At 42.8% G+C, this 67,925-nt stretch overlaps 3 protein-coding genes and 1 long non-coding RNA gene across 4 annotated transcripts in view; 1 reads left to right on the top strand and 3 right to left on the bottom strand.

Annotated features, from left to right (window-relative positions):
- The window catches only part of LOC308100667 (zinc finger MIZ domain-containing protein 1-like), a gene marked incomplete at its 5' end in the record, with an annotated part of 141,407 nt that extends 135,493 nt beyond the window's left edge, over nucleotides 1-5,914 (bottom strand). The window contains 3 exons of the mRNA XM_080449733.1: nucleotides 4,820-4,880; nucleotides 5,695-5,764; nucleotides 5,857-5,914. Coding sequence (XP_080305859.1) covers nucleotides 4,820-4,880; nucleotides 5,695-5,764; nucleotides 5,857-5,914 — 189 coding nt within the window. The remainder of the gene's footprint in view (nucleotides 1-4,819; nucleotides 4,881-5,694; nucleotides 5,765-5,856) is intronic.
- An 11,139-nt stretch (nucleotides 5,915-17,053) lies between these two features.
- On the bottom strand, nucleotides 17,054-18,663 carry LOC308100797. Its single transcript, XR_013934461.1, has 3 exons — nucleotides 18,603-18,663; nucleotides 18,237-18,285; nucleotides 17,054-17,579 (listed from the first exon to the last, which is right to left on the bottom strand). It is a non-coding gene; the product is annotated as an uncharacterized lncRNA (long non-coding RNA).
- Nucleotides 18,664-23,285: 4,622 nt separating this feature from the next.
- On the top strand, nucleotides 23,286-36,676 carry LOC308100666 (uncharacterized protein; the record flags this gene model as incomplete). The annotated part of the gene is made up of 7 exons (XM_080449732.1): nucleotides 23,286-23,690; nucleotides 24,756-25,253; nucleotides 26,043-26,165; nucleotides 26,415-26,513; nucleotides 26,966-27,043; nucleotides 27,480-27,593; nucleotides 36,235-36,676. The coding sequence occupies exons 2-7, from the start codon at nucleotides 25,207-25,209 to the stop codon at nucleotides 36,674-36,676; spliced, it is 903 nt and encodes a 300-aa protein (XP_080305858.1). The 5' UTR covers nucleotides 23,286-23,690; nucleotides 24,756-25,206.
- A 22,041-nt stretch (nucleotides 36,677-58,717) lies between these two features.
- Nucleotides 58,718-67,925, bottom strand: part of LOC308100915 (zinc finger MIZ domain-containing protein 1-like) — a 308,008-nt gene continuing 298,800 nt past the window's right edge. The window contains 3 exon segments of the mRNA XM_080450101.1: nucleotides 58,718-64,445; nucleotides 65,462-65,761; nucleotides 67,386-67,561. Of these exon segments, the coding sequence (XP_080306227.1) occupies nucleotides 64,338-64,445; nucleotides 65,462-65,761; nucleotides 67,386-67,561 (584 nt within the window). The 3' untranslated portion in view covers nucleotides 58,718-64,337.

The following is a 67,925-nucleotide window of genomic DNA, read 5'->3' as shown; positions in this document are numbered from 1 at the left end:
AAGATATTGTTGTTTGTAAATCCTGTGACGTCCTTTATTCACATTGTAGTTCTAGTTGTAAAGACAAGTTGGACACACTGTCTGTCGTGCGCTGCTCAGTCCTATCATGTTACTCATTATTGTACAATTAAACTGACCCAAGGAGTAAATAAAATGTCCTGTTGTTTTATCTGAACTCCTGTCCCGAGTTTTTCTATGAAACGCAAGACTACGCTGCTACTACAAGAATGCTAACCGAAGCTAAACCTGCAGCATTACTTCAGTGGCGTTAGGGCTGCCCTCCCCCCCTGCAGCTTTCACATTTAACCTCAATATTCAGCTCTGTAATTCATATTTATTCTACATCTGAATGTTGTTTTTCCATATTCAATTGGATTTTTAGATCGACGCTCATAGACACTTGTTTTCTTACTGCTGCCATATATTAATTAATCACTTTAAAACTGTGGCTTCCTTATTTTGCGCGTGCATGTCATTACAGGCAACACTTTTTCCACAAATGGCAAAAATAGCTGATCTGCAAGTTCACAATATCTATGTATTGTGAGCTTGTAGATTTACTATTCAGCTTAAGTGGTCACTTTTTTTTGCCTCTGATGAGTGATTCAAGTGATTTTAATCTTGTGTTGAGCATTTAAAATACAGTGAATGTGACTATCTGACTAACATGAGACCTGTTTTAGTTGAATGTAGCTTGATTCGTGTTTTCTTTCCCAGTGAAGAAGTTTCCACGTTTATTGAATGAGGCACACACACACACACGCACACACGCACGCAAGCGCGCACACGCACACGCACACACACACCACACCACACCACACCACACCACAACACAACACACACACACACACACACACACACACACACACACACACACACACACACTGCCTTTGTGTAGCTTGGTACAGAGGCATCATTTCATAAAAAAATAGAGAGTGGCAATAAATTGACCATAAGCCTGATTTAATAAATTGATGATCTACCAGCTCACAACCCATCGCGATGCGTTGTGAGCTTGTAGATCAGTTTTAAAGTAATTAATGAATATGGTTGCAGTGTCCGTGTTGATCTTTTCTTTCTTGATTTCTTTCTTTGTCTTGTCATTTAACTTTCTGTTCCAGTTCCTACGTCCGAAAATATGTCCAGTTTGACCCAGTCCAGAGTGAGTATTACACTACTACACTACAGTACACTACAGTACACTAAAGTGAGTACACTACACTACATTACAATACATACACTATAAGCTCAACCATGGAGTAGCAGGATTGAGCATCTACATCGCTGGCAAGAGAACTACACAACATCACAATAGAGCAGAACCGATTAGAACAGCACAGTACAGCATGCAACATAAACTACTGTTGTTTGGACACAAGTAGGACGTCTACAGTACGTTTGGATTCACTGGATTAGAATTTATTAAAAGCTGCACAGAAAAATCCTCTCAGGGTTCATTTAACTCTGAGAGTTACCCTGTGGGTCTCGGAGTTAAATGACCACTGACGATTTTACTGTGTACTGTATGTATGTAACATACAGTGGTGTAAAGTAACTAAGTACATTTACTCTAAGTACAAGTACTTTACTTAAGTATAATTTTGAGGTATTTTTACTTTATTGGAGTATTTCCAGTTTTCAGTACTTTTACTTCTACTCCACTACATATCAGAGGCAAATATTGTACTTTTACGCCACTACAATTCTTTGGAAACTTTAGTTACTAGTTACTTTTTTTACTGATTATTATCGCAAAACACACTAACCACTTCAGCCCTATATACATTTCGGTCATTTGAAAATAGCAGATCTACAAGCTCTGTGAGCTTGTAGATCGGCTATTTTCAAAATATTTTAACACATTTTGGACTTGTGAAATGGGATATTATGCATAATGAGTACTTCTACTTTTGTACTTTAAGTATATTCTGATGCCAATACTTTTGTACTTTTACTCAAGTACATTTTGAAATCTGGACTTTCACTTGTAACAGAGTATTTCTACATTGCAGTATTGATACTTTTACTTAAGTAAAACATGTGAGTACTTTTTCCACCACTGGTAACATAGCAGAGCCTTCGGCAGGTTTTCCACTTCAGTATGTAAAACGTATGACAGAATGACTCACATCAGGTTATGTTACTCATTAGGACTCATCAGGTTACTCATGATGTTCCTTACAGCTGTGTTTGAATCTTAACGTTAGGCCTTGAATCTATGGCCACTTGGTGGCAGTACTGTATGCATCCTGTAGAGCTGTAATCAGGGGCGTAGCACCAAATTCTGGGCCCTGGGGACAAAGATTCACTGTGGGCCCCCCTATGATTTATTTATTTATTTTTATTTATTTTTTTGGGGGGGGGGCCCTATTAACTCAGTCCCACTTACACCCCCCCTGTGACGCCCCTGGCTGTAATACCAAATAGGCCTAATGCCTAAACAATTATATTTATTTGTTTTCAGATTGGCAAAGAGGTCATGGTTTGGTAACTTCATCAGTCTGGAGAGAGAGGAACAGATCTTTGTGGTGATCAGAGACAAACCTCAGCTCTATCAAGGCGGATATTGTCCACGCCTTCTTGTCCGTGAGTGTGTATGCTAGAAACAATGTACTGGGTGTCCATCCACTTAGTTTTAGATACATTTCATTAGAAAAGCTGAATGGAAATCATTTAAAAAAAATAGTGTTTTTCATGTCAACACGTGCCTTACGGGGCTTTCACGCAGGATGCGCAACTTTAGCGCAGCAGAGATCGAAGCAGAAGGACAATACATTTTGGCAGCCATCTTTATTTATAGTATCATCCTGGATAATGTTGGAAGCTAACGCTGCCTGGTAACGTAGATATCAATGTAGTATTGTTCATTTGTTACAAACCTGGCAGCCCCAATTGAAAAGATGTTTTGCCATGCAAATTTTGATTTAGCCTACTTAAATCAAAGTAGTTCCATGTGAATGACGGTACAACTCAGGTCGCCAGACTCGCCATGTGAGCACTGTGTGTAAATTGCCTATTTCCTCTATTTTCTTCTTTTTTTAAGACTGGGGGGGGTAAATTTATAGATTTTTTTATTTTGATATAATTTTCTTGGTGTTCACATTTACCAATTTTACTGTAGAAATGTTTTGACACTTTTTTTTAAAGTAGACCTATCATATTCATATCGGGATACAAGCCCTGGTGCTACTTGGTATCGGATTGAAAAGAACATTTGTGGTATCGCCCATCCTTACTACCTACTGAAACTCTTGCTGTATAGACGACGTCTTACCTTTCTTTGTTTACTTTTGTCTTTCTCTTATCCAACCATTTACCTCACCCCACCTGGCTTGGCCTCCAAATCCCATCTCTCAGCCACAGTGTGATGTCTCAGACCAGTTTCCGGGCAGAGTATAAGTCCTCTGGTGGTCCCTCTGTCTTCCAGAAACCTGTCAAGTTCCAGGTAATCGCCACATTTTAGCTTCAATTGCTTTATTTTGATTTACAATCCGTTTTTAGTCTGGTTACAGTCTAACACTTTAATTAAGTGTTCATCATGTATATAATTACCTTGTTTATCAAGGAGCTTTAGTGTATTAACAATGAATAATCCTGGATGACTTTAAACAAAAGGTGTACTATAGCTATGGTTCTCTTTTGTGTTTGATTGGCTGGTGGATATCAATTCTCTGAAGGGGAGAGGGAACGAGAGAGGGAAGGCAGGAGAGAGTTGGGAATCTACAGCGTGACCTTCACGCTAATATCAGGTCTGTTCTGGATCGAAAGACGGCAAAATAACATAATTATCCCTGACCCTGTTTTCATTCTCAGGTTGCATTTATCTCCTCTCCTCTCCTCTCAGGTTTAAGACCCGCCCGCGCACACGCACACACACACACACACACACACACACACACACACACACACACACACACACACACACACACACACACACACACACACACACACACACACACACACACACACACACACACACACACACACACACACACACACACACACACACACACACACACACACACACACACACACACACACACACACACACACACACACACACACACACACACACACACACACACACACACACACACACACACACACACACACACACACACACACACACACACACCTGATTATGTCTGAATTGATTGAGCTTTTTTTGTAATTAGTGATGAACAAATTAAAATAACTGTTTTACTACTTATTATCAAAATTGCGTACACACAATACACTTACTCCTTTTCTCACTCTTTCTCTGTTCCTCCCTAATTCTCTCCTTTCTTCCTTTGTTCTTTGACTGTTTCGCCTTCTTTTACACTCTCTTTCTCTCTTTTAAATCTCTCCTCTCCCTCATCAACCCCCCCCCCCCTCCCCACAGGCTAGGATAGGCTATGTGTGTTGCTTGTGTAGCAGGGCGGTATGGGTAAATATGTATTATAGCCAACTACGCCACCTGGGGAATTGCACCCCAGGAAATGATTACAGTGTAAACCAATCGCCTGAACAAAGATTGCTCCTCACACAAGTTCGTTATAAGATCAAATAATTAAAAGGCAGAAACAGTGCTATAGGCAAATATACAAAAAGCTTTATTATAATTAAGAACAGTGTAAATGCATCAATAATAAAAAGGGCAAAACAATTAATAGCTAAAACAAAGTCACAATGCAATCAATAATAAAACCTAGGTGCCGGTAGGGCCGATGCTGGGGGGGAAGGGGGAGGAAGAGCAGGCCGACCGACCCAGAGGAAGGGCACCCCGGCACAGCACACGGTTTCACACTCAAAGCACAGCAAAGGGGGGGGGGGTTACCACAACCCGACTGGGCGGCCGCCACCTGCTTCCACACACCAAGAGGTCCCCAGCAAAAGGCCTGCAAGACAGAGAATAGGTTTTAATGGTGTCGGACAATTATAGTAGTTTAACATTGGACTTGGATTTAGGGGAGCTATATATAATATATAATATATATATTTACTATATCCTACATATATATATATATATATATATTATAATGGATGCCGTCTGTAGGCCTAGTCTCACCCAAAAGAAACAATAATCATAAAGCACTAAATAAACAAAATAAACAAATAACAAAAGTAATAAACAAATAACAAAATAAGTAATAATAAGCAAATAAACAAAAGCAGATAACAAAATAAGTAATAAACAAATAAACAGAATAAGCAAATAAACAGAAAAGGCAATAACGCTAAATAATAAACAAATAAACAATAAGGCTGGCTGAGAGCCTGAGTGGGGACATCTGCGTCGGGAAGTGATACTCTAAACCCGTATGAGGGTGTACGCTCAGCTGAGCCAGTTGGTCCACGCCGTTTAGAAACGGGGAGAGGAGAACCTCAGCGAGGAGCGTCAATATGAGGGTTTGTAATACAGGCGTGGATGAGTCAAAAAGCAGCAGAGCAGCAGGTGGTATCACAGTGCCTGAAACGATAAGTGGCCGTGTCATTCTACCAATTTATAATACTAATGTTCATTAAGACAGGAGCAGAGAGACACACAGGGACGTACCGCTATGCAGCAAAGGCGGAAGCCCTGATGGCCCGCTTGCAGCGGCGGACACCGGTAGGAATAACTGTAGTAATATAAAGGCCATGATTATTATAGTGCCGCTAAGACATAGAATTAATTGGTTATAAGGTGGAGAGGAAGGACCACCAACGTACCCGTTGTGCAGCGTGAAGCCAACACCGGACTGGGCGTAAAACGCCGACGAGGTGGATAAACACACCGAGGCTACAAATGACACAAACGGTCATGGTCAAGTTCACGACCATGCGCCACACAGTACAAGACAGTTGCATAAACAGCAAGACGGAGAGACATACCTGCGCTGGTGCGCGATGCAGTAACCGACAGGAGAGCCCAACAGGCCAGCCTGAACATGTAGTGGACCGGTGTGGAGACAGACAGACAGCTAACTGAGTTTGAGGGTGCGTTGCCTTAATACTGTTGTCAATCAGCCCACTGATGAGTGGGCGGAGGATGGCAGCGTGGGAACCCACGCCCATACTGCTACAATCCATCCCACCCAATTGCATCGTCGGCCCGACGATGACTTATCCCAACACGACCAAACCCTAACTCCAGGGTCTATACAAGGCTGAGACAGCGTTCGATGCCGAAACAGGGGTGGAGACCAGTCCTCTATCCACTGCCTGTGGAAGATGGAACAGGTTGGAATGTTGGCCAGCTGTAGACCTGGAAGTTCGGCGTTGGACAGCCTCGCCACTACTGGATGGATCCTCCGATTGAGAGACCAGTGATCTAGAGAGTGGAAGTACCCTGTTGGACTCAACTAAGTCCACAGGCACAACCGCAGTTGGTTCAAGAGCCGCCAGCACAATGGGGACCCAATCACCATCGTGAGGTTCCCCATACTCTGGACTCATCTGTGGATCACTGTCTCTGTTGCCGGATGGTTCGTCCAACCGAGGAACAGAGGATCCTGAATGTAAGTCTATTAATACCGCAGGGTGCTCTTTCGGATTAACAGGCCCAACCGAGATGTAATCTGGTTGGCTAGAAGGACACAGGGGAGGCCCTGTTAGAAGTGGACCTGCGGGTGGGACCAGTCGGGACTGAGGCATGTCTGAAGACAGAACAAACCAGTCTCCATCACTCTGGTCTTCACCCGCCAAGGGTGGTGCCTGCAAGGGAGGTGACTTCTCGATCCGTTGGTCACTTGGGGAGGTGCCGACCGGAGACTCTCTCCCAATCCGTTGTTTGAGGAGGGAGCGATGGATATGCTTCACTCTGCTCGGGTCGCTGACCGGCGCAATAGTGTATACGGCCCCACCAGGCATGGGCGCTCTAAGTACTCTATAGACTTCGGAATGCCACAGGTCGTGAATTTTGTGGCGGCCTCTTACACCAAAGTCACGAAGATAAACTAGCTGCCCTTCTTCCAAGGACGGGTCCCGGACTTTGAGGTCATGATGCGCTTTCCGGCGGTCTGCCACAACCTTCAACCGATCCCGAGCCCCCTCGAAAGCTATCTGAAGCCGGGTCTGATGTTCAATGACCCAGGCGTTTACACTACCCGCTACCGGTTCCGGGACCCTCCCCAACAGGAAGTCCACAGGTAGACGTGGTTCCTGCCCGAACAATAAGTAGTAGGGGGTTTCGCCTGTGGCCTGATGGGGGGTGGTGTTATAACAGAATAGCATCTGGGGAAGGTAATCGACCCAGTCCCTCTTACGAAAAGAGGGCAGAGTGCGCAAGAGGTTATGTAGAGTTCGATTGAAGCGCTCGCACTGTCCGTTCCCAGCCGGGTGATACGGAGTAGTGCGAGACTTTTGAATGCCGTACAGATTACAGAGCTGTTGGATGAGTGATGCTTCAAAGTTTCGGCCCTGGTCAGAATGAATGCGGCCAGGGACCCCTAGTTTGTAAAACCATTCATTGACCAGCACCTGGGCAACAGTTGACGCCCGTTGATCGCTAGTGGGAATGGCCAGTGTATATTTACTGAAGACGTCCGTTATGACCAAGACATTCTCCAACCCTGTCCGGGAAGGTTCTAAGATGGTAAAGTCGACGGCCACAATCTCGTTGGGCCGGGAAGCCAGTAAGTGGCCCATGTAACTTCGTGCAGGCGGTCGGGTGTCCTTGGCCACCTGACACCGCTCGCATTCCAGGCACCAGCGGGCCACATCAGCGGACATACCGGGCCAATAGCACCGCTGACGCACCAACTCCGTGGTGCGCTCGACTCCCTGATGCCCATGGTCCTGATGTAACTGGGTCAAGACCTTGTCCTTTAGGACAATGGGCAAGACCAATTGGTCTGACTCTGCCCCTCCATCCGGGCGGAAAACCCTACGGTAGACCACACCCTCCTTCTCAACCAAGCGGTCCCATTGACCAAGCAGTGCTAACGCTGTCTTTGACAGCTGTTTACGCTCTGTAGGATTTGGACGCGTCCCCTGCCTCCAGTACCCGAGAACCTTTTGAATGACCGCGTCCCCTGTCTGTAAAGTCTGCAAGTCAGACAAACTATGGCCTGGCAGTGCTGTGATGGTGGCCTGAGTAGCCAGAGCTATTTGCTCTGGTGGCTCCGCCAATTGCAGCATCGTTGGAAGGGCTGTCCCCGGAACCAACCCCTGTAGTGCCGTAGGCCCTAATGGATGCTGTCGAGAAAGCGCGTCAGCATTTTGGTTACTCTTGCCTGAGCGGTACTTAAGCTCGAAGTCGAATCGCGCCAATTCACTGGCCCAGCGCTGCTCCACCGCGCCCAGTTTGGCCGAAGACAGGTGAGCAAGTGGATTGTTGTCGGTATAAACGAGGCACCGTTGTCCCAGTAAGTACTCGCGGAATTTCTCGGTCATAGCCCACTTGAGCGCCACAAACTCCAACTTCATAGAACTGTAGTTGGACATGTTACGCTCAGTGGGACGGAGACCACGGCTGGCAAAAGCCACGGGGCGCACCTTGCCTCCCTGCTCCTGGGAAAGGACAGCGCCCAACCCGCTGTGGCTGGCGTCCACCTCCAGAATGAAGGGCAAGGAGAAGTCGGCATACGCAAGGACAGGGGCGGATGTAAGAGTCTTCTTCAAAGCGTCAAAGCTCAGCTGGCACTGCTCGGACCAGAAGGAAGGAAAGTCTCTTTCTGATGTTCTAAGGGAGGCCCTCTTAGACTTCGTCCCCGCCAGCTGAGCTACCAGTGCATGTAGGGGGGCCGCCATTTTGGCAAACCCCTCCACAAAACGGCGATAGTAGCTGGCGAAGCCCAAGAATGAACGCAACTCTGATACTGTGGCCGGCTGACGCCAGTCAGCGACAGCCTCGATTTTACTGGGATCTGTGGCGACTCCCTTGCTAGAAATGACATGGCCTAAGTAATGAACTTCCTTTTGGAAGAAAGCACACTTCGCCAGCTTTGCTTTTAAGCCCTCCCGCTGCAGCCGGCCAAGAACGAGTTCCATCCGTTCCAAGTGCTGGGCTACAGTGGAAGAAAAGATGACAATGTCATCAAGGTAGAGGAGTAAGGTCTGACATTGTTGGTCCCCGAACAAACGCTCCATCAGCCGCTGAAAAGTCCCAGGAGCGTTGCAGAGCCCAAATGGCATTCGGTTCCACTCGAAGAGGCCAAATGGGGTGCAAAACGCGGTCTTAGCCCGGTCCTTCTCAGCGACTGGCACCTGATTATACCCGCTAGCAAGATCCATGGCTGAAAACCAACGCGCTCCGGACAGAGAGTCCAGGGACTCCTCGATACGAGGCAAAGGGAATGCGTCCCTCCTAGTCTTGGCATTCAGCCCCCGGTAGTCCACACACATGCGGAGGCTACCGTCTTTCTTCTTTACCAGCACTATGGGGGACGCATAAGGGCTGCTACTCTCCCTGATGATATGGTTCTCTAGTAACTGGTTGATGTGGGCCTTTGCTACCTCATATTCAGAGGGGGGTATGCGCCGGTACCGATGACGAACAGGAGCCTCGTCAAGAAGGGGGATCTCGTGGGAGATCAGGTCAGTGCAACCCAAATCCCCCTCGTGAGTAGAGAACACTCCACTATACTTCTGAAGCAGGGCCCTGGCCGGACCTTGATCTTCGCTCGACAGAGCACCCAAATCAAGCGCCTCAATCTGTTCTGGTATGGAAGTCGACGCGGTTGTAGAGGAGATGGTAGCGGTAACTGAACCAACCTCTGTGACACCTGAAGGCAAGGTGACTACCTGAGTGCTACTCAAATGGCCCAAGATAGTCCGTGGATAAAGTAATACATCGATAGTCCCTACATTGACTACGGGGACGTAGACCGTGCCTCGAGTCACTCTGAGCAGGGCTGGAGAGGCCAACAAGCCAACCGGTAGGCCCGACTCAGGGGGCTCAAAGAGGACGGAGGTGGGAGATTCCTGCTCTATACATGTTGCCGCAACAAGCTTCATCGTGCCTCCAGGGATGCGCCATGCGTGCTTACCACGAACCTTAACCCGTCCCAGGCCACCCACAGTAGATTTAATCTCGGCCTTGTGGCACCGTTGTAAAGCCTCTATAATCAGACTGGGGGCCTGTAACACAGACCGTGTTTTAAAGAGGCCTGCCCCATGCTGGCCAAAGAGCTCTCTATAACGCCGAACCAGGACATTCATGCCCAGAACCCCCGGCGCCGGAGAAGTAAGAGTGGTGGGGAGATCTTTGACGATTAACACCCCACATTTTGGCACCGACTTCCCACAAAGCTCCACATCGAGCTCTATGTAACCCACGTAGGGAATAGGAAGGCCATTAGCTGCGCTCAACTGCAACCAGTGGCAAGACCGAAGACGATCCCGCCCCCAGGGTTCGAAATGCTGCCGGAAGAAGGACTCAGTCATTGTAGACACCATGGACCCAGTGTCGATCAAGCAAGGGACACTTACGCCACCCATGCAAACATCCAAATGTGGGCAAGATGACATCAGACTTGATATCATACCTGCCTCAGTAAGAACTCCCGAGCCGGTGGGGTCCCCACCCGAACTGTGGCTCTGCAGCTCGGTGGGTGTCAGTTTTCCGTCGGTGCACGAGGGTGCGACGGCCTGCCTCCACCTGAAGGTGGAAAGGCAGTAGGGGGGGGTGGAGGATAGGGGGGATACCATTGGGCCTCGCATTCCCTGGCGAAGTGGCCGGGCTGCTGACACTTCCTACAGAATACCGGGCCACCACGAGGTGGTCGACTAGGCGGTTGAGTGCTGTGTAGGAGTGACACTGTCTGGGTGAGTTGGTTTAACTGCTCCTGTTGTCTTTTAAGCATCTCCTTCAACTCTGTAAACTCTGAGCGCTGAGGCGAGTTACTGCCTGCTGGGCGTGCCCCACCATGAACAGCGTACTGAGTGCCATGTGCCGAAGGAACGGAATAGCTACGACCCCTCGCACCCCCTGGCATGCCCTCCCTTTCCCACCGAATCGCTTCCTCTCGAACTGCCAACAAGGTACTGGTTGGACTACGACGTACCAATTGTTTTAGTTCCCGTCTAAGGGAGCTGTCCAAGACATGTTCAGTGAACTGATCTCGTAACAGGGCTTCGCTATTAAACATGCCAGCCGGTGCACGCTGTCTGACTCTCTCCATTAGGCTCATAAGAGCGAGAGAGAATTCCTGCAGTGTCTCTCCGTCTTGCTGTTTCCTGCAGAAGAATGCCTCCTGTAAAGCTACGTAGGACTGTGAACACCCATATAGGTCTTTTAGAATGCCAATGATTTGATTGGGATCCTCCCTCTCCGCAACAGGCCGATATTTTATCTCATCTCGTGCCTCACCCTCCAGGTGATCAAATAAGAAAAAGGCTTGGTCTAGGGCCGAAAGACAGCGAGCACGCATACAAGCCTGTGCTTCTTCCACCCATTCGTTTATACTTACACCTGACTTGCCCCCGAAATATGGGCACTTTCTATCTCGCGGCACAAAGACCAACCTTTCTGGTGCAATAGCACCAGCACCACCCAACGGGGGTGCAGGAGGAGGTGGGGCTGACACGTCAGAGGGAACTATACTAGTACCTGGCTGTGTATCTCTCTGCTCCTGTCTCAATGAACAATTATCTGCCCTTAGCTGAGCCACTAGCTCTCTGAGCTCCTGCAGCTCCGCCTCCATAGCGGTGACAGATAACTTCCACCTTACCACCAAATTGAGAACACAACACAGGTCCTGAGGTGGAAACCAGGGAGCCCGTTTAGGCGACCAATGGGTCCTCTCACGTCCACTGATACCCCCTGCTGCTCTGCTTTGCTTTAAACAAAAGAAACACAAGTTAACAACAAAAACCAAACAAATTAACAACAGAACAGAAAAATACAAAAATAAAGCTAAACACGTCTCTGCCTTTGATCTGTACGTCCTGCCGACCCACGCCAATTTGTAGCAGGGCGGTATGGGTAAATATGTATTATAGCCAACTACGCCACCTGGGGAATTGCACCCCAGGAAATGATTACAGTGTAAACCAATCGCCTGAACAAAGATTGCTCCTCACACAAGTTCGTTATAAGATCAAATAATTAAAAGGCAGAAACAGTGCTATAGGCAAATATACAAAAAGCTTTATTATAATTAAGAACAGTGTAAATGCATCAATAATAAAAAGGGCAAAACAATTAATAGCTAAAACAAAGTCACAATGCAATCAATAATAAAACCTAGGTGCCGGTAGGGCCGATGCTGGGGGGGAAGGGGGAGGAAGAGCAGGCCGACCGACCCAGAGGAAGGGCACCCCGGCACAGCACACGGTTTCACACTCAAAGCACAGCAAAGGGGGGGGGGGTTACCACAACCCGACTGGGCGGCCGCCACCTGCTTCCACACACCAAGAGGTCCTCAGCAAAAGGCCTGCAAGACAGAGAATAGGTTTTAATGGTGTCGGACAATTATAGTAGTTTAACATTGGACTTGGATTTAGGGGAGCTATATATAATATATAATATATATATTTACTATATCCTACATATATATATATATATATATTATAATGGATGCCGTCTGTAGGCCTAGTCTCACCCAAAAGAAACAATAATCATAAAGCACTAAATAAACAAAATAAACAAATAACAAAAGTAATAAACAAATAACAAAATAAGTAATAATAAGCAAATAAACAAAAGCAGATAACAAAATAAGTAATAAACAAATAAACAGAATAAGCAAATAAACAGAAAAGGCAATAACGCTAAATAATAAACAAATAAACAATAAGGCTGGCTGAGAGCCTGAGTGGGGACATCTGCGTCGGGAAGTGATACTCTAAACCCGTATGAGGGTGTACGCTCAGCTGAGCCAGTTGGTCCACGCCGTTTAGAAACGGGGAGAGGAGAACCTCAGCGAGGAGCGTCAATATGAGGGTTTGTAATACAGGCGTGGATGAGTCAAAAAGCAGCAGAGCAGCAGGTGGTATCACAGTGCCTGAAACGATAAGTGGCCGTGTCATTCTACCAATTTATAATACTAATGTTCATTAAGACAGGAGCAGAGAGACACACAGGGACGTACCGCTATGCAGCAAAGGCGGAAGCCCTGATGGCCCGCTTGCAGCGGCGGACACCGGTAGGAATAACTGTAGTAATATAAAGGCCATGATTATTATAGTGCCGCTAAGACATAGAATTAATTGGTTATAAGGTGGAGAGGAAGGACCACCAACGTACCCGTTGTGCAGCGTGAAGCCAACACCGGACTGGGCGTAAAACGCCGACGAGGTGGATAAACACACCGAGGCTACAAATGACACAAACGGTCATGGTCAAGTTCACGACCATGCGCCACACAGTACAAGACAGTTGCATAAACAGCAAGACGGAGAGACATACCTGCGCTGGTGCGCGATGCAGTAACCGACAGGAGAGCCCAACAGGCCAGCCTGAACATGTAGTGGACCGGTGTGGAGACAGACAGACAGCTAACTGAGTTTGAGGGTGCGTTGCCTTAATACTGTTGTCAATCAGCCCACTGATGAGTGGGCGGAGGATGGCAGCGTGGGAACCCACGCCCATACTGCTACACTTGGTTTCATTGAGCGTGGGGTTTGTTTGTTTGTTTTTTTGTGTGGTGTCATGTGTGATGTGTGTGTAAAGTGTAAAGTACTTAGGCCTACTTTACACGTTACTTTACTTGTGTAGCCCCTCCACAAACTATCAAACTATACGTGCTTTGTAGTAGAGTGGCTAGCCGGCTATACTTTCGCACGACACTGTCGAACCGGTATGCATGTTTGATATAGATATGCTACTATTGGATATGTTTATTTATTTACACAAGAGACTGTGGAACAATGTCACATTCTTCATGTATCACTGATATTTGTTTTTATATATATATATGTAACAGGGAGACCTGTCTCCATTCTGGGTTCACGCCCCAATCACACATGTGTAGGTAATCACTGATTAACCCCTCCCCTATAAAGCCTGGTGCTCATGCATTTATTCTAGCTTGGCTCCCTGACTCTGTAGGCACTGGCTTGTCTGAGCAAGGTAGGCAATGGAGTGTTTTGCTTTTAAACTGTTTACTGTTGTTTTGTATTTATTAATGGTATATGTTCCTCAGGCGCCCTCCTCTCTGCCTCACTGTTGAGGATAAGAGCGAAGGCCAAGAGGTGGTTTCTAGTTCAAGTGGTAGGGCCCAAACCTCACTTAACCTGAGGTACGTAGTGTAAAGTTGCCTTTGTATGGATTGTGCCCTCATATAGTATGGTGGTTATAACATAATTCTGTACTTATAGGCCCCTGTATGCTCCAGCCATTATAGCCCTGCTATGGTGCCACTGTGTATGCTGCTGTGCCCCTGCCCTATAGACAGACCTTGACTGTTGAGGTACTTAATGTTCTGTATTTTGGATTGGAAAGTATTTTGATGTATAATTATAATGCCTGGTGGGGGATAACTGTTGTCTTTTGTTTTATAGGCGCTCCTTAGCTCCATTTCTGCCTTTGCCCCTTTCTTGTTAGTTATTTCTTATGTATTGTATTTAACTTTTTGCACTGATCATCCAACTGCCACTGTTTATGCCACTGTTTATATATCTAATTGCCATTTCTTGTACCCCACTAGTTGGAGGCGACCACAGTCGCACTGTGGGGGAGAACTTCTGCTATCCACTGCATGCCGTATGTGTGGTTTGTGTGCACCTAACCCACCTAGTGTTGTGTGTAAGTGTGTTTTTAGTGTTTGAAGTGTCACTTTACTAACTCCATCTCTCCTCCCCCCTACAGTCTGACTGTGGCCTTTAACTTGTATATTTTATTATAGTGCCTTCTACTCGTTTAACATTACGTTGTGATTAAATTGTGATTTACTTGTTTAATTAAAGTATAATATTCCGGTGGCATTTACAATAAATGTTATTGATTATCTTGAGAAGCACGTCTCTGCTCCAGTCATTTACGAACAAACCTGTGTTGCACTTCAGTGTAGTTACTTTAGCACTTTAATTGATTCTTTGGGTGAAACTCCCAAAGTGGCGTAGTCGAAGTTACATTATCTGTTATATTTCTGCCATGGTTACATTTATATATATTTTTACTATTATTTTCAGGGAAGCTTGCACTTAAAATAATTCCTGCATAACCATTCTTAAATCTAAATTAAAACACATTTTTATAATAAAAAAAATTAAATAAAAAAATTAAACGGCAGAAATTGGTGCATCTATTCTCATTGATACTGTTGTGTGTTGTCTTGTCATCTTATTTAAAAAAATTGTTATGATTTATTGTTTGATTTTATGTTATAAAGCACAATTTGCACTTTAAAACTTAACGTTTATTTTGGGGGTGTAATACACTTCCTTCTGTACCGTCACAGACATCCCACCCTGGAAAAAAAACATTTCAGGGAGGTGTGCACGTGCATGCGTGCCCAGCCCGTGCGCGCTCGTTTGAGAACCATGCACTGGTTTAAATAATAATTTAAAAAATTGGAAGCAAGCCTAAATAAGCAAGTACATTTTAGAAACGAGCCCAAAAAACTGCAACCCAAACTGCAACCCGGTGACTACCGATTTTTACAAGCAACTTTACAGAAAAGGAGGTGGGCCGAGTGCTCTAATTCTGACTTTCATTGATCCCCACTCAGAGTGTGCATTATTTTTTCAGGTTAGATATATAAAATTCTTACAAGTACTGTAACAAATGTTTCCATCTCCGATTCGTGCGCCAGAATGAAAAAGACCGATTTTAACAAATGCAATTTTAAACAGGCAAATATGCAGGGCTACTCAGAATCGCCATGGCAACCAGGAAGAAAACATTCCGTAAAACCGAAACTTCTGGTCCAAAAAAGACTAAAATGAGTGTAAAATATATATTTTCCTAACGAACTTGCAGCAGCTATACCATAGGCTACTAATAGTTCATTCATAACCGTATTGGACTGCTTTTGTATATCCGATTATTTTCGCTATAGGCCTATTGCCTTGCCTGTCGTTCACTGCCACTACGGTGATTTGATCATTAACATAAATGAAGTGGTTACGTTAATTCTTGTCTTTCTAATCTAAAATTGTATCATATTTAAGTATACTTAATCTGTTACCGTTACAGATAATTTTTCAAATAAATCGTACATTATTACCTGTTAAACTGTGAGCCATTTATAGTCAGTGGTGGAAAAAGTACTCGCATGTTTTACTTAAGGAAAGGCAATGTAGAAATACTCTGTTACAAGTGAAAGTCCGGAATTCAAAATTCACTTGAGTAAAAACATAAGTATTGGTATCAAAATGTACTTAAAGTACCGTAAGTAAAAGTACTCTTATGCTGAATTAAATGTCCCGTTTCACAAGGTAATATGTATCAAATGTAAAATCTTTTGAAAATAGCCGATGTGAGCTTGTAGATTGACAATTTTCAAATAGCCAAAGTTTAAATAGGGCTGAAGACTAAGAGGTTAATGTATGTTTTGTAATAATTCAAATCTACAAAGTAACTAAAGTTTTCATATAATTGTAGTGGAGTAAAAGTACAATATTTGTCTCTGAGATATAGTGGAGTAGAAGTAAAATAACTAAAACTTTGAAATACTCCAGTAAAGTAAAAAATACCTCAACTGTATGTACTTAAGTACAGTACTTGAGTAAATGTACTTAGTTACTTTACACAACATACTATAGGTGACATGTACATCATTAAATGAAATAACCCCAAAACCTAATATACTATTTTGTTTCTTTGTTGCATCTTTTTCAATGGTGGTAACTGACCTCAGCTTCTTCCTGTCATCTGTCCAGACAGTGTCCACACAATGGATCAGGTTCAGTTGCATTTAATAAATTAAACTAAGAGACCAAGATGTGCTAACCAATGGGAATATTTTAGATTGACAATTACAGTTACATTCTCTTGACCAATAAAGAGCACATTTCAAGAGCATGTAAGACTAGAAAAGGTAGCCAAATAAATGGTTTGTTAAATAAACCTACTCACTACCGGTAACTCTTTGTATCTCAACATTTGTACTAAAACGTGGCACTTGAACTGCATCAAAAAGCCTAGATTCAGTAGGGTATGGTAACCAGTAGAAGTAGTACAAAAGGTTACTTTTTTAGAGTGATTTATTCAAAGTTAAAATATCACATAGTATCACATTGCAGCAGCAAACTGTTCCATTGATGGATGACATGCCATGAGGTCCTTGTCTGTGGCCCAGCTACATTACTTCATATACGTACATTTTCTGCATTTGAGTGGATATCAGATCAGCCTTGAACTTCCCCTATAACCACTAGGACAGCTGTTCTATAACATTGCATGTGTCATAGACGCACTGCGAAGAAAACTGTCACCTGAAGTTAACTGTAATGCATTGAAGTCGATGAGAGCAGTTTCTATCAGACATCACATGCTTTCTGATCTCTTGTTTTTCAATGTGCACACTATATCTTTAGTTTCCTGAACCAATCATTTACAAAAGAGCACAAGCATTAAAACATAGATCTTCATAATCATGTCGACCCATCTCTCATAGACTGCATTACGTGACACACAATCCACTCTTCTTCAAACATGTCACAATCATTTTCCAGATCCAGTTGTTTGTCACCTCCTGCACCTCTGCAATTGAGCCACTCTATACAGCCTGCAACACACAAACATCAAAGGTCTCTAAAGAGGAAACATTACATCACATCTAATCTAATTAGATTTATAGAATTTCAGGTGTTCTGTACAAACACTTGGGCTCTGTAGATTATTTTAAGTCAAAACTGTTATCTAGATTAAAATCTGTATTGTATCAACATTGTGTCCTATTAACATGTTTAGAAGGACCAGTCAGATTCTGTGACGAGCATAACTCTGCCTAAATGTAGCTTCACAACACTGATTCATATTATTCAAGTGATTTTGTCTGGTGAGGATTCATTAAATAGGATCTGATTATGTATATTTTTGAAGGTCTAGTCAGGTACATGGTAATGTCTAGTTAGGACATGTATGAAGCAGGATTTGCTTCTTTTAGTGGTTATTGCACACAATCAAACATAAGATAGAGATAACAAACACCATTTAAGCCATACAAAAACCTTACAAATTAGTATTTTAACACTGTGCATTTAACCAAAAGATATAAACGGGCTCTGAACAGTTGTACAAAATAATGAATGCAGCATGCTAGTGCACACACACTTACTTGACAGACAAACGTAATTTAACCCAACTCGCTTAACTATATCTACATTAACAACTGGTAACTTTAGCTTAGAACTTGTCAAGAGAGAAATAACAAATCACCAACCGTAACCCTAAACACCAACTTTGGCAACGGATGCACAGTGACTGGAGATCTGAACAGAAAAGATGAGATGGAATCAATAAAATAACGAGGCAACGTGTAGCAGAGCCAACTAATGATAGCGAGACATTTATAAAGGGGTACATATTGATTGGTCACTGCTTAATAGTATCTTCAGCTGTTGTTAAAACGCTAAATTTGCATCTGCAAACCATCCTGTTGCCTGTAGGCAACCCTAACGTTATAATGATATAATATGCTTAATATCATAATGTGCCGTCATCAACACGGCTCATTCTATTGTCTGCATCCATTGTATACATTTTCATAAGAATAAGACAACGACGATCATCACAAAACAAATATTACCTCTTAATCTTTCTATAAGATATCTGTTGTTTTCTTGTTTACAATAGTCCGTCAGTCTGAGCTGTATTTCCGGGTTCTGCTCTTGCAAGTGGTACGAAGAACGTCATTGGCCAACTGAATTGCACGATACAGTAGGCGAGCTTTGATTGGTTTATATTTCGCAGTGGGCTGCCATTTTCCTGAAAATAAGTAACATTACTTAGTGATGTTATATCTAAGTTTTATTTTTCTGGCGCAACTTTTCAGGATGGAAACATTTGATAATGTGTTAATAAACAACTAATCTACACAATACTAAAAAATTAGCCAGGCTCTTGATGGGGATCAACCAACTCAAAAACTAAAGGAGATAGAGGCACTCGGCCCACGGCCTAAGACATGGGAACACTGGCATGGTCATGTCGCATGGTCGGCCCTGAAACATGACTGTCATACCATGACAGTCATGGTGCCGAGTCCCCCTGGTCTAAAGTTGTGTTCGATTTTTTCACATTGCCATCTCTCACATAAACATAAACGTTCAGATTTCAAATATAAAGTGCTTACCACCGAGCCACGGATGTTACAAGGCGATGCGGACCGCGATGAGTACCCGTATCTCCCGTATTGTTCAATAAAAAGCATTTTTATCCCATCGCCGGCCATTTTTTTTTTTTTTTTGTAATGTATCAGAGTGCAATACACCTCCCAACCATTAGTGTCGCATGGTTGAAAGTATCGGAGACAATTTGGAGAAAATGGCCGGCGATGGGATTAAAATGCTTTTTATTGAACAATACGGGAGATACGGGTACTCATCGCGGTCCGCATCGCCTTATAACATCCGTGGCTCGGTGGTAAGCACTTTATATTTGAAATCGGAACGTTTATGTTTATGTGAGAGATGGCAATGTGAAAAAATCGAACACAACTTTAGACCAGGGGGACTCGGCACCATGACGCTTGTATACAAGCGTCATGTGAATCATGGCTAGGTCGGACGGTGCATAGGCTACAATTCCCGTAAGGTCCGCCCCTTTTTACAGGATGCACCCTATATGGAGGGTGCATCCGTTCCGTGAGCTCCGTTCCGTGAGCAACGATAGGACATCCGGTAGGTTTCAATAAGGTTTCCGGTTGCCTTCAAAGTAAGATCATCACATTTAATGTTTTTTGAAAGACATACATTTATTTAAAAAATACATTTATCATGTATGTCTTTTTAAATGGCTTATACTAGAGCAGTGGTTCTCAAACTCTTTCATGTCAAGGACCCCCAAATTGAAATATATTTGTCCGCGGACCCCCATCTGAAAATATTTTGTGCCAGGGACCCTCAGAAGAGAGGATTTGTGTTGCAAAATGCAAAATGTTCAAAAGAATTTCAAGATTTTTCAAAAATGTTAAAAAATAGCAGATCTACAAGCTCGCAGCACGGCACGAAGTGACGCGCTGTGAGCTTGTATATCTGCTATTTACAAGTAAGACGTGCGAACGCTGGAAGCGAACGCAGCTCGAAAATATTGTGTATTTACGGACTTGTAATCCGTGTTATTTCACCGTGATGGGGAGAGAACATTGACATTGTGTGTGTGTGTGTGTTTTGCAGGCTGTTGTGCATTTTAATCAGAGCATTGTCTAAATTCCTGCACTCTGGCACACTCTGGCGGCTGCACACAGGCAGTGCATGCACACAGAGAGACACACACACAGAGACAGAGACACACACACCCCGAGCACGGTTTCATAGTAAGCTCCACTTGCGCGGAGGCGCGCCTCCTTCCGCTGCGTTCGCAAAAATAGCCAACTTATAAATGGATAAAGTGGTTAACTACTTTTGCTGGGGACCCCCTGGAACCACCCCAAGGACCCCTGGGGGTCCCCGGACCCCACTTTGAGAACCAATGTACTATAACACTTCTAAGTGAGGTTGTTCCAGATTTAAATTGGCTATTGATCCCCATTAAATGTGCACAGTTTCTGATCCTGTTTTGCACTTTAACTGGATATTGTGTTCATTTGTGTGTGTTAGATATATGTATTTTTATATTGTTTATTTGCAGGAGCAAAGAACAATGATAAAAACAACAACAAAATATGCTACAAATAATAATATAGTGCAGGTAAGATAAAAAAAAACGTATAGGGTTTATAAAGTTGATCTCACCTATTTAAAAACTCATACAATACAAATAAGAATGTAATTGTGACAGGGTCGAAAAAGGGGTATTGCTAATTATTTTTCTGTAATTTATTTGTTTGTATTTAAACCCTTAAAGCATGTATGTGATGATTTCATTATATTATTTTTCGTTTCTGTATGTGCAATAATTGTTGTTGGTCCCTGGGTCACATTCCACTGCCCTGAGTACTTGAACACTGACAGCTGTGGCAATGACCGAACCCGAAGCCGACCAGTGAGAGCAGAGCTGGGCGGAGCTTCCCCGCTATAAATGAGAGCACGGTCCTCATTTAAAGGAGAGACACAGAGGAGAGAACACACACAGAGGAGGTGTGAGCCAGGTGTGAATGAACCACCGGAGCTAGAATGTATATTGAGCCAGGTGAAGGTGAAACCACCGGAGCTCGAGGTGCAGAGCAAGCAGAGAGGAAGGTTGTGAATACAGAAAGGTGAAGGCACAACAGAGAGAAGGAGCTGTTGGAACCAAGAGAGTGTCGGAGGGGACAGAGGACGAGCGAGCCAGACGAGTGAGCACCACCATATGGAGTGGAGAAGGAATTGGAGCAAACAGCGGAGGGGCAGTGGCGATAGCGTTGCACACGCAACTCCATCAGTAGGCAGGGTAATTCCTGCCTTGGGAGTAAGTACCTGACCACGCAACGCTAACTTTTATAACTACTACCCCAGAGCTATTGCAATATATTACCCATGAATAGATGAACTGGTTCCAGTCTTTGTAATTTCAGGCAATGACGTGAAGAGCGCATGACGAAGATTCCTGGCCTAAGCTACAAAACCCCCACATTGGACACTTGAACTTTTGATGCCTTTTGATGAGTATTTAGCACTTTATTAGCATTGTCACTTTACTTCTGAAGTAATTGGAACACATGATCTGCTAGTATTTGCACTCTGCTCATTTGCACCACTATCATAGGATTTTAGTAGTATTTGATTGTATGTTAGTTAGCATATTTGACGTCATAGGAGGATAGGGATTTTTAGAAGTATATTTGATTTATGGTTTTGTATGTGTATTTTATGGCGAAGAAGCCGATGTCAAGGGACCAATAAATGTACTTACCTTTTATACAAACTGTTTCTGTGTCAGATTCTCTCAAGCAAGGTTTTATTGTGGTGTTCTCAGAAACATTACCTGGTATTAGCTCGAACCTGTGTGTAGCCTTAGAAGGAAGTGTTGATATATATATATAGATATTTAGGGGACCTTCCCCTCAAACAAAGGTGGCGTAGTCGACAAATATAATTGCTCAATTTGGGTTTCACAATAATTTCGCACCCTGCACTTTAAACAGTGTAACCTTATATTATATTGTTGTGAACCCAATGCAAGCATATAAACAAACTCCCTGTGCCATATTTGAGTATAACTGGGCAAGTTAAATGTGACAGTTGGCCACCGTCACATAATCATAAAAATAAATTTAAAACGTATATTATTTAACGAGGTCAGAAATCAGAAAAGTGCCACTTTCAGACAATAGTGGATGCTGGACAGGAGACCGCTCAGCGAGGCAGCACTTTGGACACACGCACGCGTTCAGGGAGACCTCCTTTACAACACCACGCTCTCCGCTAAGCCGGAGAGGTGTGAAATAAAAAGTGGCGGGCCGTCCAGTGAGGTCAGAGGTCAGTAAAGTGCTGTTTTCAGACATTACATTACTTACTTACATTACTTTCATTACATTACTTACAATTACAACAATCTGTTGTGACTTACAATTGACCACTGATGCATTCTGGTTACAGTCACAATTTAACACCAACCCACACAGCAAAATCTGATGCTGTGTGGGATAGCATTTACTTTTTAACTTCAGCTTCTTTGTGAACAAAGTATTATGTTTTAAGTGGTATATAAACCAGTTGACAATAAATACCTAATTTGTTTGTAGTTTGTAGCAGCATAGAATAGCTACATTGTTGTGAGTGTTATAAAAGGGTTAAACCTTAGAACTTAGCCTCGCGGAGCCATCTCCTGTGCAGCGCCCACTATTGTCTGAAAGTGTCACTTTTCTGACCTCTGACCTCACTGGACGGCCCGCCACTTTTTATTTCAGACCCGCCCGGCTTAGCGGAGAGTGTGCTGTTGTAGAGGAGGTCTCCCTGAACGCGTGCGTATGTCCAAAGTGTTGCCTCGCGGAGCCCTCTCCTGTGCAGCGCCCAATTTGTATAGGCTATGCACTCCATTGAACAGCATTTATCCATTTAGATAAATTATGAATGTTATTAAACCCGTTTTTGTTACACATAAACATAATTTGTGTTGCATAGCTTCGTTTAAATGCGTAATGCATAGTTTTATGTGGAAATGAACCGTTTTTCAATGGTTTTCAAGAGCTTCTTTTTACTCTAGAGTGTACTCTTATTCTGAAGAGATCGTCCACCGGAAGTCTTATCGTTGCTCCGTTATTGTTGCTCACGGAACCCGGCCCCGCCCAACCCCTCAACCTATAAAGGCTGGCGGAGCTGTCAAACTCACCAGTGTGATCCCCCTCTGACACACAAGTGGAGGCACGCATTGCTACTTGTCTGGCTGACATCTCGGAGTGGAGTAGATGTCGACGCACCACCTGAAGCTCAACCTGGACAAGACCGAGCTGATGTTCCTCTAAATGACTGTAATGTAATGTAACAGTTAAACTTTCAGCAACTCTAGAGAGAACAATAACAGGAAGGACATAGCAAGCTAGCTCAGCTCAGCACTCGGGAGTTACTTACAAACCTAAGCTCAGCGTTTTTCGAGTTTGTTTCGCTTGATGTTCACCGCGTTCAACACTTATTGTGACTCTTCCCGCTGTAGCACCGCTTCCCCGGCCGGCGGTGATCATAACCTGGGTCGAATCAGGTGCACCGATCCGTCACCAGCTGGATCCTACTCGGATCTCGGGTCTCCTCAGTCTCAGGTAGGCTTACTACTCATAATGTAATGACACTTGCATTGTAAGGGGAAATTCAAAATATAGATCCCATCCCATAGATCAGTGGTTAGTCATTGTCAGCCAATTAGAATGAAATCTGCTCAAACTGACTCATACACTGATACAGAACCATATATAGGCTAGATATTGCCACTGTCAGTTGGCTTTTAAAAAAAATATTATTTTAAAACAATTTACAATGGTGAAAAAAGCCAATCTACAAGCTATAATTATTAATATTTAAGAAATACTATATTTTAAATAGTGAAATCAACTAAAGTCATTGATAGTGCAAGTTCAATCACATTTCATTTGAATGAAAATAACCTGTGGGGAAAATACATAAAATCTCTAATCTGTGATTCTAATGTGATTAATGTGACCCCTACAGTCAGTGAAGTCCAGGGCTGAATGTGACAAATATTGAGACCAATAGGCTATGACTTTGTACAAATATTGGTAATTTCCCAATACATAATTTTATGAAATAAATGGGTTATATTTCACAGATAGTTACACTATTCTTGTACTATATAAAAATTAAATCATCCTTAACCTTCAAGTTAAATTCATTATTTCCGTGGACTTAAAAATCATCGCTTTATTCTTCTTGCCCTGGCATTTGTCAAAAGGTTGACAACACCAACTGCCAAATGGCCTTGCCCCTAAAATTACGAAATTCCAGGCCTACTATAATGGTAAAACTTGTTATATCTAATTAAATAGAGTTTTGCTTAAAAGTAATCCGAAAGTAACTGGTAGTTACTTTTTAAATTGTGGTAATCGGATTACGTTACTGATTTTTAGCAAGTAACTTGTTCTGCTCTCAGAGTTACAGACCGTGTGTGTGTGTGTGTGTGTGTGTGTGTGTGTGTGTGTGTGTGTGTGTGTGTGTGTGTGTGTGTGTGTGTGTGTGTGTGTGTGTGTGTGTGTGTGTGTGTGTGTGTGTGTGTGTGTGTGTGTGTGTGTGTGTGTGTGTGTGTGTGTGTGTGTGTGTGTGTGTGTGTGTGTGTGTGTGTGTGTGTGTGTGTGTGTGTGTGTGTGTTGCAGGTCATATTCCTCATTGGTTGAAGGATTCAAGACGAAGACTGAAGGGCCGTTCACACACCAAGCACGATAACTATGAACCATAATATTCTGCAAGCAGTGGCACCAAACACGCACTGCACAGTGCAGCTGTGTCAGAGCCCACCCAGAGGGAGAGAATAGAATAATCTTAATCAATAAAAGGACCATAATCAATCAAATCACTAAAAGCCGATGCTTGTTTCCATGGTGGTACGCTCAAAAACAATCAGCACCCAACCAACACAGAAAACAACAGAGAAAAGCTCAAGAAAAAGACTAATATAGTTTAAACAATTAAAAAAAAAACACAACAGGAAGAGGGGAACAGGGATAGAGACACACAGAGACTACCACGAGGGAGTGGGAAGTCTACAACCTAAAACCACATATCCATAGTTTTCGCCATAGTTGTGCTCTATGTGAACGGCCCTTAATGCTGGAAGGCATGGATCCTGATAACTCTCACCTCAACAATGGCAGGTTGGTCTCAATGAGGGCTGCATGGGCAATATATCAATATTATATCTGCTGTGATGAGACTTGATATCTAATGGGATTTTTGATATTGTAATGTTGTGAATTGGCTTTGCTGGTTTTAAATGATAAGCAAAGTGACACAATCGCCTGTACTGACTGTTATAGCTGTTCTATTATTTGCCTTAACCACTTACTAATTATATAGGCATTACTGATGAGTATATATCAAATCACATTCTGTGAAAGTGAGAGCACTAAGTCATCCCACCAATATCAGTAATCACAGTATTTGAGAGCTGTCATAGCCCTAGCAGCCTTTTTAGTATGTCGAGCAACAGGCAGCGGGCCCATTTAAAGCATGATCATCAATTCTTCTAAACATTTACAGTTGCTGCACATTAGTTGAAGTGGTGCTGAACTCCTTCTGAAATGTGTTTGAATTAGTCAGAGAGAAAATGGTAGTAGCCTGGTTTTGTGTGCGGTCGGTTCGGGGGGGGGGGGCGGGTGTTCATGCACTCTGCCTCCCGGCCCGGCTTTGACTTGTTCCGCCACTGCCAGGTGCCCTCCATGATCCATCAAGCAGGAATGCAGGAATGCCCCTCCCTGCTCACCTAGGAAGAGCAGAGTTGATATTCAAGGCAATCCAATGACAACACTAATAGCAGGCCATCACAGAGCAAATAGCATATTTTATTTTGTCCATATCGCCCAGTCCTACCTGATTCCGACAATATTTATTTTGCCTTTGCTTTGAGTGACACAACATTGAATAAGACACAATGGTATTCACAGCATCATCCAGGAGACTCAAGGGAAGACAGAGCTACCTGCCAGCAGTGATGTGGCTGTGGACAGTGAGCCCTCTATGGTTCCACATGGTCACGTCAAAACAACCACCGGAACCCAAGAGAGCAGGTTGGAGCACAAGATGTTTCTTTTTTCTATCCCACATAATTGACTTGGTATTTAGATACGTATCAGTGTAAATTAGAGTGAAGAGTGAATGGTCCATGAATCTCCATTTGAACTTGTATCTTAACAGTTCTCTAAATCGCGACTTAGTGTTTGTAGTACAATACGCATGTAGTAGTAGTAGTAATAATAATAACTTATTATTGTTGTTGTTGATGCTTTGGTTGACAGCATACATCTGTTTGGTTTCAGTTTGTGCAGGTGCACTAGCTATGAGTCCATGAAAAGTGACTGGTCCATGGGTCTACCTTACAACTTCAAAGGAGATGTACCTCATCCAGACGACTCGTGGTGAGAAACCAAAAAATACCTCAGGTTGTAGAAACTACACCGTTCTAACTCTACAGGGATGCACAATTAATCTCCTTTTAATCGTGCCTCCCGGTTATTTTGGCTTCTCAAAATGAAATGAACATGATGACCGATATTGATATTTAAAATGCGTTAATCAAATGCAAATCAAACTCTCCCTAAACTACGTCCTTCGGAGCCTGTCAGTATGGATTACAGGGAATATTTAATTGAGTCCCTCAAATTTAACATTATAATGCGGGAGATTCTTCCACACATTCACAGCGATGTCATTAATGTAATCAGCAACGTGAATGTGGAAACAAATGTCTCGTAAGCGCCATACAGTACATGTTGTATAATGTGAAAGCAGTGCTATGTTTATGTGACAGTGCAATAACATGAATGACAATATATATCGTTTGCCAATATAAAGTTCTGCTTGGTTTCAGTGTGTCCGTGAAAAGTGACTGGTCCCTGGATCACCCTTGTAACTTTAAAGAAGGTGGTCCTCATCCAGACTCATCATGGTGAGAAAATCTAGACAGCTGATTTAATGAACTATATTTCGCTGATCAGAGCAACGGTCACAGAGGTATTGCCATTTGAAGTGTTAAACACTGCTGCAACACTGCTGAAGTACCCCATACAGTATGTGTGCAATTTAGTTTTTTTTTCTTTGTGTGATGATTCTCGTGCCAGACCCTGAACAGCATTTGAGCCAAGTTTGGTAATAATAGAAGTTAATTGTTGTTGATGATTTTATTTTTTGTTTTACAAATATATATATATATATATAAAGCTATAGGCTTTGACTAATTTGATTAACAGTAGGACAAGTTTGCATCTGTGTTATTCCTGTATCATTTTCAGCGCTTCCGTTGCACAGACTGGATGACAGACACATTTGAACATTGTGTCAACGGTCTGTCTGGATAAACTAACATGCAGCTGCATGGTTTTCAGGCTCCAGAAGGAGAGATCAGACTGTTCCTCTCCCAGCTGTGTGTCCATGAAGAGTGGAAAGTCAATGGATCGACCCATGAGCTTCAAAAGACAGACTATCTCTCCTGAGCTGAGGTGAGGAAGCTTGGTCATCACTGAAGACTTTGGAATGTTAAGCAAAGCAAATTTGCCCGAAATGCCCCCTATACCCGCATATCTGTCTAAATACCTCTAAAAAGTTAGTCACAATACAAGAGGGAGCTCTAACAATGATCTGGTACCACACACCCATAAAACAAACATGGGCAAATTCTTCTGTCCCGACTACAGCACTTCCATCCAGGTTTGGAATAGTCTAACCCAGGCCTGTCAAACTCGCGGCCCGCGGGCGTTTTGCGGCCCGCGGAAAGGTCCATAGCGGCCCGCGAAATACTTTGAAAAATAGTAAATTGACACTACATCTAACAGACATAGAGTCGCAGTTTGCATTGCTGTGCTGCCAAGCAGCTCGCCCCTCCCCCACTCGCTGCTACTTGACTGAGTACCTCTGATCGCCCAGGCATTGTCTAACCAGCTGCGGAATGTTCTGGCTGATTGGCTCGTTAACAGTCTATTCAACTAGTCGATTAGTAATGGCTATACTCTTTGATCGTCACACAGGAGTCAGCCCAGCACGGACTCACACTCTGTCTGTCTGTCTGTCTGTCTGTCTGTCTCACACACACACACACACACAGTGCAGTGTTATGAAAATAACTGCTCCCTGACATTAAGTTTGTTAAAGCAAAGAGATGTCAGGTGTCTGGGAGCAGCAAGTGATTTAGATGAAATTTCATGCTGGCTACACCATGTAAATTTGCCATTTTTGAAAATATAATAATGGTAATAGGTAGTTAGAAGCATTAATCATATATGTGTTAAAAACGTATAAATGTATCAAAGCTGCTTCTTTTATTTCTCAGGAGCTTGCCCAGTGAAATCCTCAGTATTAATTGAACTCAGAGCGTATTTAACATTCAATCTGGGAAAGCATCTGTGTCATTTTAAGATTTATTTGGCTATTCAAAAATAGCAGATATACAAGCTCATAGTGCGGCACTGAGTGCCACACTATGAGCTTGTAGATCTGCTATTTTTGTAAATGTAAATAATTAAAGTAGCTAATCTTCATAAAACATTTTTTAAAGTGATATACTGTAGTTATAGCAGTGACTGAGATGTAGTGGAGTAGAAAGTTCTTGAAATTGGAAATACTCTAGTAAAGTAAAACTACGTCAAATCTTTACTTAGATACAGTACTTGAGTAAATGTAATTAGTTACTTTACACCACTGTTCTATAAATGTAATTATTTAACCACCCACACACATTACCAGGTATTGTTTAACTTCAAATTATTCTACTTAAAATGGTTTATAATAATAAATGTAATAATAATAATAATAATAATAATTATTATTATTATTATTATTGTTACAAATTGCATTGTTTGTTTTCTGAGACAAGACAACAGATTGAAAAACAATGCTGTATAACTGAATGCGTGTGAGCGCGCATGTGCGTCCGCAACTGGTTCCTGCCCACCTCAAGTCACCATTTGACCAATCTTGCCCGGACACCAAAATGAGTTCGACACCCCTGGTCTAACCCCATCCCTCAAAAAATGCAGTTTGCTGTGCTCAATCTAAAACGGCCTTAAAAACTCATATTTCTGGAGGCCGAAGGAGGAGTTAGTACCATTTTCCCGTTAGACAGATGACCCCCCCCCCCCCCCCAATTTTTTGTACATATGTTATTTATTTTTTTTCCTGCATTTTTTTTGTTTTGATTGTACATATACATATACAATAGTGTTATTTTGTTTCTGTATGTTTGTGTTGATATTTGAACTGTTTGGTTGCTACTATATATGTCTATGAATTGAATAGGACCCCAATGGAAACAAGACTGCAAGGACCCTTTTGGACGAACCTTTTAGACAGAGTATTATAAATGAGGCGCAGTTTACGGAGCTAGTTCAGGCCAGGCAACTCAAGGGATGGGCTAACCGATCAGGTGACTAAGTCACATGCACTCTTCTCCTGGTCGGTGGGTTATAAGTAATGCTCTGCCTACCTGCTCAGTCTGGTTGCGCTCTTCTGCTGCTCTGACGTGCGACGCTGCTGCTGCTGCTCTGCTGCCGAGATCCTGCCGGATCTGCTGCCCTTGCTTGCTACGTATGCTGCTGACCATGAATAGTCTCATATTGTTTCTTGGTTGATGGTTATTTGCGTGCTGCCATTGTCCATGCTGCGCTAATCATAGCTACTCAGCTGTGTGCTACTGGTTCTAAACGTGGTATTACTTTCTTTACTTAAGTTAAAAATCGCTTGCTAAACGCTCAGCTCAAAAGCAGTAGCGTTCGTCATTGATCCATCTCAGTATGGTCAACTAGAGCGTAGAAATAGAGTAACGACACGCTTGATCCCGCCGCAAACGGGCTCCTTCGGTATAGTTCCAAACATTGGGACTGCTGCCTCATTGAGATAGACGGAGCACTTCCGCATTCCATTCTTACAATGGGAGTCGACGCTAGTGTCAGAACTCTCTTTATGGCACTGGGTTAACGGTAGTTCACAAACAGTGTTGCTTAAGTTTCTGTTTCCTTATCGTAAGCAACGATGGGCTTGGGGTTCTGTCATGGTCCCCAGTTTAGCATGTATTTGTTCAAAGTAGTTCACTTTATCTCAAGATTGGGTTTCTAGACCTAGTTGCTTGCTTCTCTCTCAAAAGATGATATCACCGATCTATGACGCGCGCTGATATGGCTGGTAAGTGCTACTGCCATGGTAGATAGAGAGAGAGGGCATGGTGTCACTTTGTGAGTCGCTTTGCTTGTTTTGGCTCTAATGTTCAGATTAATATCTTTATGTAGGCTACTGGTTAAAACACGGATATGCTCAGTTGGCTGCATCTTGCTTAATTTATAGTTATTGTATTCATGGATAGTTCAGTGGCTTTAGACGGTACTCTTATTCTGAAGAGCTCGTCCACCGGATGTTGTTTGAGGCTTATAGTTGATGACCGAACACTTCTCTACCCATGCGAAGGAGAGAGGGGAAGCTAACTTGTGAGTAGTGTTCAAGAAGTAGTTGCACTGCAGTTTAAATGTTAATGCTGCTAGAATTCATTGAAATTAGTTATCTCTCGTGTAGCTATGTCTGGCATCTATTTGCAGAGTAGGAAAACTCACTGTTCATGTTGATGCTAAAGTTGCAGCACTAAATTGCTGCCATCATCTCAATGTTCATGTTAGTGCTGAGTTGCTGTACTAAATTGTACTAGATTGCTGCCATCAACACAATGGTCTCCATTATGCTAAAGCTCCTCACTGCATGCTTCTACTGTTCAGATAATGCTAGTCGTTCTTCAACTGCTACTAACTGGCTGCTGATCATGATTAGGCTAAAACTGCTGACATTGTTTCTGCAGTCAATGCATGCTACTCATACTAGTGCCATCATGATGATCATGCTAATTATGTTGACTGCATTCCTAGGCTACTGCATTAATGCTACTCATTCTGCAATTGCTGGCAAAATGTCTGCTAATCATGATTATGCTAATGATGTGGACTACATTGCTACCACTGCTATAATCGACTAATGCTGCTAGTACTAAAATTGCTGCAAACGTGCCGATCATGAACATGCTAAGTTACTACTAGTGCTATGGCCACTACCTCATTAATACTGCATTCATCTACCTCACATTTAGCAATTGAAAGCAATATCACTTATCATTTATCAGCATTCATTGATATTCTGCTTTGTGTTTTTTTCCCATGTCCGGCTTAATGCATGGTGATGGGATGCCTAATGCCGATGGGGATGAGTGCTGTTCACCTTGGATACTGGGGAAGTCAGGTTTGCAGGCCTCGTGTCTTCAACAGTGACAGTGTCAGTGTCAAATCATGTAGCAGTTCAATTGCTCTAATATGTGGTGGAGGTAAAGTAGGCTGTTTCATATTACGATGAAATAATCAAATGAACTTGCAGTGCAGATTAGACGTTATTGGTTGCATTCTACCGTTGTTATGCTCTTGTATTGCTAAATTACACTGGTTAAGGATCAGGATGAGCTAAAGGGATTCTCATTTTGCTGCATACACTTGGATAAGAGATGGTAGAGACGTTGTAGCACAGGCTAACACGGTACGTTTGCTTCTTGTAGAAGCTTTAGATTGTCGTAGCACAGCATGTTCGCTTATGTGGAAGCTTTAGATTGTTTGTAGCACAGGCTAGCTCAGCATGTTTGCTTCTATGTGGAAGATTAGATTGTTGTAGCACAGGCTAGCACAGCATGTTTTGCCTATGTGGAGGCGAATTGTTTAGCACAAGCTATCACAGCATGTGTTGCTTCTTATGTGGATAGCTCTGGATTGTTTGTAGCATAGGCTAGCACAGCATGTTTTGCTTCCCACGTGGGAGCTCGGATTGTTCGTAGCACAAGCTAATTCAGTTGTTTTGCTTCTTATGTGGAAGCTTGGATGGTCGGTAGCACAAGCTAAACACAGCTTAGCTGTGTTTAGCTTCCCATGCGTAAAGCTATCAAATTGATTGTAGCACAAGCTAACTCAGCATGGCTTGCTTATGGGGATAGCGCTGGATTGTGGTAGCACAAGCTATCATGGCATGCTTGCTTCCATGTGGAAGGTATATGGTACAGTATATAGGAAAGTTGGTTGCCAAGTGATGTTGTCATGTTATGAGCAACAAGCTTACAGAAGTAAAGTTATTGCAACAGGATAGATGGTGGGGCTTTAGTAGAGTCAAGATATCAGTCATTTGTCAATGTTGGCTGGTGCGCACCAATCCGCGAAATATCTCGCAGGACGGATAAAGAGGGACTCCGATCCTGGCTGCTCCTGTTATCAATAGTTACACTATGTTGATGGGCTCTTTGCTTTTCTCATGCTTATCAAAAGCTGGGTGACTGGAAGTCTTTGTCCCTGTATAAAAGGCGCTGCTTTATCCGCCAGATTGGGATGCTCACGGCATATTTGGCACCACATCACGGTGTGTTCATCACTGGTGACGAGTGTTGCAGCGCAACCAGCAGCTTGCGGTGTGCAACTGACTGTGTCAGGATTTGAGGCCACACTCGCGCATTGGCGTGCAGCATGCGTCCCCACACATCCACAGTGAAGCACGCACTTTTCACTGTGGATGTGTGAGTGGCTTCAGGAAATAAATTCCTGTCCCAGCGGTCTATAACGGCGTCATCTCGTCCAGGGTGGCTTACCATAGTAATTGCAAGAATAATTCTGCTCTGGTTCTAGATTCCAGGTTGAACTACCTACGCTCTTGGCGGCTCTGTGAGCTCTCAAGGCAGCGTGAGAGAGCTGCTCGAGATGTGGGCTTCTCAGTGTTCTCAGCATTATGCTGCAGCATCTACTGTGCGGGCCAGCACAAGGCTCTCAAGGCAGCGTTGAGAGAGCTGCTTGAGATGTGGGCTTCTCAATGTCTTCTCGGCACCTATGCTGCATCATCTACTGAGCTGCCTAGCCTCGCTGCTAAACTCTGCTAAATCAATTCTGCCAACCCTCTGGCGTCTGGCTCTGTTGGGCCGATTCAGACTTGCAACAGATGGCATTTCGTGCTAAATCTATTAGGCTATGGATGGAGAGGGATATCGGCGTTAGTTAATATTATTCACATGTCACATGTCTAATAATCTGCGTCAAGCTCTGCAAGCTATAATTTAAGCTTGTATACCATATTCTTTCTGCATCAACCGCTATGATGCTAATTGCTAACATGCTGCCACATGGCGCTTAACCCATTTAGACCAAGGCCGATTTAAAAAAAAATAAAAAATGGCAACATGAACCCAAAATGGGTTAAAGTGGTCATAGGATGGCCGGGCTAATCCAGAATTGCAATAACATTGTGTTTGTCTCTCCATCTGTAGGCCTAAACTTGAACTGGTTCACTGCAAAGCTGCGAGAGATCTGCTCAAGCTGCGGGCTTTCTCCATCCTCCGTATTGGTGTAGCTACACCTGCAGCGCTGCTTGTCTTCTGCTTCTCTAAATCTATGGGGCGATGGTCCTCAGGAGCTTACGTAGATATTGGTTTATAAGGATGACATTCTGCAGGCAAAAAGCTCATGAGTATGAGTGCTCTCGCTGTTCTATCGCTAATTCAATAAATGCTGCTTGAGCATTATTGACGCTTTAATTACAACTCGGGTGGATTGCTGGGGATTTAGTTTAGTGGTGATGTCATGGTGCTAAAAAATGTTGGTTTATTTATAGCGCTAAAAAATGTTGGGCTTTCCTTGGTAGCGCTAAAAAATGTTGGGCTTTCTATGGCAGCGTTAAGAAATGTTGGGTTTCTATGGCAGCGTTAAAAAATGTTGGGTTTCTATGGCAGCGTTAAAAAATGTTGGGTTTCTATGGCAGCGTTAAAAAAGATTTGGGTTTCTATGGCAGCGTTAAAAAATGTTGGGTTTCTATGGCAGCGTTAAAAAAGATTTGGGTTTTCTATGGCAGCGTTAAAAAATGTTGGGTTTTCTATGGCAGCGTTAAAAAAATGTTGGGTTTTTCTATGGCTATGCAGTCAGGCTAATCATATCAAGCTCAGTCTATTAGTAATTGCTGCTTCAGGGATCGTTGGGTACTGATTCAGATTTTAAGTAAAGATAGCACGTCTTTACACACATAGTCAGTACACTTTATTTATTATGGATGATAAACAATAGTTATCATTCATCATAGGATGACTTATAATATATATATATATGTGTGTATATATATATAGCAGATTTCTTTGAAAAAGAAATAAATATAGAATGTCCTCTTCGAATCCGATTTGGTGCGGCACAGCGTGGACACCATATTAGGATACCGTCTAGGACTCCTGAATTCAGGGATCAGCAGGTACCTGGATTCATCAGGCTTGTTGAACACATGGATGCATGCTTGCATTTGTTTAGCTTAACAATCAAATGCTGAGGAACTCGGACATTTCATCATGCTTAGCTGAACACAAAGTTCATGGAGCTCCACCATTCTCACAGATGGTTGGTCCGGCGTCAGGCTCTGTGTTCCCAAGCGGTTTTGGGGGTTCTTGCTGTTTTGGGGGTCTTTATTCATTCCCTGTAAATGCTATTTGGCATGTAACATTTATTAAAATGTTATTCTTACAGGGAGTGAATGGATTCAGAGTCCTGACGCCAAACTATGCTTCCTTATGCTTTCTATATCCATGCTCAAGCTTGCTCAATAAATATATATTCTAATCCAATCCAAGAGTTGTCTGACTGAAATGAGGCGCAGTTTACGGAGCTAGTTCAGGCCAGGCAACTCAAGGGATGGGCTAACCGATCAGGTGACTAAGTCACATGCACTCTTCTCCTGGTCGGTGGGTTATAAGTAATGCTCTGCCTACCTGCTCAGTCTGGTTGCGCTCTTCTGCTGCTCTGACGTGCGACGCTGCTGCTGCTGCTCTGCTGCCGAGATCCTGCCGGATCTGCTGCCCTTGCTTGCTACGTATGCTGCTGACCATGAATAGTCTCATCCCACCTCCTCCCCGGCATCCACCTGTAGGTTCTGTTTCTAGATCCCCGTGGGGGTCTTTATTCATTCCCTGTAAATGCTATTTGGCATGTAACATTTATTAAAATGTTATTCTTACAGGGAGTGAATGGATTCAGAGTCCTGACGCCAAACTATGCTTCCTTATGCTTTCTATATCCATGCTCAAGCTTGCTCAATAAATATATATTCTAATCCAATCCAAGAGTTGTCTGACTGAAATGTAATTGTGCTGTTAAAATGTTTTGCCTAATAAAATATTCAATCAATCAAAAGCTGTGTTCAGATATGGATACCGTAACATTTTTGGGAAACTAATTAACCCATTTAGACCCGAGGCCGATTCTAAAAACGCCTTCTAAAGTTTTCTGAAAAAACCTATCCACCCACAACGTGAAGATCGAGCTCCTGCGCTGTGGGGAAGGTGTCGGGTTTATATCCTTAAATGTTCCATATATTCCCAGAAGGACGTAGGCCTACTTTAGGGCAGGCTACCCAAGTTGAGAGACCTCGCTCTCTCCATAACAATATTCCAGCTAATTCCTTTCCGTATGTACGCGCTTGTATGTCTTAACAGAGCTAGATCTGCTAATGCATAGATCTGAATGACTGTTATAGCACTTGTTTAAATGGGTGAATGATTAAGCATTAACTTATAACATTGTAAATATGATAGATTGTTCACTCGATTTTTATGACTTGTAATTATGTCACTTCCATTGAAGTATTTGGAGAAAAAAAACAGTTGGGAGGTTTTTGACCATTTATGTGCTTTTTTTCGGTCTGACTTTGTCATTCTAATCAATGATGGAAAAAAGTTTAGTTTAGTCAGAAGCGTTTTTTAATACTTTTCATTGGTTCAATATTTGTAAAACCCACACACAGACGTAAAGGTTTATAGCACTGATTTATTAAAAAAAAAGTTGAAAAATGGAGATGGCGATATATTCACAAGTCGCACTCTATGCAGAATATGCAAGCAATGTCATGATGCTGCTGGCATGGTGTTCCAGTATTCAAAATGTGCACACGTTCACACATGACACCAAAATCAAATATGCAGACACATTGCCTGCGAATCTTGTATATCTGAACAGGGCTTTATAGTAGACTGTATTGTTTCTGTCTTTCACTCTGCACCCATATCTTGTTCTCTCTAACACTATCTATGTCTATCTCTGTTCACCCTCCTCTCCCCAGTGAGTTGACCTCCAGTCTACTGACTGCAGACCATGCCAGATGCCCTGTGTGTTCTTCCATCCTGAGGGACCCAGTCTCCATCCCCTGTGGACACAGTTACTGCAAGCACTGCATCAATACCTACTGGTCCCAGCCAGGCCCTACAGGAGACTATGTGTGCCTCCATTGTGAGAAGAGTTACCCAACCCGTCCTGAGCTCTCTGTTAACGTAGCATTGAACTGGGCGCTGCAGGCTCTCCAGCAGACAGACTGTAGTCCAACTTGTGGCGTTTGCTCCAGCAAAACACGTCGAGCCATCAAGACCTGTGTGACGTGTAATGTCTCCTACTGTGAGAAGCATGTCGGCAATCATTACACTGTCCGAGGACTGCAGGAACACACCCTGGTCCAGGTCAATGAAGATACAAGACTATGGGAGAATGGAGGTCAGAGAGAACTGTGAGTAAAAAGGAGGATATCTGACACTGACTGAACGTGTTGCTAAGGAGTTTTTGTATTTTCTTATCTTCTTTTATTTTGTGCACCAACGTAAGGGCCCCACCGATTACAAAATCCAAGCGCTTGGTATAACTTGAACATTAGCTCTGAGTGAATTGTGAACCCCCCCCACACACACACACACAAACACACACATTATTTTTGTGTTGGTTTGGGATATCCCTGAAGAAGGTTAAATTGTTCTTTCAAGGTTTTTGTTAATGTCAAGGTGGTCCATCTTTAAATTATTTATTGTCAACTGTTATAAAATTGAGGGTTTTTATTCTGTCAAACATTGCACTTTTACACACAGTGTGTAAACTACTGTAGGTGAATCAGCCAGTCCATCAGGCTGTTAAATGACAGTGGAAAATGAAATGTGCAATAACTGTACTCTGCACTATGCACTTTCCTTAAACTGATTTGCCTGTGTTTGTTTATTTATTGCTTATGAGTGTTTTTAGGTTGTTTTATCATGTTTTATTGTTTTATTGTTGGAGCTTCTGAGGCTGAGCGTAAGTTTTTCACATGTATGTACCTGTGCATCTAAGTGACAATAAAAGTGAATCTGAATCTGAATCAGTTCAACACCAACAGCTGAGAACACAGGATCCTGTTTATGTATATGAGACATTTGGCCCATTATAGTGAGGAATAAAAAAATGTATACATATAAATTAATATGTTAATATTGTAAATAAATATTTGATGTGTTGTCCCCCCCCCCCCCATAAATATGTAGATAAATATTGTGTTTTATATCTGATAAATGCTTTTGACTGTAATGACATGTCCTACAGCTTTTGACTGTAATGACATGTCACATGTGCACAAGGACACGTTTATCTCACATGCATAAAGTCAGGACTAGGACCGGTGGGGGTTCGAACCCACAAAACCATTTCTAGCATTCATTGCAATGGTCATTACTGTACTTTTTAAATGTGCTCTGATCAGCCCTATATTGTGCTGATCAGAGCAATGGTTACAGAGTTATTGCCATTTGAAGTGTTGAACACTGCTGTAGTGCCCCATATGTGTGCAATTCAGGTTTTTTGGTGTGACTATTCTCATGGAAGACCCCTGAACAGTGTTTTTGGCTTTTTGGTGCGGATCGGAGCAACGGTGCGCCTTGCATGTCCGCATGTTACGCCTGTATGTTATTGTCATACAGAATCTGTCTCTTTAACTTCTACATTGAACATATCTAACTCCCGTATCGTCACTGTCAGGTGGAAACCTTGTATGTCCACACTGTAACAAATTTCTGTAATTTCTACAGTAAAAAATTACAGTAACTTATTGTTCTGTCTGTCATTTTACAATGTTTAACTGTATTTTGCAATGCATCATGGGAAAAAAATCATTACAGAAACTTACTGCATTTTTACACAGTAACATAATGTAGAAATTACAGTCAGGTTATACTCTAACTGTAGAAGTTAGTTTTACAGTAATGTAAAGTATACATAAGGGTAATAATAATAATAATAATAATACATTTTATTTATAATGCACTTTACATTTTTGGAAATAACAAAGTGCTACAGGGTTTAAAATAAAAGGCACAACAATTTAACAAATGTTTTACATGATGTGAACATCATCATCAGTTATTTTTATTGTTATAAATTTTATTATTCAACTTCTTGTTTATGCCCCAAAATGACTGCTATACAGGTTTTGTAGCAATTTTTAGCAATTATAGAAATATTAGACCTTAATTGTCAAATGTTTAAGAATGTTCTAATCATGTATACTTTACTTTAAAACATTTTCCAAATATTTCATTTTTTAACATTTTGGACAAATTTGCCAATTTTACATTGAGGTGTGCAGATGTCCGAGTGCCCACCTATCCTGTGAACCCCCTGTACAAAACCATTTAGCTACTCACCGAAGCAAAGGCTGTTTTGTGTTGTTGAAAGTCTATTCTCGGAGGTGGGAAGCCTCTCAGCACCCCACCTACTCTGTAAAATACACTTTTTGGGCAGAAAATAAAATATGTCAGCGAGACGGAAATTATTTTTATTTACTCCACAGTGCCCTCTACAGATCTGGAGGATTTGAACTTACCATTAACCAAAATCTGTAGAGGGCACTGTGGAGTAAATAAAAATATTTTTTGTTTATTTTCACTACTCTTGAGCACTCGCAGGGCAGTGGAATTCCTTGTACAAGCGCAGAGCGAGGGGTCTTCCAGGGCGTTAGAGGGAACTCACTAACGCTCTGAACCAGGGCTAATGTAGGGCTGTAAATGGAGAACGTGCAAACACCAGGTTGAAGTTTCATCATGACTGTCATAATACAGGGGGTTATACAGTGAATAGCTCTGGTTCTAAAGCTTATATATGTTTCGTCGTAAGACTGTGTTGCATGCCCAAACATCACTGATCTACAAGCTCACAGCGACGCAATGTGAGCTTTTAGATCAGTTTTTTGGGGGTTTGCAACACAGTCTTAGACATGGCATTAGCATATTAATTTCCATGTGGTGCATGATGTCATTGTTTATTTCAGGTATAAATCAGACCACATCAGTGAGAGCTAATGTTGGCCTCATTTGTTTTTACTGTAATTAATTATAATTATAATAATAATAATAATTATTGTATCTAAATGTAGCAGGATGGGCGTTGGTTCCCACTCTACCCACGGCCCATCCTCCGCCCACTCATCAGTGGGCTGATTGGCAACAGTATTAAAGCAACGCACCTCCAAACACAGTTAGCTGTCTGTCTCTCCACACTGGTCTATTATCAGTCGAGGCTGGCCTGTTGGGCCCGCCTGTGTTCTCATCGCGCATTAGCGCAGGTATGTCTCTCCATCTAGCTGTTTATGCACTTTACTTTATGCTGCGTAGTACATGGTCTTGAACTTGACCATGACCGTTTGTGTCCTTTGTAGCCCCGGTGTGTCTACCCATCTTGTTGGCGTTTTGCGCCGGGCGTGCGTTGTTGCTTCACGCTGCACAACGGGTACGGTACGTTGGTGGTCCTCCTTCTCCGCAGTATAGCAAGTTAATTTAACATCAGGCAGGCACTATAATAACCATGGCCTTTATTATTACTACAGTTTATCTCCTACCGGTGTTCGCCGCTGCAGGCAGGCCATTGTGGCTTCCGGTTACATGTCGGCTTTCCGACATGTCGCCTTTCCGACGGTTACTAACCCTATACTTAACCCTAACCCTAACCCTAACCCTAAGCTGGCCCTTGTCACTACATACTCCTCACAAAGCAAATTAGCTAACACCAGGATAAAAAGAAATTTCCAAAACAGAGGAAACACTCTTTTAAATGGGTGTAAAATCATTTCAGCCTACAGAAAAAACAAGAACCTCAAAGATTATCTAGTCCACAGCACTCTTAAAGGAACGAATAGACCAACTAATAGGAGACCACATTACTTTAAAAGCACCCAAATGGTGACCAACAGACACAACAAAAGGGTGTTTGGCATTAAACAAAAAATACAAGCTAACACTAAAAACTGTATTTACTTAATCACCTGCACCACATGTAACCTTCAATATGTGGGTGAAACACAAAACACAATCGCCACCAGATTAAACCAGCATAGATATAATATAAATAATGCCAAGAAGACCAATTTAATAATTGTTCAACACTTTATGACACATGGAATAAATTCCCTAAAAGTCTCTGGCCTAGAACATAACCCAAATTGGACACTAGGACAAAGGCAATATAACGAAAGACAATGGATAAACAGATTAGGTACAATTTTTCCAGAGGGACTTAATATGACAAACACTAGAAACACACAAACCAACCCTTCTTAATTCAATCAAACAAACTCACAGAAACACAAAGAGACCACCAGGTACTCAGAGAGAACTAAAAGAACAAGGACCCACTCAGAGAAAGGAGGAGTAACACCTGACCTGAATACTAGATTAAGGACAATCACAGAAGCATCAACGACCCTAGCGGAAGACAAGGGGCTTCTTCCTGACCCATAGCTTAAGACCCAAATAGGTGTGAGGGTAGTCAACCCAAATGCCCACTCAAACCTTCAAAAGGACTAAGTGGGTTAAGACACACATAATCAAACAATGGACCTAGGAAGACTTAGATGAACAAATGTGAAATAATAAGGACCTTAAAATTAAATGTTTTAAGGTCCTCATTACTCTAACCCTAACCCTTGTAGCAGAAATGGAGAATTGTGTCAGTCCCAGCAAAGACGCACTAGGATTGACCAGTAGTCACTGGGAGGTTCAGTTGGGGCAAACGCAGTCCCCACAAACATCATTTACTATTCTGTGCCTATCGGTACATAATTCGGACGGGGCTGAGTAGGCTCAAAGCGAACTTCGCAACGTTCGGCACGGCAACTCGCGCGCCTTGGCGCGCTCGGTTGTGCCTCTCGTGGCTCAAGTTCGCTTGAGACTGCGCCCCTCCATCGCGGTTGGGTCCATAACTATATTTGTATTCTTATATCTTTTATTGTGTCCTAGTCCTGTACCATTCTTATAATGAGACTATGGATGATTTTTGGTATGCGGTCCAACTAAGGTGGGACTCAGGATGACTGGACGTACCTGCCATGCACAGTCCCCAGTGAACATTCCTCACAAAGTTCACTGGCAATTTTATTTTATAGTTTGTAAACATGCCTAAAAACCTAAACTTTAAAGAAAGGGAAAATGGTTAACCCTAATTGGGAATCCTCCCCCCCCCCCCCTTTAAAAAAGGAAAGGCGAAACAGCCAAAAAGAACTTAGGGCTAAGATCTAGAATTTAGATTAAAGACTTAGTTAAACAGAATGTAAAAGTATAAGGACCTTAAAATTAAAGAGTAACAGGATCCCAAAAAGACTTTATTTCAAAAACAAGATGGCGAGAGCAAAAATTCCTTGCTCTGCCTTTTTCTGAAAGGATGCCCTTTCTAAAAAAGGCTTAGCACTGAAGTCCAACCCAAACCATTCCCTAACCGCACGCGGAAGCCACTAGTCGGAGTAGTGAGATGTCGGAATGGAAGGAGCACACCGTGGCTTCCGCCTTCGCTGCACCGCGGTACGTGACTGTTTGTCTCTCTCTGCTCCTGTCTTAATGAATATTAGTATTATAAATGGTAGAATGACACGGCCGTTTGTCGTTTCAGGCACCGTGATACCCAACTGCTGGTTATTTAGACTAGACTATAGGCCTACAGACGGCATTCTATTATACTATATATATGTATATACTCTATAATATATATATATATATATATATATATAAAATATGATACAAGTTCATTTGATCTATTTCCCTGACCCTGCCTAAACCTTACTTCCTGTCTTGCAGGCCTGTTGCTGGGGACTCCTTGGTGTGTGTGGGAGCAGGTGACGGCCGCCCAGTTGGGTTGTGGTAATTCCCCCCCCATCCTCCCCCTTATCCTCCAGCACTGGCCCTATAGACAAATAGGTTTTATTCTTAAGTGCATTCTTATATTGTTTTTTAGTCATGCTGTTTTATTGATGATGGATTATTGATAAGATACAATAAAGCTTTTTGTACTTTATATAAACACTGTTTCTGCCTTTATAATTAATGGTACAACGAACTTGTGTGAGGAGCAATATGTTCAGGTGGTTGGTTTACATTATAAATATTTGGCGTAGTTGGCTATATTATATAACTATTCATACCGCCCCTGCTACATAAACATGGAAAAAAAGGACCTGCCATGTGTTCCAATGGATAAAATGTAGTTATTATTTAGTCACAACAAGCTCTTGTTATCAATACTTTGCATTGGATCAATATTTATTTAAAAAACCACACACACACACACACACACAGTGACTCTGTAGCATGATGAAGTTCAGGTTTAATTTCCGGGGGTGGGGGTAAATATGGGGAGGTTTCTGCCCGTCAGCAGTGATATGTAATATTATTGTGAAGCACACTAATAACGTATGTGTAATGTATGAAATGTATAAAACAATATTTTGAAAATAGCAGATCTACAAGCTCACGATGCATTGTGAGCTTGTAGATCGGCTATTTTCAAATGTCCGAAATCTATATATGTTATATATATATAGGGCTGATTAAGTGTTTATGAATGTTTTGTAATAATAATCCAAATCTACAAAGTAACTAGTAAATAATTGTAGTGGAGTGCAAGTACAATATTTGCCTCTGAGATGGAGTAGAAGTAAAAGTACTGAAAATTGGAAATACTCCGGTGTAAAGAATCCCTCAAAATTGTACTTAAGTACAGTACTTGAATAAATGTACTTAGTTACTTTACACCACTGGGGAGGAGGAGGAGGGGGAGGACCTGAAAACCTCCAAATGGACACATGAACATAATATAGATGTCCACAAGATGGCACCAGTGGACAGCAAATGGATGAGATGGCGCAGCTGGCATAAATGCCTATTGCACACTACCTTTAAACACATCTGAAATCTGAGGCTTTTTGTTGACTATTTGAAATAGTTTTGGTGAGACTGCTGCTAATCTACAAGCTGTGAGCTTGTAGATCTGCTATTTATAAGATGTTGATACTTTTACTTTTGGTACTTTAAGTATATTTTGATGCCAATACTTTTGTAGGCCTACTTTTACTCAAGTAATATTTTGAACACAGGCCTTTTACTTCTAACTGAGTAGGCTACTTCTACATTGTGGTATCTGTTATTGATACTTTTACGACAAAAATCAGTACTTTTTCCACAGGCAGATGAGCTGTAAGACAGGCAGATGAGCTGTAAGACAGGCAGATGAGCTGTAAGACAGGCAGGTGAGCTGTAAGACAGGCAGATGAGCTGTGAGACAGGCAGATAAGCTGTGAGACAGGCAGATGAGCTGTAAGACAGGCAGATGAGCTGTAAGACAGCCAGATGAGCTGTGAGACAGGCAGATGAGCTGTGAGACAGGCAGATGAGCTGTGAGACAGGCAGATGAGCTGTGAGACAGGCAGATGAGCTGTGAGACAGGCAGATGAGCTGTGAGACAGGCAGATGAGCTGTGAGACAGGCAGATGAGCTGTGAGACAGGCAGATGAGCTGTGAGACAGGCAGATGAGCTGTGAGAAAGGCAAATGAGCTGTGAGACGGGCAGATGAGCTGGGAGACGGGCAGATGAGCTGTGAGACAGGTAGATGCTGAGCGGGGAGACAGGCAGAAAAGTCAGGGAGACAGGCAGATGAGCTGGGCGACGGGCAGATGAGCTGTGAGACAGGTAGATGAGCTGGGAGACAGGCAGAAAAGTCAGGGAGACAGACAAATGAGCTGTGATACAGTCAGGGAGACAGCTGAAACACTAGACTAGAGATCAGCGTTGCCAGATTTTGTGGGACAAACAAGCAACCAGGGCCCTATTTCACGAAAGGTGAATTAAATAAGCCTGGCCTTAAGTCAAATCCAGGCTTGACAAAGTCGGGTCCGTATAGCCTGGTTTATTCCGTTCCATGAACGCCAAACCAGGCTGAAAAGGAGCGACTTTGTCGAGCTAGGCCTTGTCAAGCTAGGCTGTGTCGAGCCAGGATAGTAAAGCCAGGCTTTACGTATTCCTGTAAAAGACCATGAAAGTGGATAGCAGAATCCTTGAACTTGACCAATCATGGAGCCCAAAACGAAAGCAGCTTTCTTCTCTGTGGCTGAACAGCAGCACTGCAGCAGCTCATGGAATCATACAAGGAAGTAAAATGTATAATAAGCAAGAAAGGAAACGCGACGCAATAAATAGATCCAGGGAGAAAGCGTGGCAAAGTATTGCAAGCACACACAGAGTATGTGACGGGACGCGTGGGGGGGGGGGGGCAAGGCAACAGGACGTGCAATAACCCCACATTTGCAAGACTACTTTGGTAGAGGTTTGGGTTGTGTACCTTGCCATCATGATGTAACTCCAAAGGTGGACAAGAAATCAAAAATAATTTAAAATATGCTCCTCATTGACTTACATTCAGTGAAAAGGCTCTTTTAAACCCGTAACTAATAATTTATATATATATATATATATATATATATATATATATATATTACAGGGAAATTGGCATTCCAGGGAAATTGAAAAAGGAGCACTTGTTTTTTACCACCCACCCAGGCAATTCTGTATAACCAACACTAGAGGGCAATGAATGCACACTGAATCCACACTGAATCCACACACATGCACACACACACACACACGCACACATGTGTGTCGTCGTGGACACTGGATAGTAACCGTAGACTGTAACCCATGAAAAGATCTATTCTCCCCCTATCGGTTCACAACTCGGACGGCACTGATTCGACTAGCAGACCTTCGGCCGGTCGGCGCGGGCACTCGCGCCTCCTCGGCCTCAAAATCTGCTGAGTCGGCGCGCCTCCGTCATGGACAATAACTATTATCACGTGTGCGTGTGAACCATAGAGTTAAAGGTGTGAACGCGTGTTCAGCGTTCCCCTAGCGTAGCTTCCTGGTTGCTATGTGGGGGGGAACAACAATAGCCAGGTCGGCCTCTCATCAAAGCCCCGCCTCGTGCCTCCTCCTCGCACCGCCTCGTATCAGAGCCCCGCTTCGCGCCTCCTCCTCCTCCTCGCGCCGCCTCGTATCATTGCCCCGCCTCGCGCCTCCTCCTCCTCCTCCTCCTCGCGAGCCTCGCGTAAAAAACCCTGTCTCGAAAAGCCCCGCCTCGCGCCGAAGCCCCGCGCCTAAAAGCGAGCGCTCCTCTTTCAATTTCCCTGGAATGCCAATGGACCCTTCGCTAAACCCCACCCCAAAAGAGATTGTCCAATGGCAGTTTAGCAACCGTTGTTAGCCTGGCATAGGTCTGGCAAGCTTTCGTCACCTGCCATAGCTGTCAATGTTATTTCGCCCGCACACACACAATCATTTGCAACATAATGGCAAGAATTGGAATACCACGATAACGCAATGGTGACTATGAACCACGTACCCAAACCCGTTGGAGGCTGCTTTTCACAAGCTGAAATCGGCACTTAAACTGCAAGGCTTCATGGCTGTGTTGTTGAACACATACACAGCTTAACGTCAGGAAAGTTACACGACTCACTCGCCCAGGTAGTGTCATAGGCTACTAATCACCGTAATCGTAACAAAATTCAGAAGCACAGCGCTGCCTGTTTCGGATTCCGCACGTTAAAGTATATTAATTCATTTGTTCGTCATAGATTTATTAACTGCTACTGCAGTCCCTGCGGTACATAAACTCCTGTTACAGTCAAGGATCACCTTCAAACTGGTGTTTGCACTTTCTCCATTTACGGTCCGTACATCTATATAAACGTTCAGATTTTAAATATAAAGTGCTTACCCCATGGCCACGGATGTTCCAATTATGCACGGGACTCTCAAAAGTACCCGTATATTCTGTATTGTTTAATGAAAAGCATTTTAATCCGATCAGTGGCCATTTTCTCATAATGTATTGGACTGCAATACACCTACCAACCGATAGGGTCACTCAGTTGAAAGCATATGGAGAAAATGGCCACCGATCAGATTAAAATGCTTTTTATTGAACAATACGGATGATACAGGTACTTCTGAGAGCCCGTATATACATGTAACATCCGTGGCCATGGGATAAGCACTTTATATTTGAAATATGAACGTTTATGTAGATGTACGGGCCATAAATGGAGAAAGTGCAAACACCAGGTTGAAGTTCATCCATGACGGTCGTGACAGTCGACCGTCGTGTATCCATGGCTATTACTCTCTCTAACATTTCCATGTTTTTAGTTTATTGAAATAATGTCATGCACATTTGTCCAGTGCATAGCCTACTGCAGGCCTTGTTGACTAGATTTAGAAGAGATTTTGATGCTCTTGCTCCTGAAATGATCGATTATTTTTAAGGGGAAAAGCCATCATTTAACATGCAAGTCAATGGGTGAGAAGCAAAGATTGCCAGTCGCTGCCAGGCCTGGGTGTGACTAACTTCGCACCACCAGTCACAGAGTGGAGTGGGTGGGGCTTAGCGAAGGGTCCATTTCCCTGTGACATATATATGTCACAGGTAAATTGGCATTCCAGGTAAATTGGAAGGGGAGCGCTTGTTTTTAGGCGCGGGCTGCGAGGCGGGGCTTTGATGCGAGGACGACGATGACAACAACAACATAGCAACCAGGAAGCTATAGTGCTCTAGCCTAGCCAGCTCCCAGTTTACATTAGCTGCTAGCTTTATATAATAGCTAACGATTAGAATAGTTAGGACGTCACATTCTAATACAGCCCGAATACCCAAACTCAGCACCGGCCTCAGTGGCGCACTTTGATAATCATTGGACGCCCCATCCACTACCACTGGGAGTCTTTGTTTGACTCCCGCTTGGGGTACTTTTTCAAACAACCGCGGACTACTTTCTTTCGCCGATAAAGTATAGTTTTGGACCATGACGGAGGCGCGCCGACTCAGCAGACCTTGAGGCCAAGGAGGCGCGCCCGAGCGCCTCCAGGCGCGAGTGCCCGCGCCGACCGGCCGATGGTCTGCTAGTCGACTAAGCGCCGTCCGAGTTATGTACCGATAGGCACAGAATCGTAAATGATGTGGGGACTGCGTTTTCCCCTCTATGGTTTGCCCCAACTGCCACTCACTGCACTAACATAGCCCGCCAGCCCCGCCCCCTCAGGCTCGCCCCCTTGTGCTTCAACTGCATGGAATAAGGCTGTTCGTGGGTGTGTGTGTGTGTGTGTGTGTGTGTGTGTGTGTGTGTGTGTGTGTGTGTGTGTGTGTGCGCGCGTGCGCGCATGCGTGTGTGCGCGTGTGCATGCGTGCGTGTGTGGTGTGGGACTCATGTCTGGCTTGCATTGCCCTCTAGCGTTGGTTCTACAGAATTGCCTGGGGGGCGGTGAAAACAAGCGCCCCTTTTCCAATTTACCTGGAATGCCAATTTACCTGTAACATATATATATATATTTAAAAAAAGGGAATAGACCTTCAAGGAAGGGACTGCACACTCCAGGGAACAGATGGACAACTTACTACTGCATTATAGTATTTTATTAGCACGACGCGTTTCGCCGTGAGCTTCGTCAGGTGCTATACAAAAGTGTGTGTGTTCAATACAGTGACACATATATAGTGCCATTCATTAGACAGTTCCACCCCTCCAGGCGTGGTATAAATCATTCAAATATATTACAAAACAGGAGAGGGCAGACAAAGATGCTGTATGCACAAACACCAAAAAATAAACAAATCAAATGAGAACACATTTAGGGGAAAAATACTGGGTACTGACAAGAAATCCCATAAAGATGCGAGGCAACCCATTTATACAAATGTATACATAAAGTCTTTGAATTAAAAACTTTTTAGATTGAGACAAATATCATGGTAGGCACAATCAAAGCAGTCAGGATATGGGTTAAACATGGATCAGGCCAAGTCAGTCAGAAAGGTTTTAGACTGTTAAATTAAATATATGGGGCAGTGCAAACATCTTTGTACAAAAATGGGCAGTGTGGTAATGACACATTAATAACGTTTAAGATTTATAGAAAAGGGCTGAGGTCTAAACTCTCGTTTAAGCCATTAGGTTCCATTGTATTCAGGGTAAAAATCCAGTGAGCTTCTCTGTGATAAATAGCAGTTTTATCATGTCACCACCCCTAGGTGGCAGGTTCACCTTCTCTATGCCAATAAATTTCAATGTGGCTGCTGATCCATGCGCCCTCTCCTTGTAATGTCGTGCAATGGCATAATCCATGTTACTGTTTCTGATAGCGGCTTTGTGTTCAGCTATTCTTATTTTCAGGTTGCGTTTCGTTTGACCAATATAGACCATCCCGCATGGACACTTTAACATGTAAACCACATGAGTTGTGTTACAATTAATAAACCCCTTTATTTTATGTACCCGTCCGGTCTGTGGATGATAGAAAATCTTAGTGGTACTGGTGTTGGAACAGTGGGTACATCTACCACAGGGATAATTGCCACATATCTCCTCACTTAACCAATTAGTGCCAGTAGGCCTACTGGGTGCTTTATACATAGATGTGACAACAGAGTCCCTAATGTTTTTGCCTCTTTTAAAACAAAATCTAGGTGATAGTGTTGCTATATTTTTCAAATTTAGGTCGCATTTCAGCATATTCCAATGTTTTGTGGATGATGTTCTTAATTTCTTGAGACGAGGTGTTAAACTCGGAGACAAAGGTGACTCTATTATCTGAAATGCTTTTGTTCACAGGTTCCAAAAGTGTCTCTCTTTTTACAGTTTTAGTTTTACTTTCTGTTTTATGTATAATGGATTTCTTGTAGCCCCTCTGTCGAAATCTATTATGCATTTAGTCTGCCTTTATCTTAAAATCTGCAGGGTCACTACAAATGCGCTTTTGTAGTGACCCTAGTGATCTTCTACTAACCGTTTGGGGTGGTAACTCTGAGCGTGTAGTACACTGTTTCGATCTGTCGGTTTACGGTAAATGGTCGTTTTGAGAAGTCCATCAGATTCTACTGAGATTCGCAAATCCAAAAAGTCTATGTGATCTTTGCTGTGTACCATAGTAAATTTTAACGTGGGATGTGTCCCATTAATGTAATTCTTGAATTCCACCAGCTCGTTTTCTTGGCCAGTAAAAACCATCAGGATATCACCTTTTTCAGCAATGGAGAAGCGGCTTGGTTTTGGATAAAACGGGATTCCCAATGACCCATAAATAAATTGGCACAATTAGGCGCAAATGTAGACCCCATGGCAGTACCCTGGGTTTGAATAAAGAACTTGTTGTCAAACATAAAATAGTTGGATTTCAAAATGAAGTTTGTTAAACCTAGTAAACATTCTGAGGGGATATCACCTCTTGTACCCAAAAAATAAGACATTGCCGCCAGGCCATCATCGTGAGGTATATTGGTATATAGACTTTCTACATCAAAAGATACCAAATAGGCACCATGTGGGATAGTAATGTCTAATGACTTGATTACATCCCTGGTGTCCGCTACGTATGAAGGTAATGCTTTGACAGTATCTTTAATAAAGAAATCAACAAATTGGCTCAATGGCTCTGATAGTGAATTATTACCTGAGACGATGGGTCGTCCTGGCGGATTTGTCAAACCTTTATGAATCTTGGGTAATAAATAAAGAACGGGAGTAACTGGAAAATCAACCTTAAGAAACTCAAATTGATGTTTTGTTATACAATTGTCACGGAGAGCAGCATCCAGAATCTTGTCCCTGTCATTCATCAGTTGTTCAATTGGATTTTGGGGAAGATGTTTATAAAAATAAGTATTATCAAGCTGTCGCATAGCTTCAGCAATATAATCTTTAGTATTTTGAACAACAATAGAACCGCCTTTGTCAGCAGACTTAATAATGATCTTGTCATTTTTACTAAGTTCCTCGAGAGCTTTTCTCTCCAAAGCAGTCACATTTTGGCGTTTATTTACTTTATCTGATGATATGACAAGTTTCTGGATATCCTGCTCTACCATTTTACTAAAGGTGACCAGGGTTGGATTCAAAGTGCTGGTGGGACAAAACTTAGATGATTTCTTTAATTTATTCACAGGATTAATCGGTACAGATTGGTCAACATTTCTGAAGTGGCTTTTAAGATGCAACAGTCTAAAGAATTTATAACAGTCCACTTTTAGCTTAAATGCATTGACTTTGTTTGTAGGTACAAATGAAAGTCCTTTACTTAAGACTGATTGCTGGGCAGGGGAGAGATGACAGTCAGATATATTTATTACCGTCTGTTGCTCTGGCTTCGGGTGACCACTGTGTGCGGGATGGAGTTTCTTCTTGCCCCGCCTCGTCCTCTTCCCCTGGCCCCACCTCGTTGGTGGTAGCTGTGCTGTCGTGGGGTATCCCTTGTTTGTACGTCTAAATAACGCTCATCTTGGGAGTAGGTCGAGTCGCTTGATGGGATCAGATTCTTCGGTCAGATTCACATGTTCTGGGTTCCATGTCTTACGTGGCCAGCGTCTCCTCTGGTGGTGTGTGGCTTGGCGGCGTTTTTTTCCTCCTTCTTGGTGCCAGTTGTAGACAGTTCCTTCTTTATAGTCTTGGGCATGTAGTTCGAACTTGCTCCTTTTGAGAGCTTTGAGTTCACTCTCAAACTTCATGAGATCTTCTCTCAATTTGTGTTCTAGGTTAGTAAATTCATCAGAGCTGATCTTGTCGGATAACTTGTCCTTGATTTGTTGAGTCTCTGATTTAACTTTCTCAGCTTCTTTTGCTGTTTGTTCAATAGTGATAGTATCAGGTCCATCGAGCATTTGTTAATACTTGTTCCCATTTTTGTATGAAGATGGGGTCTTCTCTGCCAAACGCAGGCTGCTTATGAATTCGAAGCCCTCGTGGTATCTGTTTGGCTTTCCAATACTCGGAAAGAGTAACAGTGTGCCATTTAAATCGACTTTCTTTGTTATATGAGTGTTCAAGGGCAGTGTTTAAGTCACTCACATCAGTATGATCCATTCGTCGATGTTCATCATCAAACAGAGAGAGCTGTGACAGAATCTTTTTGGCTTCATTGTCACTGATCGATAAGCATTGTGCCTGCTGTGTAGTCTGTAGAGTTTCTTCTTGGTCAGACATAGTGGACAGGTCTAGGAGTGCAGCGAGGAGTCAGTGGTATCTTGCAGTGATCCACACACAGAACAATAGAACGAAAAAGGGGACTCCTGCACATCCAAAAAGAACCTGTTGGAGGTGCAAGTCTAGTCAGCAGGCATATAAATTGTAAAAAAGGGAATAGACCTTCAAGGAAGGGACTGCACACTCCAGGGAACAGATGGACAACTTACTACTGCATTATAGTATTTTATTAGCACGACGCGTTTCGCCGTGAGCTTCGTCAGGTGCTATACAAAAGTGTGTGTGTTCAATACAGTGACACATATATAGTGCCATTCATTAGACAGTTCCACCCCTCCAGGCGTGGTATAAATCATTCAATTATTCAAATATATTTCAAAACAGGAGAGGGCAGACAAAGATGCTGTATGCACAAACACCAAAAAACAAACAGATCAAATGAGAACACATTTAGGGAAAAAAAATAATACATACATACATCAAGAGGAATATCTCTAGTACTGACAAGAAATCCCATAAAGATGCGAGGCAACCCATTTATACAAATGTATACATAAAGTCTTTGAATTAAAAACTTTTTAGATTGAGACAAATATCATGGTAGGCACAATCAAAGCAGTCAGGATATGGGTTAAACATGGATCAGGCCCCTGGGCCCTATTCCTCGAAAGGTGAATTAGAGCTAAAGCCTGGCTTTAACCCCTATCCTGGCTTAATTTAGCCAGGATTAGGGCTGAATGGGTTCCTAGAAAGCTGAATTATCTTGAAGATTAGTTTAGCCAGTTCACCCTGGCTAAGTTTAGCCATGACCCGATTCCACGAAAGAGAATTTAAGCAAGCCTACCTTAGTTACCATGGTAATTTAGCTGTGATAATTTAGCTGTGAAGTTAGCCTGGTCAGGAGCAGGCTAACAGCCAAGCTTACTTAATCCAGTGCCTTGTTCTTCAAGTTTTTCCACAGTTAATATATATATATAAATATATTTAAATATATATATAAATTATTAGTTACGGGTTTAAAGCAGTGGCGTTTGGTGGATTCTAACGTTGACCGGGCCAGAAACGGGCCAGAACCGGTTTGACGGCTAAACTGGTTTTTAATGGCCACTCATTAACAATTCGGCCGAATGCAAATGAGCCCCATTTGAAAACAAAGGCGACTTTCTGTGGTCGGCTACAACAGAATAGGGTGAGAGCTGCTAATGTTGATTTTTAGTTTTTTTCCCCTGGCGGATCTTGCCCCTACACAGGGACAAGCTGAGTTTACAGACCGGGCCATGGCCTCGTTGGCCCCAATGACGATACGCGCCTGGTTTAAAGGAGCCTCTTTGTAAGTCAATAAGGAGCATATTTTAAATTATCAATTTCTAGTCAATGGAGAAATTATTTTGTATTTCTTGTCCACCTTTGGAGTTACATCATGATGGCTACACAACCCAAACCTCTACCAAAGTGGTCTTGCAAATGTGGGGTTATTGCGTGTCTCGTCCCGTCCCCCGCTCATCCCGTCGCGGTCAACCCCCCCGTCCCGTCCCGTCCGTCCTGTGCGTCCCGTTGCGGCCCCCGTCGCAGTACATCGCCCCCGTCCCGTCCCGTCCCGTCCGTCTCAAACACACACACACACACACACACACACACACACACACACACACACACACACACACACACACACACACACACACACACACACACACTGTGTGTGTGTTTGAGACGGACGGGACGGGACGGGGGCGGTGGGGGGGGGGGGGTTGACCGCGACAGGGGCCGTGACGGGATGAGCGGGGGGGACGGGACGGGACGAGACAATAAATAACCCCACATTTGCAAGACCACTTTGGTAGAGGTTTGGGTTGTGTAGTTACCTTGCCATCATGATGTAACTCCAAAGGTGGACAAGAAATAACAAATAATTTCTCCATTGACTAGAAATTGATAATTTAAAATATGCTCCTCATGGACTTCTCCTTTAAACCCTTAACTAATAATTTATATATATATATATATATATATATATATATATATATATATATATATATATATATATATATATATATATATATATATATATATATATATATATATATATATATATATATATGTTACAGGGTGAATGGAGAACCAGGTAGATTGAAGAAGGCGCATTCGTTTTTACCACCCACCCAGCAATTCTGTAGAAGCAACACTAGAGGGAGCCACAAGCCAGGCTTGTGCACAAACATATATGGCTGCGACCACACACACACAGTCACACACACACACACACACACACACACACACACACACACACACACACACACACACACACACACACACACAAGCGCACACACACGCGCACGCGCTCATGCTTTTTTTGGTTTATTGAAAGCAGGACTGTTAAGATACTTTTATTGTGTTCTGGCTTTTGTTTTACTTTCTCCCTGACACACACACACACACACACACACACACACACACACACACACACACACACACACACACACACACACACACACACACACACACACACACAGTGATCCATGAAAAGACCTATTCTGTCCCTATCGGTTTACAACTCAAACGGCGCTGAGTCGACTAGTAGAGCATCGGCCGGTCAGCGCGGGCACTCGCGCCTGGAGGCGCGAGGGCGCGCTTCCTCGGCCTCAGCTCCACTAAGTCGGCGCGCCTCCGTCGTGGACAAGCGTGTGCGTGTGCACGCGTGTTCAGCGTTCCCCTAGCGTAGTTTCCTGGTTGCTATGTGGGGGGGAACAACAAAAGACAGGTCCGCGTCGGCACATCAAAGCCCCGCCTCTCCGCGTTCTGGAGGACGGCTTATTTCGCGAGGAGGAGCTCCTCCTCGCGAAATAAACCGTCCTCCTTCCCCGAGTGACATATATATATGTCACAGGGTGAATGGAGAACCAGGTAGATTGAAGACAGAGCGCTCGTTTTTAGGCACGGGGCTTCGGAGCGAGGCGGGGCTTTTCGAGATAGGGTTTATTAGCGAGGCTCGCGAGGAGGAGGAGGAGGAGAAGGAGGACGCGGCGCTGCGAGGCGGGGGCTTATTACGCGAGGCTCGCGAGGAGTTTCCTCCTCCTCCTCGCGAAATAAAAAGTCCTCCTTCTCCTCCGAGGAGGAGGAGGAGGAGGAGAACGCGGAGAGGCGGGGCTTTGATGTGCCGACGCGGACCTGTCTTTTGTTGTTCCCCCCCACATAGCAACCAGGAAGCTACGCTAGGGGAACGCTGAACACGCGTGCACACGCACGCGCTTGTCCACGACGGAGGCGCGCCGACTTAGTGGAGCTTGAGGCCGAGGAAGCGCGCCCTCGCGCCTCCAGGCGCGAGTGCCCGCGCTGACCGGCCGATGCTCTACTAGTCGACTCAGCGCCGTTTGAGTTGTAAACCGATAGGGACAGAATAGTTATTTTCATGGATCACTGTGTGTGTGTGTATGTGTGTGTGTGTGTGTCAGGGAGAAAGTAAAACAAAAGCCAGAACACAATAAAAGTATCTTAACAGTCCTGCTTTCAATAAACCAAAAAAAGCATGAGCGCGTGCGCGTGTGCGTGCGCTTGTGTGTGTGTGTGGTCGCAGCCATATATGTTTGTGCACAAGCCTGGCTTGTGGCTCCCTCTAGTGTTGCTTCTACAGAATTGCTGGGTGGGTGGTAAAAACGAACGCGCCTTCTTCAATCTACCTGGTTCTCCATTCACCCTGTAACATATATATATATATATATATATATATATATATATATATATATATATATATATATATATATATATATATATATATATATATATATATATATATATATATAAATTATTAGTTACGGGTATATGTGTGTGTATGTATGTGTCAGACATTTTTTATAATATTTAAAAAAAAATGTAATATATTATCAAACATCTAACAACAAGATGAACTATAGTGTTAACTATAACAGAGTGACAATTACATATCACATGAGTCATTGTGAAACAATTATGATTATGATTCATGGTCACACACTATTTCAGTAATTAATTTGATTATATCTTATTGTATTTATTTCATTTTATTTGAATGCAGGGTCATTAAAATGAGTCCATATACAAACACATGTTTTGAATTAACTGTGGAAAAACTTGTAGAACAAGGCACTAGATTAAGTAAGCTTGGCTGTTAGCCTGCTCCTGACCAGGCTAACTTCACAGCTAAATTGCCATGGTAACTAAGCTAGGCTTGCTTCAATTCTCTTTTGAGGAATCGGATAAGGCTAAACTTAGCCAGGGTGAACTGGCTAAACTAATCTTCAAGATAATTCACCTTTTGAGGAACCGACTCAGCTCTAATCCTGGCTAAATTAAGCCAGGATAGGTGGAAAAGCCAGGCTTTAGCTCTAATTCACCTTTTGAGGAACAGGCCCCTGGTTGATTGAAACTGCTATAGGCTAGTATTGCTCATCTAAAACTATTAAATGACTAAGGTATGACAATGAAGGGTTTTGCATTTTAATGTCACTATAAGACTAAACTTCTCTCTGTTTGCTGAAACAGATGGTTTTAAACATTAACCTACATTCCAGTTGTGTCCCTGATCATCAGTGGATATATCTGTAGATTCAGTCATTCTGTCAGGAGGAGGTTTGCTGTGGATTTTCATCTTTTGACCACCTCTCCCTTCAACCTCAAATATGACCTTGAACATGCCAATAATGTGAAAGGCCTAGTGGCGCAAGACGAAAGGTGAGGTTTCACTATCGGAAGGTTTGAGGTTTGAAACTTGGTCATGGAAGATCTTTATTTGTGGTCTTTGTAAGGTGAGGAGCATGGAGGCAGCCTACCTCCTTCCTCTCGCTCTCTTTTAACTCCGGTAGGAGAGGGAGGAGCATGGAAGGACTCCACCTCCTGAAGTTTTACAACGTGTTTTTTTAAATTCAAGCTTTTTATTATTTGTGATTTTTTTGTGTTATGTTTTTAATTTTGTGGGGTTTTCAAATTTATTTTGTATTAATAGTAATGGATTTTAGTTAAGCATTTTATTGTATTATTTGTGAGTTATTTTTTTGGTAATTTCATTTGATTTGACAAGGGGCGGCCATAGCTGAGTGGTTAGTGAGCCCGCCTAGGGAGCCAGAGGCCCTGGTTGCCCCTGGTTGCCCCAAGTACGATTCCAGGCCACGCCAGCATATGTGTCGATGAAATGAAATTTGTCCCTGAGCAAGACTCTTAACCCCTAATTGCTCACAGGCCCTCATTGGAAACAAGCCCGCAAGGACTTTCATGAACGTCCTGTTAAAAGGAATTATCCTTTATCCTAGTTGTTTTAGTTTGGTGACCTCATTTTTATTGAGGCATTTGATTTTCCATTTAGTTAAGTTGATTTTTATTGAGGCATTTGAACCAGTCATGTATACATCTTCTTAAGGTCTGTGCATAATGACAAACAATCTAAAAGTCGCCTTTGGACAGAGACTACAAGGAGATGGAGCAGTCCAAATGTCCCATAGCCTATTTAAACCTAGTGGTATGTCCATGTGGCTTGTTACATAAAAGTTCAGGCGGGTGTTTTTTTTGTGTGCCATAACCCCCCAACTTTACTGTCTGGAAACAGCAGGGAGCAACACTGCTCCACCACCCCCACTGTACTGAGTACATCGATGAGTATTGGCTTCGGGGCCTCCCTAGGCTGGACTTGAATTTGTGGCCTTGCTTGCAGAGATGGGAATTGAACCTTTGGCCCTGGTCGCCATGTGGCCCTATAAGTCATCTTTGAATAGAGAGTACAAGGAGTGGAGCAGTCCACACACACACACACACACACACACACACTCACACACACACACACACACACACACACACACACACACACTCACTCACTCACTCACTCACTCACTCACTCACTCACTCACTCACTCACTCACTCACTCACTCACACACAGTTTACGTATCAATCAACCCGCAGTTAATTGATCCCAGTCAGCTGCTTTCAATCAACGTAATGAACTAATTTGCATGAGGTCACAACGAGCAAGGTTCCAGACTAATCTTCCATTTTTTGCCCGTGGCAGATTAGGTCTGCCCCCTCTCAATAGAGATCTGATTTCTCTCCCTCCGAAGTTGTGAGGGACCAATCAGGGCCCAGTATGCAAATATGGGGCGGGTTTATCACCAGAGGCATTTTTTTTATTTGCCCCTCTGAAATACAGGCTCCACACAGAGATTCCAGACTAATATCTACACAGTGATATTAGTCTGGCCATGCCAGGCTACGTCACAACCACGCCGTTCAAAGGCGTCTGCATGTGTGTGTGTGTGTGTGTGTGTGTGTGTGTGTGTGTGTGTGTGTGTGTGTGTGTGTGTGTGTGTGTGTGTGTGTGTGTGTGTGTGTGTGTGTGTGTGTGTGTGTGTGTGTGTGTGTGTGTGTGTGTGTGTGTGTGTGTGTGTGGTTTGTTGCATAAAAGTCAGGTGGGTGTTTTTTTGTGTGCCATAACGCCTCAACTTTACTGTCTGGAAACAGCAGGGAGCAACACTGTAGTGAGTACAACTATGAGTATTGGCTTCGGTGCCTTGAGGCTGGATTCGGCCCTGGTCACCGTGTGGCTTTCGATGCCAAAGACCACAGAGGTGTCCACCAACTATCCGCTGCCCTACAGCACCTCCACACATTTGCACATGTTTCTTTTAGTGCTTTTATGTGTAGTTTCTGGATGTTAGTGTTCAAAACATGCTTCAGAGTAAAGAACAGGAGGATTTGAACCCACGACCTTTGGATCATGTGGACAGTGTCTTAACTCATTGAGTGCCATTAACGTGTTTCACGTGTTTTAGCGCTATGGTGCAACGTGCCATTAACGTGTTTCACGTGTTTTTGGGAAAAAAATAAAATAAAAAATCCATCCACTCCTTGTTTAACTTATAACTGAAAAAGGCTGTATCTCGCTTCCTAAGCACTTTTTTTTACTTTGAAAAAATAAAAAAATTAAAATCGTAATGGCCATAAATAGATATTAATTAATTGGGCACTCAATGAGTTAACACAGTGACCTACCATGCTGCCTCATTTGAAACTATTTTCCTCTTGATTTAACTAGCAACAAACAACGATTCAAACAAAATATATCAAGATATGCAGTTGAATTTATTTTAGTTTTTATATCGTTGTTTGTTGTGCTGTTGCTTGTCTGGATTGTTTGTGCAGTTTGGAGCACAATGGAAAAAAGCCTCTGGCTTTTTTGTGATGAATCTATTTGGCTTCTGATAAGTAACAAGTTCAATAGCTCACTGTGTAAAGACACTCTCTGCATGATCCAAAGATCCTGGGTTTAAATCCCTCAAATAGCTGGTCTACATTTTGAAGAGTCTTGACATTTCTTTGACAATTTCTTAATAGTTTTAAACACAGATCTTTCTTATTAGTTTGATTGTTGCACCCCGTAATTTGTCAAACAAAAATTCCATATAGCCATTGCATACTTGTCCACCATGTTTATTGACAATTGAAAATCCTGCACAGATGTAGTCCTTTGCCAAAAGTATTTTTTTAAATACAGTGCATTTAACAGCACGAGTCAGACATGATCAGATACTGACAATGATACTGACATGATCAGATCTGGGAATGCGGGTATCTGATATAGCAGATAATCCGCTTTTTTCTCATTTGCTTTCATCCATCCGTTCGTTCACATTCCATTCTTTCTCTCTCGCATCCAAGATACATGATGTGAAACAATAAATGAACCAAGTATATCAAAAGACACAAACAACATTGACTGTGTTTCACCTGAATACATATTTATTAGATAAATATTAGGATGTCACATCATCTAACTACATACAGATTTGCAAGACTAAAAATCACAATATGTTTTTTTCTGACCAGTTTAGAATATGAAATGATTGTACATAGAATGTACAAAACCAAAGAGACTAAGTGTCTTCTGCTGTGCCAATCATTTCAGATTGTACCTTTATAGCATCATTTTGCCAAATTGCATAAAAATTTTAAATTTGACAAAATTGTACAAACTGTAAATTTGGAAACAGTGTTCGGGAACCGCACACGGCCCCACGTCTCCAAGTCCCAATTATACCTCAAAAGGTTCTTTATCATTTTGCAGCACCTTTATAAAGTACACAGGTAATAGAGAAATACACAGAAGTTTAATATACACAAAGGAAAAATGTGTTTTTGTTTTTCTTCAAGCCCCTGCGTGGAGAGGTACATAAAGTATTTTTTACATGAACAGGCGCCGTAAAGCCTCATTTATCCTCCGTCGTATGCCGGTGCCGCGCGACCGAAAACAGCCGACCCAGAAGCTTGTGGGTCGGCTATTTTCGGCGCACGCCCACAACCGTCGTACGACCAAGTACAAGTCAGGCTTTAAGAGAGGTCTGCACGGACGCTATGGAACCACGGAACTCATTTTCTCCATTTCAATGTCTTTGACGGGAGTAATGCAAGCTTTACAAAATTCTAAATACACTATGCAAATGCCCCCCGGGAGAAAATGAATAAAATGTTTGTGTTAAGGTTGTCTCTCTCTTTAACATTTACATTATGTACATGAATGCCACACACACACACACACACACACACACACACACACACACACACACACACACACACACACACACACACACACACACACACACACACACACACACACACACACACACACACACACACACACAGAGAAGGGGGGGGGGTTCCGAGCGCCAAATAATTTCATTTATCAGGTGAATTGCATCGACTCTTTCTACGCCTCCGATTTCCACAACCAAAACTGTACATTTGTTTGTGGCAGGGCCCAGGGATCATTCAAAGTTTGTGTTGGAGGGCAAAACATAAACAGCTACTGTATGTGACACACCCAGTATGGAAATGGAACATCCCAATGTGGCAGTGCATTGTCTTCAACAAACAAACAAACAAACAGAACATCTTAATGCTTCCACTGTGTTATAGCAAGTGATCTGATCAACTTTGGAGACTAGCCGAAGTCATGTTTAGTTATTCCAATGACTGCAAAATCTTTAAAAAAAAACGGGAGACTTTTAAGTCTACGACGAACACTTGCAGTTTCTTCGCCTGCATAAAATTATATAAACCAATTCATACATAAAAACACTGGACAAAAATAATTTAAAGCAATATAAAATGTGATGAAAAAACAAAACAAAAAAAAAAACGACGCACACTTTTTTCTCTCTCTGCAAAGCATGGTTATCAATACACATACCAGGCCGTAAAAACAATCCAGATAATATTTGTTTTGCACATTCTCATTTTAAAACAAAAATGAAGAGGTCACTTGTTTCATTAATTAACAAATTACACAATGTGGGGGCAATTTTGAACTTCTGACCCTCATTGACATTCTTTTAGAAAAAAGAAGGAAAAAACAAACAAACAGCTCATACAAATCTGACAGATGTGTATTGACAAGAGGAAAGAAAAGTAAAGCTTGTTTTTTAACCACTTGAACCCCAGCATCCATTTTCTGGGGGGAAACATCAGCCAAAAATAACCGAACGTGAGCTTGTAGATCGGCTATTTTTGGCAAAGACATTTGGTGTAGACGGGAAAAGAAAAACTCCAAGTACAGTTCCTTCACTAAGGATTTAGTTTAAGTGGTTAACCTCATTGTACGGAGTACTTAAAATGGTACGTCAACGGATAAGGAAGTAATGCAAAGGATATGTTTTTGACTGATTCACTACATTAATGGGGTATTTATCAGGAAATGCGTGTGTATGTGCTTGTGCGTGTACATACTGTGTGTGTGTGTGTGTGTGTGTGTGTGTGTGTGTGTGTGTGTGTGTGTGTGTGTGTGTGTGTGTGTGTGTGTGTGTGTGTGTGTGTGTGTATTGTGTACTGAGTTGCCTTTAACAGATAGGTACAGAGCTGTACAGTCACAAAGTATTCACAAAGGGTATATTATTTATACAACAGTTCTGGAAACATTGTTGGATCATGCATAAAGTGTTCTTCCAAAAAGATTACTAATGTAGTTCAACGGTAATAAAATGAGTAAAGGAATTCCAGTACAATCACAACAGACGTTTATAAAGTACAGTGATTTTATAACTTATAATAAAGCCTGTGGGATGATATATGATCCTGTTCTTATACCAGCCAAAATGACAAGGGAAACCCCTTATGGGAAAACTAAAGTTTGGTGACGTGTATCTCCTATTAACCGCTGTAACGCTGGGGTCCCTATTTTGGACTTATGGGCTATTATAGTTGAAACATGTTCGAGAAGTTTAAGAAATGTGTAAAAAATCAAATAAATAAAAATAGCGAAAATTGCAGATCTGCAAGCTCACAGCATATCTTGAGCTTGTGTAAAATAACTATTTATAAAGCTATTAAAATAGCTATTTAAATGGCTATTGTATAGCTATAGCTATTTTCACTATTTGTAAAAGTTTTTTAAAGTACAAGACAGGGCTTAAGTGGTTGCTTTCAAAGTGGGACGATGATAAAACACACAGAGACAATGATAAGCGACAATACACAAGTTTGCAAGAAAACATTAAATATGAACGGGACAAGAAGGACGAAAATCTAATTTGATCGAGCATGTTTTTTAGTCCAGACAAATAGAAAAGAAGCTGTTGGCACACATGCACATGAACAAAACAGTACTGAAGGAAGTTGATGAGCGACAAGACGTCACAGTAAGTATCACCAGGACCTGACAGCGTGGAATAAGGGGCACAGTGTCCACAGAAAGATTTGTCATTTTGGGGCCGGAGGAGCGCTTTGGATATCTCTATATTTTAACTTTTTGTGTTTGTTTGTAAATTAACGCCCTATACTTGATCGTACAACAGCGTCACACGAAAGTATCAAAAGTAGCAGATCTGCAAGCTCAAAACTTTTGCCGTTTTGAATTTGAATCATGAAAAGTAATAGTTTTAGACATATGAGGTTTCCACCCGACAGAGACGATATCATGCCCAGGGGCCTCGCACGCAGCGTTAATTGATGCCCGCAAAGCGTTCGAACCCATCAACCGGTGCCGTTTGTTCGAACGTTGGGTCGTCTGCGTTTACCACAAATAGCTTAGCTGAAACAAAGTAAACATGGACTTCATCGTGGTTGCGGTGTGGTCAAAAGTTGGGACTATTGTCTTCTTGAAGCGCCCAGGGGCGCCGTGGCCAAAAAAAACAACCCTGGGTGCCGAAAGTGCTGAAGCGCGATGCCCGGCCGCTGGGAAGAGGAGCGCACCAGAGCACCTTTACCATTAATTCTTTACCATTACACCTTTACCATTATGCATGGCAGACAGGTGCTCAAAAAACATTTTCTGTGGACATGGCCCCTGAAGTCCCATTTACGTTTTGTCGCATCGCAAGGCAAAAACATCCTGTCTACAAGCTCACAAACGCGCCGCGGGTTTGTGAGCTTGTAGATCGGCTATGTTTACGATCAGCTCGACATCCGCTCGCAACTATGTATTTAAATCAGGCTCAACAGAGAAAAGGGACAGATGCACTGATTTCTTCAGGTGGATGGATTTCTTCTCTTTCATTCACTCGGTGTCATTCTCTCGCTTTCCTGTCTCAATCACTTCAGTCAGATTCCTCTCGCCACTGTCATTCACAGTGCTGAGAGGAATGCATGCGCACGCACGCACACGCACACGCACACGCACACACATACAAACTATACTTTAGTTACTAGTTTAGGACGGCATTGAAAATAGCTGAAAAATAGGCCCCCAAAAAATGCAGATCTACAAGCAAGTCGTGAACTTGTAGATCGCCTATTTTCCAACCTGAATCTTTTATTTTTTAACCTTATTATACTCGTGGGGACATTTGGCCCTCACAAGTATAGTAATACAAGTACACACACACACATACACACACACAGGCGCGCGCACACACACACACACACACACACACACACACACACACACACACACACACACACACACACACACACACACACACACACACACACACACACACACGCACACACACACGCACACACACACACACACACATTTCATTGCAGAATGGTATCAGAGGACAGCTTGTTCAATCCTCTCTGTCGACGCTGAAGAACATTGTGGCTCGTCCTTAGAGCGCTGTCGTTCTGCTGAGGTCCTGTGTTGAGTTCCAATTAGCTTCCTGTTTGTAGGAAAAAGTCATGTCCATCAGGAAACACACACACACACACACACACTCACACAGACACACAGACACACACACACACACACACACACACACACGCACGCACACAGACACGCTGGGAAGTAGGGTGTCAAAGGGCATGGCCGAAACCCAAGTCTTGGAAGAACACACTTCAAAACAAGGATAAAATCACAAGACAATGTCATTCCCCTCCCATCCATATTTTTTTTCTTTTTCTTCAACTTTTTCACAAAAAAGGGAGAAAAGAAATCATAATTTAAAAAGCTACAACACTTTTTTTTTCTCTTCCTCCTTAAAGCCCCCCCAAACGGGGCTTTCTCTTCTTTGTCTCTTTTTGTGTTGCAAAACACGCAAACTGATTATAGCTGCACAGTTTTCCATTGGAACAGTCACAGATATCATATATGTCTATATATAATATCAATTTATAGTCAGCCAACAATGACTGTGGATGGTGTGTTTGAGAATCAGAGGGCGGTGGGGGTGGGGGGGGGGGTGTTGGAACCTTTAACACCAAGAAGAAGGGAGGGGGGGTGAGGAGGACGCGACCGGGCCGCACGGTTCCCATCGAGTGAGTCCCCCCCCTCAAAGAGGCAATGGCTAAACCCCCTGTTTTCAAAGTGGGTTCCATGGTTCCTTGAGGGGGGGGGGGGGTTCCCAATTCCAAATGGACCCTTACAGGTCTGCTGACTCCGAGAGCGTACAAATACAACCGAATGGCTCCATTTGGACGCTCTTATTGGTCCTTGAAATAAAATAAAAGATATTTGAGAACCACCGCGTTCCACATGATGACGTGCCCACAGCAAACTTGAGCACAGTTTGTTTGTTGTGTGTGTTTTGTGTGTGCATACATAGCTGGTCGACCATGGCGTCTCTATGGTGTTGTGTGTGTATGTGGAGGAGGAGGAAGCCTGGGTTGTTTTTTAAGGAGGGGGGGGGGGGTTGTGAAGAGTCTTTAGTTGTTTTCAAACAGGGAGAGGAGGTCGTCGTTGCTGTTGCTGGGCAGGTCCGGGGGGTCCAGGTAGGATAGTAACTCGTCTGGATTGGCTAGCTCTGGAAGCAGCTGTGGAAGCCAGAGAGAAGGACACAAGGGGTTGGAAGAGGAAGCACTTGGGAAACCTTGTACGCCCAAAACTTTTTCAGGATTCAAATTAGAAAAAAATGCTAAAATATCAGATCTACAAGCTCGCGTTGCGATGCGTTTTGAGCTTGTAGATCTGATATTTTGGATACTTATGTGCGACGCTGTGATATGATCAAATAGGGCGTTCATTTACGTAAAAACATAAAAAGTTGAAATATGGAGATACAAGGTTTCTGCCCGACAGCAAGGATATTACTTGAGTAAAAGCAGTAATACCACAATATAAAAGTACTCTGTAAAGACTTTGTATTATATACAACATTTGTATTTTTGTACATTTTACAAAAGTATTGGCACCAAAATATACCCTACCAAAGTAGAAGTATTCAACTTTTTCTTAATTTTAATAGCCAAAAGTATAACACAGGGCTTAATGCTTAATTTATATTCTATTCTGCAATAATAATCTAAATCTACAAAGTAACTAGTAACAGTCAAGTAAAGCTGTCAAATAATTGTAGTGGAGAAAAAGCACAATATTTGCCTCTGAGATGTAGTGGAGTAAAAGCATAATGTATAATGTTTTTTTTTTAACACTCAAGTAAAGTAAAAGTACACCAAAATTGCCCTTAAGTGCAGTACTTGAATAAATGTACTTAGTTTACTTTCGACTACTGGAAAGCCAGAGTGTGAAGGCGTGATTAAATACTAGTGCCACTCGCTGAAAAATAGCCGATTGACAATGACAAAATATGAATTGATACGTCATTTGGTGTAGATTGAAAAAGAACGCACCAAGCGCAGTGAAACTCAGGGTCTAAGTGGTTAAACTGAAGTTATATTGATGCATTCCAAATATTATAAAAGTATTCTGCGACATCTCGGCACCCACTTTGAGAAACCCTGGTATAGGGGCACCCAACACACCATGACACCTGGTCTCTAGTAGCCAGACAATATGAGATCTCCAACTACCCAAAGACACCCACACTTACATCCAGGGAGGGTTCAGGCATGTCCTGGTTGCCCTGACCCATGGGCCCGTCTGAGGAAGGGTTAAAACTCAGGTCACCGTGGGGGGGGTGGCTGTTCTGCCCGGGCTGCTGAGGCTGCTGGGGCGGAGGCTGCGACTGGCGAGGCGGAGGCGGCTGCTGCGACGATTGACCACTGTGATGCAAGGAGCTCTGCCCTGACTGGCCGCTGTGATGTAAGGGCTGCCCTGATTGGCTGCCGGGGTGGGGAGACGCATGCAAGCTCTGTTGCATGGAATTATGGGAGTGATCAGGGTGAGACATCTGGGGGTTTAGGGGAGGTGGGGGGAGATGGGGGGGGAGACAGAGAAGAGAGAGAGAGTCAGAAAGAAAGAGATTAAGGAGGAATGTGGGGAAAGAAAGACAGAAGAAGCCAAATGAGTTCCAGCATGACTAATAGGGACCAGGCCTTCTGAATGGAAAGCTGTGAGCAGCATATAGTACATGTACAGCTGTAACATTATATGGTGAAGCATGACCTAGCAGGACACATGCTGGCTAAAGCGCCGCTCACACCAAAAGTGCCGTCGCCAGAACCAAAGAGCGATGACAGGGGCGTGTATCACGTCAGTAGCATGGTTAGTCATGGTCAGTATCATGGTCAGTAGCATGGTCAGTAGCATGGTTAGTCATGGTCAGTATCATGGTTAGTATAATGTCAGTATCATGGTCAGTGTCATGGTCAGTATCATGTCAGTGTCATGGTCAGTATCATGTCAGTGTCATGGTCAGTATCATGTCAGTGTCATTGTCAGTATCATGTCAGTGTCATGGTCAGTATCATGTCAGTATCATGGTCAGTATCATGTCAGTGTCATGGTCAGTATCATGTCAGTATCATGGTCAGTATCATGTCAGTATCATGGTCAGTATTGTGGATTACTTGTCATTGCATAGTCCATGCTGTTGCACAACGTTTTAATTATAAGCTTGCAGTGGCCGTATGATTTTAAGTCCCCACTGTCACTGCATGTTGACAAAATCAACGTTTGCGGAATTAGTGGCCATATGTCGCGATCGAATATGCACCAGTAAATATCATAGACCTATTTCTATTCCTTTTCATGATGGCCTTTTCAAAATCGGCATTAATGATGCGTAGCCTGCCAGCTAGTTCAGGCAGCTACCCTCGAGAGGTTTAGCCGCATGTGCAGCTCTATGTGGGCGACATTGTGTGTGGTGGGGAGCTTTGCAGGCGCGTATTGGGCAGCAGCCAGCCAGTGCAGACCAGACATGTCTGTCTCTGGTGGTTGTGAAGTAGGCTACAATAGCAGTTTACTGTACAGTACAAACAGAAATAGCTCAGAAATAGCTGTCTATGTCATTTTAGGTGAGAAATGGGCCATGCATTTACCCCATATTTATTCATTTCACGTTTGCAACAGCTAGTTTCATACTTTGTAAACTAAATTCGGGAGCTGTTCACCTACAGTGCATTATGAAATAAATAAATAAAAACTTAACAAACACATCTGCCATATGGAATAAAGGAGGTTCCACCGTGCCTAAGCTAAATTCAGGCTAGTCCGGTGCATCTCAGGAGCGGGACCAGTAAGCATTAAGGCACTGGAGCAAGCTTGGACAATTAAAACCTTTTTAATAACAGGATGCAGGCAAAAAAGAACGTGAAAACATTTTAATGTCACCTGGTGAAGATGTATTTTTCCAGGCTTTAATTGTTCGAGTTATGAACTATTTTCACTATTTATGTTATTTTTTTTACATTTCATTCACCTATAATGACATGCCCAAAACAGGGATTGATAATTAATCGATTATTTCATAAGATTATCGCTTATAGATAATTTTTCAATTATATCAATTAATTTCAATGAACCACTGAACCCTAACCCTATGGCAGAGTCAAGTGAGAAGCCGCTACACTCACCGAGTCACTCATGCCATGGCTGAGGGGCTTGTCGTGCGGAAGGAGACCCCCAGGGCCGTCCGAGGGATGGGAGAGCTGCGGTGGTCCGTGCATGAAGTCATTCAAAGGGGGGCCTCCCCCTCCAGATGGATTACCGTGAGGGAAGTCAAAGCTCCCTTGGCCGTGGTAACTGTTGCCTGGAGAAACATAAACATTTCTTTGTGTTAATGAAAAGGTGTACAAAACTTCACCACGACATGAGCCATAATTATGTTTAAAAAACAGAAAAAACACAAAAGGAAAAAAATAAAAACGTTTCAACAAAACAAAACTGGATAAACAACTAACATTTTTTCCAGACTCAATATTTAGGACTGTTTCTCTGGCAAAAAAATGCATATTATAACTCATCTCTGTCGGGTGGATTCCTCATATGTCCAAAACTGTTACTTTTTAGGATTCAAATTCAAAAGTAGCAGATCTACAAGCTCAAAACGAGCTTGCAGATCTGCTGCTTTTGATGCTTTTGTGTGACGCTGTAGTATGATCAAGTAGGGCATT

This window comes from Gymnoscopelus braueri (assembly GCF_963280865.1).
Source record: "Gymnoscopelus braueri genome assembly, chromosome: 14".
Classification (NCBI taxonomy): domain Eukaryota; kingdom Metazoa; phylum Chordata; class Actinopteri; order Myctophiformes; family Myctophidae; genus Gymnoscopelus; species Gymnoscopelus braueri.
The sequence above is the reverse complement of the archived record's forward strand: the minus strand, read 5'-3'. Positions and strand labels throughout refer to the sequence as shown.